This window comes from Drosophila miranda (genome assembly GCF_003369915.1).
Source record: "Drosophila miranda strain MSH22 chromosome Y unlocalized genomic scaffold, D.miranda_PacBio2.1 Contig_Y1_pilon, whole genome shotgun sequence".
Classification (NCBI taxonomy): Eukaryota; Metazoa; Arthropoda; class Insecta; order Diptera; family Drosophilidae; genus Drosophila; species Drosophila miranda.
In genome coordinates, this window is record NW_022881603.1 from 25,751,694 (window position 1) to 25,823,782 (window position 72,089).

The following is a 72,089-nucleotide window of genomic DNA, read 5'->3' on the forward strand; positions in this document are numbered from 1 at the left end:
TTGTGGTAAAAGTGGATGTGTGTAACGTCCAGAAGGAATCGTTTCCGACCCCATAAAATATATATATTCTTGATCAGCATCAATAGCCGAGTCGATTGAGCCCTGTCTGTCTGTCCGTCCGTCCGTCTGTCCGTCCCTATTAGCGCCTAGTGCTCAAAGACTATAAGAGCTAGAGCAACGATGTTTTGGATCCAGACTTCTGTGATATGTCACTGCTACAAAAATATTTCAAAACTTCGCCCCGCCCACTTCCGCCCCCACAAAGGACGAAAATCTGTGGCATCCACAATATTGCACATTCGAGAAAACTAAAAACGCAGAATCATATATAATGACCATATCTATCAGATTGCTGAATCTGGATCAGATCAGATCATTTTTGTAGCCAATAGGAACAAATCAATTTGCAGTGGCTACGCAGCGCCCGACGTCACGCTCAGACTGATTTTCTGTCTCTCTCGCACGCACTCTTTGTCGTGTCGTTTAATATTAGCGGCGTCTGCCGGAGGAGAGCCATACTGACTAAGTATCGGGTATAACTGTAGAGTTGCGGTGTCCGCAGCAACTCACAACGTTCCCCCTCGTTATTATAGCCAGCATCAAGAAAAAAATTTCATTTTTTCTCGCCCTGTCTCTCTCTAACACACACGTAGCATAGGCGGCTTTGCTTAGAGTAAAACATTAGCGCCTAGATCTCAGAGACTACAAAAGCTAGAGCAACCAAATTTGGTATCCACACTCCTAATATATCGGACCGAGACGAGTTTGTTTCAAAATTTCGCCACACCCCCGTCCGCCCCCGCAAAGGACGAAAATCTGGGGATATTCAAAAATCTCAGAGACTTTTAAGGCTAGTGTAACCAAATTTAGTATCCGCAATCCTGTTAGATCTTACTATAAAACGTGTATCTTAAAATTTCGCCCCACCCCCTTTCGACCATACAAAGGACGAAAATCTGTTGCATCCACAATATTGCACATTCGAGAAAACTAAAAACGCAGAATCATAGATAATGACCATATCTATCAGATTGCTGAATCTGGATCAGATCAGATCATTTTTATAGCCAATAGGAACAAATCAATTTGCAGTGGCTACGCAGCGCCCGACGTCACGCTCAGACTGATTTTCTGTCTCTCTCGCACGCACTCTTTGTCGTGTCGTTTAATATTAGCGGCGTCTGCCGGAGGAGAGCCATACTGACTTAGTATCGGGTATAACCGTAGAGTTGCGGTGTCCGCAGCAACTCACAACGTTCCCCCTCGTTTTTGGATACTGTTGTGTTCTCGCCGCGTTTCTCTGTTGGCTCATGGATAACACTTTTCCATCTTTCATGGACCCACCCCCTTCCCGTTCATGATTATTTTGCTTTTTATTCCCCCATTTTATTTTTGCTTATTCACAATTTTTATTTAGCCCTTTATTATACCCGATACTCAAAATGAGTATTGGGGTATATTATATTTGTGGTAAATGCGGATGTGTGTAACGTCCAGAAGGAATCGTTTCCGACCCCATAAAGTATAAATATTCTTGATCAGCATCAATAGCCGAGTCGATTGAGCCCTGTCTGTCTGTCCGTCCGTCCGTCTGTCCGTCTGTCCGTCCCTATTAGCGCCTAGTGCTCAAAGACTATAAAAGCTAGAGCAACGATGTTTTGGATCCAGACTTCTGTGGTATGTCACTGCTACAAAAATATTTCAAAACTTCGCCCCGCCCACCTCCGCCCCCACAAAGGACGAAAATCTGTGGCATCCACAATATTGCAGATTCGAGAAAACTAAAAACGCACAATCATAGATAATGACCATATCTATCTGATTGCTGAATCTGGATCAGATCAGATCATTTTTATAGCCAATAGGAACAAATCAATTTGCGGTGGCTACGCAGCGCCCGACGTCACGCTCAGACTGATTTTCTGTCTCTCTCGCACGCACTCTTTGTCGTGTCGTTTAATATTAGCGGCGTCTGCCGGAGGAGAGCCACACTGACTTAGTATCGGGTATAACCGTAGAGTTGCGGTGTCCGCAGCAACTCACAACGTTCCCCTCGTTTTTGGATACTGTTGTGTTCTCGCCGCGTTTCTCTGTTGGCTCATGGATAACACTTTTCCATCTTTCATGGACCCACCCCCTTCCCGTTCATGATTATTTTGCTTTTTATTCCCCCATTTTATTTTTGCTTATTCACAATTTTTATTTAGCCCTTTATTATACCCGATACTCAAAATGAGTATTGGGGTATATTAGATTTGTGGTAAAAGCGGATGTGTGTAACGTCCAGAAGGAATCGTTTCCGACCCCATAAAATATATATATTCTTGATCAGCATAAATAGCCGAGTCGATTGAGCCCTGTCTGTCTGTCCGTCCGTCCGTCTGTCCGTCTGTCCGTCCCTATTAGCGCCTAGTGCTCAAAGACTATAAGAGCTAGAGCAACGATGTTTTGGATCCAGACTTCTGTGGTATGTCACTGCTACAAAAATATTTCAAAACTTCGCCCCGCCCACTTCCGCCCCCACAAAGGACGAAAATCTGTGGCATCCACAATATTGCACATTCGAGAAAACTAAAAACGCAGAATCATAGATAATGACCATATCTATCAGATTGCTGAATCTGGATCAGATCAGATCATTTTTGTAGCCAATAGGAACAAATCAATTTGCAGTGGCTACGCAGCGCCCGACGTCACGCTCAGACTGATTTTCTGTCTCTCTCGCACGCACTCTTTGTCGTGTCGTTTAATATTAGCGGCGTCTGCCGGAGGAGAGCCATACTGACTAAGTATCGGGTATAACTGTAGAGTTTCGGTGTCCGCAGCAACTCACAACGTTCCCCCTCGTTATTATAGCCAGCATCAAGAAAACAATTTCATTTTTTCTCGCCCTGTCTCTCTCTAACACACACGTAGCATAGGCGGCTTTGCTTAGAGTAAAACATTAGCGCCTAGATCTCAGAGACTACAAAAGCTAGAGCAACCAAATTTGGTATCCACACTCCTTATATATCGGACCGAGACGAGTTTGTTTCAAAATTTCGCCACACCCCCGTCCGCCCCCGCAAAGGACGAAAATCTGGGGATATTCAAAAATCTCAGAGACTTTTAAGGCTAGAGTAACCAAATTTAGTATCCGCACTCCTGTTAGATCTTACTATAAAACGTGTATCTTAAAATTTCGCCCCACCCCCTTTCGCCCATACAAAGGACGAAAATCTGTTGCATCCACAATATTGCACATTCGAGAAAACTAAAAACGCAGAATCATAGATAATGACCATATCTATCAGATTGCTGAATCTGGATCAGATCAGATCATTTTTATAGCCAATAGGAACAAATCAATTTGCAGTGGCTACGCAGCGCCCGACGTCACGCTCAGACTGATTTTCTGTCTCTCTCGCACGCACTCTTTGTCGTGTCGTTTAATATTAGCGGCGTCTGCCGCAGGAGAGCCATACTGACTAAGTATCGGGTATAACCGTAGAGTTGCGGTGTCCGCAGCAACTCACAACGTTCCCCCTCGTTTTTATACCTCGATTTTTTTTTTTGTTTTTATACCCGATACTCAAAATGAGTATTGGAAAAAAAAAAAAAAAAAAAAAAAATTGGGGTATATTAGATTTGTGGTAAAAGTGGATGTGTGTAACGTCCAGAAGGAATCGTTTCCGACCCCATAAAATATATATATTCTTGATCAGCATCAATAGCCGAGTCGATTGAGCCCTGTCTGTCTGTCCGTCCGTCCGTCTGTCCGTCCCTATTAGCGCCTAGTGCTCAAAGACTATAAGAGCTAGAGCAACGATGTTTTGGATCCAGACTTCTGTGATATGTCACTGCTACAAAAATATTTCAAAACTTCGCCCCGCCCACTTCCGCCCCCACAAAGGACGAAAATCTGTGGCATCCACAATATTGCACATTCGAGAAAACTAAAAACGCAGAATCATATATAATGACCATATCTATCAGATTGCTGAATCTGGATCAGATCAGATCATTTTTGTAGCCAATAGGAACAAATCAATTTGCAGTGGCTACGCAGCGCCCGACGTCACGCTCAGACTGATTTTCTGTCTCTCTCGCACGCACTCTTTGTCGTGTCGTTTAATATTAGCGGCGTCTGCCGGAGGAGAGCCATACTGACTAAGTATCGGGTATAACTGTAGAGTTGCGGTGTCCGCAGCAACTCACAACGTTCCCCCTCGTTATTATAGCCAGCATCAAGAAAAAAATTTCATTTTTTCTCGCCCTGTCTCTCTCTAACACACACGTAGCATAGGCGGCTTTGCTTAGAGTAAAACATTAGCGCCTAGATCTCAGAGACTACAAAAGCTAGAGCAACCAAATTTGGTATCCACACTCCTAATATATCGGACCGAGACGAGTTTGTTTCAAAATTTCGCCACACCCCCGTCCGCCCCCGCAAAGGACGAAAATCTGGGGATATTCAAAAATCTCAGAGACTTTTAAGGCTAGTGTAACCAAATTTAGTATCCGCAATCCTGTTATATCTTACTATAAAACGTGTATCTTAAAATTTCGCCCCACCCCCTTTCGACCATACAAAGGACGAAAATCTGTTGCATCCACAATATTGCACATTCGAGAAAACTAAAAACGCAGAATCATAGATAATGACCATATCTATCAGATTGCTGAATCTGGATCAGATCAGATCATTTTTATAGCCAATAGGAACAAATCAATTTGCAGTGGCTACGCAGCGCCCGACGTCACGCTCAGACTGATTTTCTGTCTCTCTCGCACGCACTCTTTGTCGTGTCGTTTAATATTAGCGGCGTCTGCCGGAGGAGAGCCATACTGACTTAGTATCGGGTATAACCGTAGAGTTGCGGTGTCCGCAGCAACTCACAACGTTCCCCCTCGTTTTTGGATACTGTTGTGTTCTCGCCGCGTTTCTCTGTTGGCTCATGGATAACACTTTTCCATCTTTCATGGACCCACCCCCTTCCCGTTCATGATTATTTTGCTTTTTATTCCCCCATTTTATTTTTGCTTATTCACAATTTTTATTTAGCCCTTTATTATACCCGATACTCAAAATGAGTATTGGGGTATATTATATTTGTGGTAAATGCGGATGTGTGTAACGTCCAGAAGGAATCGTTTCCGACCCCATAAAGTATATATATTCTTGATCAGCATCAATAGCCGAGTCGATTGAGCCCTGTCTGTCTGTCCGTCCGTCCGTCTGTCCGTCTGTCCGTCCCTATTAGCGCCTAGTGCTCAAAGACTATAAAAGCTAGAGCAACGATGTTTTGGATCCAGACTTCTGTGGTATGTCACTGCTACAAAAATATTTCAAAACTTCGCCCCGCCCACCTCCGCCCCCACAAAGGACGAAAATCTGTGGCATCCACAATATTGCAGATTCGAGAAAACTAAAAACGCACAATCATAGATAATGACCATATCTATCTGATTGCTGAATCTGGATCAGATCAGATCATTTTTATAGCCAATAGGAACAAATCAATTTGCGGTGGCTACGCAGCGCCCGACGTCACGCTCAGACTGATTTTCTGTCTCTCTCGCACGCACTCTTTGTCGTGTCGTTTAATATTAGCGGCGTCTGCCGGAGGAGAGCCACACTGACTTAGTATCGGGTATAACCGTAGAGTTGCGGTGTCCGCAGCAACTCACAACGTTCCCCCTCGTTTTTGGATACTGTTGTGTTCTCGCCGCGTTTCTCTGTTGGCTCATGGATAACACTTTTCCATCTTTCATGGACCCACCCCCTTCCCGTTCATGATTATTTTGCTTTTTATTCCCCCATTTTATTTTTGCTTATTCACAATTTTTATTTAGCCCTTTATTATACCCGATACTCAAAATGAGTATTGGGGTATATTAGATTTGTGGTAAAAGCGGATGTGTGTAACGTCCAGAAGGAATCGTTTCCGACCCCATAAAATATATATATTCTTGATCAGCATAAATAGCCGAGTCGATTGAGCCCTGTCTGTCTGTCCGTCCGTCCGTCTGTCCGTCTGTCCGTCCCTATTAGCGCCTAGTGCTCAAAGACTATAAGAGCTAGAGCAACGATGTTTTGGATCCAGACTTCTGTGGTATGTCACTGCTACAAAAATATTTCAAAACTTCGCCCCGCCCACTTCCGCCCCCACAAAGGACGAAAATCTGTGGCATCCACAATATTGCACATTCGAGAAAACTAAAAACGCAGAATCATAGATAATGACCATATCTATCAGATTGCTGAATCTGGATCAGATCAGATCATTTTTGTAGCCAATAGGAACAAATCAATTTGCAGTGGCTACGCAGCGCCCGACGTCACGCTCAGACTGATTTTCTGTCTCTCTCGCACGCACTCTTTGTCGTGTCGTTTAATATTAGCGGCGTCTGCCGGAGGAGAGCCATACTGACTAAGTATCGGGTATAACTGTAGAGTTTCGGTGTCCGCAGCAACTCACAAAGTTCCCCCTCGTTATTATAGCCAGCATCAAGAAAACAATTTCATTTTTTCTCGCCCTGTCTCTCTCTAACACACACGTAGCATAGGCGGCTTTGCTTAGAGTAAAACATTAGCGCCTAGATCTCAGAGACTACAAAAGCTAGAGCAACCAAATTTGGTATCCACACTCCTTATATATCGGACCGAGACGAGTTTGTTTCAAAATTTCGCCACACCCCCGTCCGCCCCGCAAAGGACGAAAATCTGGGGATATTCAAAAATCTCAGAGACTTTTAAGGCTAGAGTAACCAAATTTAGTATCCGCACTCCTGTTAGATCTTACTATAAAACGTGTATCTTAAAATTTCGCCCCACCCCCTTTCGCCCATACAAAGGACGAAAATCTGTTGCATCCACAATATTGCACATTCGAGAAAACTAAAAACGCAGAATCATAGATAATGACCATATCTATCAGATTGCTGAATCTGGATCAGATCAGATCATTTTTATAGCCAATAGGAACAAATCAATTTGCAGTGGCTACGCAGCGCCCGACGTCACGCTCAGACTGATTTTCTGTCTCTCTCGCACGCACTCTTTGTCGTGTCGTTTAATATTAGCGGCGTCTGCCGCAGGAGAGCCATACTGACTAAGTATCGGGTATAGCTGTAGAGTTTCGGTGTCCGCAGCAACTCACAACGTTCCCCCTCGTTATTATAGACAGCATCAAGAAAAGAGTTTCATTTTTTCTTGCCCTGTCTCTCTCTAACACACACGTAGCATAGGCGGCTTTGCTTAGAGTAAAACATTAGCGCCTAGATCTCAGAGACTACAAAAGCTAGAGCAACCAAATTTGGTATCCACACTCCTAATATATCGGACCGAGACGAGTTTGTTTCAAAATTTCGCCACACCCCCTTCCGCCCCCGCAAAGGACGAAAATCTGGGGATATTCAAAAATCTCAGAGACTATTAAGGCTAGAGTAACCAAATCTGGTATCCGCACTCCTTTTAGATCTTACTATAAAACGTGTATCTCAAAACTTCGCCCCACCCCCTAACGCCCACACAAAGGACGAAAATCTTTTGCATCCACAATATTGCACATTCGAGAAAACTAAAAACGCAGAATCATAGATAATGACCATATCTATCAGATTGCTGAATCTGGATCAGATCAGATCATTTTTATAGCCAATAGGAACAAATCAATTTGCAGTGGCTACGCAGCGCCCGACGTCACGCTCAGACTGATTTTCTGTCTCTCTCGCACGCACTCTTTGTCGTGTCGTTTAATATTAGCGGCGTCTGCCGGAGGAGAGCCATACTAACTTAGTATCGGGTATAACCGTAGAGTTGCGGTGTCCGCAGCAACTCACAACGTTCCCCCTCGTTTTTATACCCGATACTCAAAATGAGTATTGGGGTATATTAGATTTGTGGTAAAAGTGGATGTGTGTAACGTCCAGAAGGAATCGTTTCCGACCCCATAAGGTATATATATTCTTGATCAGCATCAATAGCCGAGTCGATTGAGCCCTGTCCGTCTGTCCGTCCGTCCGTCTGTCCGTCCCTATTAGCGCCTAGTGCTCAAAGACTATAAGAGCTAGAGCGACGATGTTTTGGATCCAGACTTCTGTGATATGTCATTGCTACAAAAATATTTCAAAACTTCGCCCCGCCCACTTCCGCCCCCACAAAGGACGAAAATCTGTTGCATCCACAATATTGCACATTCGAGAAAACTAAAAACGCAGAACCATAGATAATGACCATATCTATCAGATTGCTGAATATGGATCAGATCAGATCATTTTTATAGCCAATAGGAACAAATCAATTTGCAGTGGCTACGCAGCGCCCGACGTCACGCTCAGACTGATTTTCTGTCTCTCTCGCACGCACTCTTTGTCGTGTCGTTTAATATTAGCGGCGTCTGCCGGAGGAGAGCCATACTGACTAAGTATCGGGTATAACTGTAGAGTTTCGGTGTCCGCAGCAACTCACAACGTTCCCCCTCGTTATTATAGCCAGCATCAAGAAAACAATTTCATTTTTTCTCGCCCTGTCTCTCTCTAACACACACGTAGCATAGGCGGCTTTGCTTAGAGTAAAACATTAGCGCCTAGATCTCAGAGACTACAAAAGCTAGAGCAACCAAATTTGGTATCCACACTCCTTATATATCGGACCGAGACGAGTTTGTTTCAAAATTTCGCCACACCCCCGTCCGCCCCCGCAAAGGACGAAAATCTGGGGATATTCAAAAATCTCAGAGACTTTTAAGGCTAGAGTAACCAAATTTAGTATCCGCACTCCTGTTAGATCTTACTATAAAACGTGTATCTTAAAATTTCGCCCCACCCCCTTTCGCCCATACAAAGGACGAAAATCTGTTGCATCCACAATATTGCACATTCGAGAAAACTAAAAACGCAGAATCATAGATAATGACCATATCTATCAGATTGCTGAATCTGGATCAGATCAGATCATTTTTATAGCCAATAGGAACAAATCAATTTGCAGTGGCTACGCAGCGCCCGACGTCACGCTCAGACTGATTTTCTGTCTCCCTCGCACGCACTCTTTGTCGTGTCGTTTAATATTAGCGGCGTCTGCCGGAGGAGAGCCATACTGACTAAGTATCGGGTATAACTGTAGAGTTTCGGTGTCCGCAGCAACTCACAACGTTCCCCCTCGTTATTATAGACAGCATCAAGAAAACAATTTCATTTTTTCTTGCCCTGTCTCTCTCTAACACACACGTAGCATAGGCGGCTTTGCTTAGAGTAAAACATTAGCGCCTAGATCTCAGAGACTACAAAAGCTAGAGCAACCAAATTTGGTATCCACACTCCTAATATATCGGACCGAGACGAGTTTGTTTCAAAATTTCGCCACACCCCCTTCCGCCCCCGCAAAGGACGAAAATCTGGGGATATTCAAAAATCTCAGAGACTATTAAGGCTAGAGTAACCAAATCTGGTATCCGCACTCCTTTTAGATTTTACTATAAAACGTGTATCTTAAAATTTCGCCCCACCCCCTTTCGACCATACAAAGGACGAAAATCTGTTGCATCCACAATATTGCACATTCGAGAAAACTAAAAACGCAGAATCATAGATAATGACCATATCTATCAGATTGCTGAATCTGGATCAGATCAGATCATTTTTATAGCCAATAGGAACAAATCAATTTGCAGTGGCTACGCAGCGCCCGACGTCACGCTCAGACTGATTTTCTGTCTCTCTCGCACGCACTCTTTGTCGTGTCGTTTAATATTAGCGGCGTCTGCCGGAGGAGAGCCATACTGACTTAGTATCGGGTATAACCGTAGAGTTGCGGTGTCCGCAGCAACTCACAACGTTCCCCCTCGTTTTTATACCCGATACTCAAAATGAGTATTGGGGTATATTAGATTTGTGGTAAAAGTGGATGTGTGTAACGTCCAGAAGGAATCGTTTCCGACCCCATAAGGTATATATATTCTTGATCAGCATCAATAGCCGAGTCGATTGAGCCCTGTCCGTCTGTCCGTCCCCTTCAGCGCCTAGTGCTCAAAGACTATAAGAGCTAGAGCAACGATGTTTTGGATCCAGACTTCTGTGATATGTCACTGCTAAAAAAATATTTCAAAACTTCGCCCCGCCCACTTCCGCCCCACAAAGAACGAAAATCTGTGGCATCCACAATTTTAAAGATATGAGAAAACCAAAAACGTAGAATTGTAGTGAATGCCCATATCTTTAAGACTGCGGAATCTGAATTGGATCGTATTATTATACCCGATACTCAAAATGAGTATTGGGGTATATTAGATTTGTGGTAAAAGTGGATGTGTGTAACGTCCAGAAGGAATCATTTCCGACCCCATAAAGTATATATATTCTTGATCAGCATCAATAGCCGAGTCGATTGAGCCATGTCTGTCTGTCCGTCTGTCCGTCCATCCGTCTGTCCGTCCCCTTCAGCGCCTAGTGCTCAAAGACTGTAAGAGCTAGAGGAACGATGTTTTGGATCCAGACTTCTGTGATATGTCACTGCTACAAAAATATTTCAAAATTTCGCCCCGCCCACTTCCGCCCCCACAAAGGACGAAAATCTGTGGCATCCACAATTTTAAAGATATGAGAAAACCAAAAACGTAGAATTGTAGAGAATGACCATATCTTTAAGACTGCGGAATCTCAACCAGATCGTATAATTATTATAGCCAGAATCAAGAAAACAATTTCATTCTTTCTCGCTCTGTCTCTCTCTAACACACATGTTTCATGGTCGGCTTTGCCAATTGCAAAATATGAGTTCAAGGATCTCAGAACCTATAAGAGCCAGAGCAACCAAATTTTGTATCCACACTCCTGTGATATCGGACCTTGACCGTTTCGTGTCCAAATTTCGCCACACCCCCTTCCGCCCCCGCAAAGGACGAAAATCTGGGGCATCCACAAATCTCAGAGACTATTAAGGCTAGAGTAACCAAATTTGGTATCCGCACTTCTGTTAGATCTCACTATAAAACGTATATCTCAGAATTTCGCCCCACCCCCTTCCGCCCCCACAAAGGACGAAAATCTGTTGCATCCACAATATTGCAGATTCGAGAAAACTAAAAACGCACAATCATAGATAATGACCATATCTATCAGATTGCTGAATCTGGATCAGATCAGATCATTTTTATAGCCAATAGGAACAAATCAATTTGCGGTGGCTACGCAGCGCCCGACGTCACGCTCAGACTGATTTTCTGACTCTCTCGCACGCACTCTTTGTCGTGTCGTTTAATATTAGCGGCGTCTGCCGGAGGAGAGCCACACTGACTTAGTATCGGGTATAACCGTAGAGTTGCGGTGTCCGCAGCAACTCACAACGTTCCCCCTCGTTTTTGGATACTGTTGTGTTCTCGCCGCGTTTCTCTGTTGGCTCATGGATAACACTTTCCCATCTTTCATGGACCCACCCCCTTCCCGTTCATGATTATTTTGCTTTTTATTCCCCCATTTTATTTTTGCTTATTCACAATTTTTATTTAGCCCTTTATTATACCCGATACTCAAAATGAGTATTGGGGTATATTATATTTGTGGTAAAAGCGGATGTGTGTAACGTCCAGAAGGAATCGTTTCCGACCCCATAAAGTATATATATTCTTGATCAGCATCAATAGCCGAGTCGATTGAGCCCTGTCTGTCTGTCCGTCCGTCCGTCTGTCCGTCTGTCCGTCCCTATTAGCGCCTAGTGCTCAAAGACTATAAAAGCTAGAGCAACGATGTTTTGGATCCAGACTTCTGTGGTATGTCACTGCTACAAAAATATTTCAAAACTTCGCCCCGCCCACTTCCGCCCCCACAAAGGACGAAAATCTGTGGCATCCACAATATTGCAGATTCGAGAAAACCAAAAACGCACAATCATAGATAATGACCATATCTATCTGATTGCTGAATCTGGATCAGATCAGATCATTTTTATAGCCAATAGGAACAAATCAATTTGCGGTGGCTACGCAGCGCCCGACGTCACGCTCAGACTGATTTTCTGTCTCTCTCGCACGCACTCTTTGTCGTGTCGTTTAATATTAGCGGCGTCTGCCGGAGGAGAGCCACACTGACTTAGTATCGGGTATAACCGTAGAGTTGCGGTGTCCGCAGCAACTCACAACGTTCCCCCTCGTTTTTGGATACTGTTGTGTTCTCGCCGCGTTTCTCTGTTGGCTCATGGATAACACTTTTCCATCTTTCATGGACCCACCCTCTTCCCGTTTATGTTTATTTTGCTTTTTATTCCCCCATTTTATTTTTGCTTATTCACAATTTTTATTTAGCCCTTTATTATACCCGATACTCAAAATGAGTATTGGGGTATATTAGATTTGTGGTAAAAGCGGATGTGTGTAACGTCCAGAAGGAATCGTTTCCGACCCCATAAAATATATATATTCTTGATCAGCATAAAAAGCCGAGTCGATTGAGCCCTGTCTGTCTGTCCGTCCGTCCGTCTGTCCGTCTGTCCGTCCCTATTAGCGCCTAGTGCTCAAAGACTATAAAAGCTAGAGCAACGATGTTTTGGATCCAGACTTCTGTGGTATGTCACTGCTACAAAAATATTTCAAAACTTCGCCCCGCCCACTTCCGCCCCCACAAAGGACGAAAATCTGTGGCATCCACAATATTGCACATTCGAGAAAACTAAAAACGCAGAATCATAGATAATGACCATATCTATCAGATTGCTGAATCTGGATCAGATCAGATCATTTTTGTAGCCAATAGGAACAAATCAATTTGCAGTGGCTACGCAGCGCCCGACGTCACGCTCAGACTGATTTTCTGTCTCTCTCGCACGCACTCTTTGTCGTGTCGTTTAATATTAGCGGCGTCTGCCGGAGGAGAGCCATACTGACTAAGTATCGGGTATAACTGTAGAGTTGGGGTGTCCGCAGCAACTCACAACGTTCCCCCTCGTTATTATAGCCAGCATCAAGAAAACAATTTCATTTTTTCTCGCCCTGTCTCTCTCTAACACACACGTAGCATAGGCGGCTTTGCTTAGAGTAAAACATTAGCGCCTAGATCTCAGAGACTACAAAAGCTAGAGCAACCAAATTTGGTATCCACACTCCTAATATATCGGACCGAGACGAGTTTGTTTCAAAATTTCGCCACACCCCCGTCCGCCCCCGCAAAGGACGAAAATCTGGGGATATTCAAAAATCTCAGAGACTTTTAAGGCTAGTGTAACCAAATTAATATCCGCAATCCTGTTAGATCTTACTATAAAACGTGTATCTTAAAATTTCGCCCCACCCCTTTCGACCATACAAAGGACGAAAATCTGTTGCATCCACAATATTGCACATTCGAGAAAACTAAAAACGCAGAATCATAGATAATGACCATATCTATCAGATTGCTGAATCTGGATCAGATCAGATCATTTTTATAGCCAATAGGAACAAATCAATTTGCAGTGGCTACGCAGCGCCCGACGTCACGCTCAGACTGATTTTCTGTCTCTCTCGCACGCACTCTTTGTCGTGTCGTTTAATATTAGCGGCGTCTGCCGGAGGAGAGCCATACTGACTAAGTATCGGATATAACTGTAGAGTTGCGGTGTCCGCAGCAACTCACAACGTTCCCCCTCGTTATTATAGCCAGCATCAAGAAAACAATTTCATGTTTTCTCGCCCTGTCTCTCTCTAACACACACGTAGCATAGGCGGCTTTGCTTAGAGTAAAACATTAGCGCCTAGATCTCAGAGACTACAAAAGCTAGAGCAACCAAATTTTGTATCCACACTCCTGTGATATCGGACCTTGACCGTTTCGTGTCAAAATTTCGCCACACCCCCTTCCGCCCCCGCAAAGGACGAAAATCTGGGGCATCCACAAATCTCAGAGACTATTAAGGCTAGAGTAACCAAATTTGGTATCCGCACTTCTGTTAGATCTCACTATAAAACGTATATCTCAGAATTTCGCCCCACCCCTTTCCGCCCCCACAAAGGACGAAAATCTGTTGCATCCACAATATTGCAGATTCGAGAAAACTAAAAGCGCACAATCATAGATAATGACCATATCTATCAGATTGCTGAATCTGGATCAGATCAGATCATTTTTATAGCCAATAGGAGCAAATCAATTTGCAGTGGCTACGCAGCGCCCGACGTCACGCTCAGACTGATTTTCTGTCTCTCTCGCACGCCCTCTTTGTCGTGTCGTTTAATATTAGCGGCGTCTGCCGGAGGAGAGCCATACTGACTAAGTATCGGGTATAACTGTAGAGTTGGGGTGTCCGCAGCAACTCACAACGTTCCCCCTCGTTATTATAGCCAGCATCAAGAAAACAATTTCATTTTTTCTCGCCCTGTCTCTCTCTAACACACACGTAGCATAGGCGGCTTTGCTTAGAGTAAAACATTAGCGCCTAGATCTCAGAGACTACAAAAGCTAGAGCAACCAAATTTGGTATCCACACTCCTAATATATCGGACCGAGACGAGTTTGTTTCAAAATTTCGCCACACCCCCGTCCGCCCCCGCAAAGGACGAAAATCTGGGGATATTCAAAAATCTCAGAGAGTTTTAAGGCTAGTGTAACCAAATTTAGTATCCGCAATCCTGTTAGATCTTACTATAAAACGTGTATCTTAAAATTTCGCCCCACCCCCTTTCGACCATACAAAGGACGAAAATCTGTTGCATCCACAATATTGCACATTCGAGAAAACTAAAAACGCAGAATCATAGATAATGACCATATCTATCAGATTGCTGAATCTGGATCAGATCAGATCATTTTTATAGCCAATAGGAACAAATCAATTTGCAGTGGCTACGCAGCGCCCGACGTCACGCTCAGACTGATTTTCTGTCTCTTTCGCACGCACTCTTTGTCGTGTCGTTTAATATTAGCGGCGTCTGCCGGAGGAGAGCCATACTGACTAAGTATCGGGTATAACTGTAGAGTTGCGGTGTCCGCAGCAACTCACAACGTTCCCCCTCGTTATTATAGCCAGCATCAAGAAAACAATTTCATTTTTTCTCGCCCTGTCTCTCTCTAACACACACGTAGCATAGGCGGCTTTGCTTAGAGTAAAACATTAGCGCCTAGATCTCAGAGACTACAAAAGCTAGAGCAACCAAATTTGGTATCCACACTCCTAATATATCGGACCGAGACGAGTTTGTTTCAAAATTTCGCCACACCCCCTTCCGCCCCCGCAAAGGACGAAAATCTGGGGATATTCAAAAATCTCAGAGACTATTAAGGCTAGAGTAACCAAATCTGGTATCCGCACTCCTGTTAGATCTTACTATAAAACGTGTATCTCAAAATTTCGCCATACCCCCTTCCGCCCACACAAAGGACGAAAATCTGTTGCATCCACAATATTGCACATTTGAGAAAACTAAAAACGCAGAATCATAGATAATGACCATATCTATCAGATTGCTGAATCTGAATTAGATCAGATCATTTTTGTAGACAATAGGAACAAATCAATTTGCAGTGGCTACGCAGCGCCCGACGTCACGCTCAGACTGATTTTCTGTCTCTCTCGCACGCACTCTTTGTCGTGTCGTTTAATATTAGCGGCGTCTGCCGGAGGAGAGCCATACTGACTTAGTATCGGGTATAACCGTAGAGTTGCGGTGTCCGCAGCAACTCACAACGTTCCCCTCGTTTTTATACCCGATACTCAAAATGAGTATTGGGGTATATTAGATTTGTGGTAAAAGTGGATGTGTGTAACGTCCAGAAGGAATCGTTTCCGACCCCATAAGGTATATATATTCTTGATCAGCATCAATAGCCGAGTCGATTGAGCCCTGTCCGTCTGTCCGTCCCCTTCAGCGCCTAGTGCTCAAAGACTATAAGAGCTAGAGCAACGATGTTTTGGATCCAGACTTCTGTGATATGTCACTGCTAAAAAAATATTTCAAAACTTCGCCCCGCCCACTTCCGCCCCCACAAAGAACGAAAATCTGTGGCATCCACAATTTTAAAGATATGAGAAAACCAAAAACGTAGAATTGTAGAGAATGACCATATCTTTAAGACTGCGGAATCTGAATTGGATCGTATTATTATACCCGATACTCAAAATGAGTATTGGGGTATATGAGATTTGTGGTAAAAGTGGATGTGTGTAACGTCCAGAAGGAATCATTTCCGACCCCATAAAGTATATATATTCTTGATCAGCATCAATAGCCGAGTCGATTGAGCCATGTCTGTCTGTCCGTCCGTCCGTCTGTCCGTCTGTCCGTCCCTATTAGCGCCTAGTGCTCAAAGACTATAAAAGCTAGAGCAACGATGTTTTGGATCCAGACTTCTGTGGTATGTCACTGCTACAAAAATATTTCAAAACTTCGCCCCGCCCACTTCCGCCCCCACAAAGGACGAAAATCTGTGGCATCCACAATATTGCAGATTCGAGAAAACTAAAAACGCAGAATCATAGACAATGACCATATCTATCAGATTGCTGAATCTGGATGAGATCAAATCATTTTTATAGCCAATAGGAACAAATCAATTTGCGGTGGCTACGCAGCGCCCGACGTCACGCTCAGACTGATTTTCTGTCTCTCTCGCACGCACTCTTTGTCGTGTCGTTTAATATTAGCGGCGTCTGCCGGAGGAGAGCCATACTGACTTAGTATCGGGTATAACCGTAGAGTTGCGGTGTCCGCAGCAACTCACAACGTTCCCCCTCGTTTTTATACCCGATACTCAAAATGAGTATTGGGGTATATTAGATTTGTGGTAAAAGTGGATGTGTGTAACGTCCAGAAGGAATCGTTTCCGACCCCATAAGGTATATATATTCTTGATCAGCATCAATAGCCGAGTCGATTGAGCCCTGTCCGTCTGTCCGTCCCCTTCAGCGCCTAGTGCTCAAAGACTATAGGAGCTAGAGCAACGATGTTTTGGATCCAGACTTCTGTGATATGTCACTGCTACAAAAATATTTCAAAACTTCGCCCCGCCCACTTCCGCCCCCACAAAGAGCGAAAATCTGTGGCATCCACAATTTTAAAGATATGAGAAAACCAAAAACGTAGAATTGTAGAGAATGACCATATCTTTAAGACTGCGGAATCTCAACCAGATCGTATAATTATTATAGCCAGAATCAAGAAAACAATTTCATTCTTTCTCGCTCTGTCTCTCTCTAACACACATGTTTCATGGTCGGCTTTGCCAATTGCAAAATATGAGTTCAAGGATCTCAGAACCTATAAGAGCCAGAGCAACCAAATTTTGTATCCACACTCCTGTGATATCGGACCTTGACCGTTTCGTGTCCAAATTTCGCCACACCCCCTTCCGCCCCCTCAAAGGACGAAAATCTGGGGCATCCACAAATCTCAGAGACTATTAAGGCTAGAGTAACCAAATTTGGTATCCGCACTTCTGTTAGATCTCACTATAAAACGTATATCTCAGAATTTCGCCCCACCCCCTTCCGCCCCCACAAAGGACGAAAATCTGTTGCATCCACAATATTGCAGATTCGAGAAAACTAAAAACGCACAATCATAGATAATGACCATATCTATCTGATTGCTGAATCTGGATCAGATCAGATTATTTTTATAGCCAATAGGAACAAATCAATTTGCGGTGGCTACGCAGCGCCCGACGTCACGCTCAGACTGATTTTCTGTCTCTCTCGCACGCACTCTTTGTCGTGTCGTTTAATATTAGCGGCGTCTGCCGGAGGAGAGCCACACTGACTTAGTATCGGGTATAACCGTAGAGTTGCGGTGTCCGCAGCAACTCACAACGTTCCCCCTCGTTTTTGGATACTGTTGTGTTCTCGCCGCGTTTCTCTGTTGGCTCATGGATAACACTTTTCCATCTTTCATGGACCCACCCTCTTCCCGTTTATGTTTGATTTGCTTTTTATTCCCCCATTTTATTTTTGCTTATTCACAATTTTTATTTAGTATTATACCCGATACTCAAAATGAGTATTGGGGTATATTAGATTTGTGGTAAAAGCGGATGTGTGTAACGTCCAGAAGGAATCGTTTCCGACCCCATAAAATATATATATTCTTGATCAGCATAAATAGCCGAGTCGATTGAGCCCTGTCTGTCTGTCCGTCCGTCCGTCTGTCCGTCTGTCCGTCCCTATTAGCGCCTAGTGCTCAAAGACTATAAAAGCTAGAGCAACGATGTTTTGGATCCAGACTTCTGGGGTATGTCACTGCTACAAAAATATTTCAAAACTTCGCCCCGCCCACTTCCGCCCCCACAAAAGACGAAAATCTGTGGCATCCACAATATTGCACATTCGAGAAAACTAAAAACGCAGAATCATAGATAATGACCATATCTATCAGATTGCTGAATCTGAATTAGATCAGATCATTTTTGTAGACAATAGGAACAAATCAATTTGCGGTGGCTACGCAGCGCCCGACGTCACGCTCAGACTGATTTTCTGTCTCTCTCGCACGCACTCTTTGTCGTGTCGTTTAATATTAGCGGCGTCTGCCGCAGGAGAGCCATACTGACTAAGTATCGGGTATAACTGTAGAGTTGCGGTGTCCGCAGCAACTCACAACGTTCCCCCTCGTTATTATAGCCAGCATCAAGAAAACAATTTCATTTTTTCTCGCCCTGTCTCTCTCTAACACACACGTAGCATAGGCGGCTTTGCTTAGAGTAAAACATTAGCGCCTAGATCTCAGAGACTACAAAAGCTAGAGCAACCAAATTTGGTATCCACACTCCTAATATATCGGACCGAGACGAGTTTGTTTCAAAATTTCGCCACACCCCCTTCCGCCCCCGCAAAGGACGAAAATCTGGGGATATTCAAAAATCTCAGAGACTATTAAGGCTAGAGTAACCAAATCTGGTATCCGCACTCCTGTTAGATCTTACTATAAAACGTGTATCTCAAAATTTCGCCATACCCCCTTCCGCCCACACAAAGGACGAAAATCTGTTGCATCCACAATATTGCACATTTGAGAAAACTAAAAACGCAGAATCATAGACAATGACCATATCTATCAGATTGCTGAATCTGGATGAGATCAGATCATTTTTATAGCCAATAGGAACAAATCAATTTGCGGTGGCTACGCAGCGCCCGACGTCACGCTCAGACTGATTTTCTGTCTCTCTCGCACGCACTCTTTGTCGTGTCGTTTAATATTAGCGGCGTCTGCCGCAGGAGAGCCATACTGACTAAGTATCGGGTATAACTGTAGAGTTGCGGTGTCCGCAGCAACTCACAACGTTCCCCCTCGTTTTTGGATACTGTTGTGTTCTCGCCGCGTTTCTCTGTTGGCTCATGGATAACACTTTTCCATCTTTCATGGACCCACCCTCTTCCCGTTTATGTTTATTTTGCTTTTTATTCCCCCATTTTATTTTTGCTTATTCTCAATTTTTATTTAGCCCTTTATTATACCCGATACTCAAAATGAGTATTGGGGTATATTATATTTGTGGTAAAAGCGGATGTGTGTAACGTCCAGAAGGAATCGTTTCCGACCCCATAAAGTATATATATTCTTGATCAGCATCAATAGCCGAGTCGATTGAGCCCTGTCTGTCTGTCCGTCCGTCCGTCTGTCCGTCCGTCCGTCCCTATTAGCGCCTAGTGCTCAAAGACTATAAAAGCTAGAGCAACGATGTTTTGGATCCAGACTTCTGTGGTATGTCACTGCTACAAAAATATTTCAAAACTTCGCCCCGCCCACTTCCGCCCCCACAAAAGACGAAAATCTGTGGCATCCACAATATTGCAGATTCGAGAAAACTAAAAACGCACAATCATAGATAATGACCATATCTATCTGATTGCTGAATCTGGATCAGATCAGATTATTTTTATAGCCAATAGGAACACATCAATTTCCGGGGGCTACGCAGCGCCCGACGTCACGCTCAGACTGATTTTCTGTCTCTCTCGCACGCACTCTTTGTCGTGTCGTTTAATATTAGCGGCGTCTGCCGGAGGAGAGCCACACTGACTTAGTATCGGGTATAACCGTAGAGTTGCGGTGTCCGCAGCAACTCACAACGTTCCCCCTCGTTTTTGGATACTGTTGTGTTCTCGCCGCGTTTCTCTGTTGGCTCATGGATAACACTTTTCCATCTTTCATGGACCCACCCTCTTCCCGTTTATGTTTGATTTGCTTTTTATTCCCCCATTTTATTTTTGCTTATTCACAATTTTTATTTAGCCCTTTATTATACCCGATACTCAAAATGAGTATTGGGGTATATTAGATTTGTGGTAAAAGCGGATGTGTGTAACGTCCAGAAGGAATCGTTTCCGACCCCATAAAATATATATATTCTTGATCAGCATAAATAGCCGAGTCGATTGAGCCCTGTCTGTCTGTCCGTCCGTCCGTCTGTCCGTCTGTCCGTCCCTATTAGCGCCTAGTGCTCAAAGACTATAAAAGCTAGAGCAACGATGTTTTGGATCCAGACTTCTGTGGTATGTCACTGCTACAAAAATATTTCAAAACTTCGCCCCGCCCACTTCCGCCCCCACAAAAGACGAAAATCTGTGGCATCCACAATATTGCAGATTCGAGAAAACTAAAAACGCACAATCATAGATAATGACCATATCTATCTGATTGCTGAATCTGGATCAGATCAGATTATTTTTATAGCCAATAGGAACAAATCAATTTGCGGTGGCTACGCAGCGCCCGACGTCACGCTCAGACTGATTTTCTGTCTCTCTCGCACGCACTCTTTGTCGTGTCGTTTAATATTAGCGGCGTCTGCCGGAGGAGAGCCACACTGGCTTAGTATCGGGTATAACCGTAGAGTTGCGGTGTCCTCAGCAACTCACAACGTTCCCCCTCGTTTTTGGATACTGTTGTGTTCTCGCCGCGTTTCTCTGTTGGCTCATGGATAACACTTTTCCATCTTTCATGGACCCACCCTCTTCCCGTTTATGTTTGATTTGCTTTTTATTCCCCCATTTTATTTTTGCTTATTCACAATTTTTATTTAGCCCTTTATTATACCCGATACTCAAAATGAGTATTGGGGTATATTAGATTTGTGGTAAAAGCGGATGTGTGTAACGTCCAGAAGGAATCGTTTCCGACCCCATAAAGTATATATATTCTTGATCAGCATCAATAGCCGAGTCGATTGAGCCCTGTCTGTCTGTCCGTCCGTCCGTCTGTCCGTCTCTCCGTCCCTATTAGCGCCTAGTGCTCAAAGACTATAAGAGCTAGAGCAACGATGTTTTGGATCCAGACTTCTGTGATATGTCACTGCTACAAAAATATTTCAAAACTTCGCCCCGCCCACTTCCGCCCCCACAAAGGACGAAAATCTGTTGCATCCACAATATTGCACATTCGAGAAAACTAAAAACGCAGAATCATAGATAATGACCATATCTATCAGATTGCTGAATCTGGATCAGATCAGATCATTTTTATAGCCAATAGGAACAAATCAATTTGCAGTGGCTACGCAGCGCCCGACGTCACGCTCAGACTGATTTTCTGTCTCTCTCGCACGCACTCTTTGTCGTGTCGTTTAATATTAGCGGCGTCTGCCGCAGGAGAGCCATACTGACTAAGTATCGGGTATAACTGTAGAGTTGCGGTGTCCGCAGCACCTCACAACGTTCCCCCTCGTTGTTATAGCCAGCATCAAGAAAACAATTTCATTTTTTCTCGCCCTGTCTCTCTCTAACACACACGTAGCATAGGCGGCTTTGCTTAGAGTAAAACATTAGCGCCTAGATCTCAGAGACTACAAAAGCTAGAGCAACCAAATTTGGTATCCACACTCCTAATATATCGGACCGAGACGAGTTTGTTTCAAAATTTCGCCACACCCCCTTCCGCCCCCGCAAAGGACGAAAATCTGGGGATATTCAAAAATCTCAGAGACTATTAAGGCTAGAGTAACCAAATCTGGTATCCGCACTCCTGTTAGATCTTACTATAAAACGTGTATCTCAAAATTTCGCCATACCCCCTTCCGCCCACACAAAGGACGAAAATCTGTTGCATCCACAATATTGCACATTTGAGAAAACTAAAAACGCACAATCATAGACAATGACCATATCTATCAGATTGCTGAATCTGGATGAGATCAGATCATTTTTATAGCCAATAGGAACAAATCAATTTGCGGTGGCTACGCAGCGCCCGACGTCACGCTCAGACTGATTTTCTGTCTCTCTCGAACGCACTCTTTGTCGTGTCGTTTAATATTAGCGGCGTCTGCCGGAGGAGAGCCATACTGACTTAGTATCGGGTATAACCGTAGAGTTGCGGTGTCCGCAGCAACTCACAACGTTCCCCCTCGTTTTTATACCCGATACTCAAAATGAGTATTGGGGTATATTAGATTTGTGGTAAAAGTGGATGTGTGTAACGTCCAGAAGGAATCGTTTCCGACCCCATAAGGTATATATATTCTTGATCAGCATCAATAGCCGAGTCGATTGAGCCCTGTCCGTCTGTCCGTCCCCTTCAGCGCCTAGTGCTCAAAGACTATAAGAGCTAGAGCAACGATGTTTTGGATCCAGACTTCTGTGATATGTCACTGCTACAAAAATATTTCAAAACTTCGCCCCGCCCACTTCCGCCCCCACAAAGAACGAAAATCTGTGGCATCCACAATTTTAAAGATATGAGAAAACCAAAAACGTAGAATTGTAGAGAATGACCATATCTTTAAGACTGCGGAATCTCAACCAGATCGTATAATTATTATAGCCAGAATCAAGAAAACAATTTCATTCTTTCTCGCTCTGTCTCTCTCTAACACACATGTTTCATGGTCGGCTTTGCCAATTGCAAAATATGAGTTCAAGGATCTCAGAACCTATAAGAGCCAGAGCAACCAAATTTTGTATCCACACTCCTGTGATATCGGACCTTGACCGTTTCGTGTCCAAATTTCGCCACACCCCCTTCCGCCCCCTCAAAGGACGAAAATCTGGGGCATCCACAAATCTCAGAGACTATTAAGGCTAGAGTAACCAAATTTGGTATCCGCACTTCTGTTAGAACTCACTACAAAACGTATATCTCAGAATTTCGCCCCACCCCCTTCCGCCCCCACAAAGGCCGAAAATCTGTTGCATCCACAATATTGCAGATTCGAGAAAACTAAAAACGCACAATCATAGATAATGACCATATCTATCAGATTGCTGAATCTGGATCAGATCAGATCATTTTTATAGCCAATAGGAACAAATCAATTTGCGGTGGCTACGCAGCGCCCGACGTCACGCTCAGACTGATTTTCTGTCTCTCTCGCACGCACTCTTTGTCGTGTCGTTTAATATTAGCGGCGTCTGCCGGAGGAGAGCCACACTGACTTAGTATCGGGTATAACCGTAGAGTTGCGGTGTCCGCAGCAACTCACAACGTTCCCCCTCGTTTTTGGATACTGTTGTGTTCTCGCCGCGTTTCTCTGTTGGCTCATGGATAACACTTTTCCATCTTTCATGGACCCACCCTCTTCCCGTTTATGTTTATTTTGCTTTTTATTCCCCCATTTTATTTTTGCTTATTCACAATTTTTATTTAGCCCTTTATTATACCCGATACTCAAAATGAGTATTGGGGTATAGTATATTTGTGGTAAAAGCGGATGTGTGTAACGTCCAGAAGGAATCGTTTCCGACCCCATAAAGTATATATATTCTTGATCAGCATCAATAGCCGAGTCGATTGAGCCCTGTCTGTCTGTCCGTCCGTCCGTCTGTCCGTCTGTCCGTCCCTATTAGCGCCTAGTGCTCAAAGACTATAAAAGCTAGAGCAACGATGTTTTGGATCCAGACTTCTGTGGTATGTCACTGCTACAAAAATATTTCAAAACTTCGCCCCGCCCACTTCCGCCCCCACAAAAGACGAAAATCTGTGGCATCCACAATATTGCAGATTCGAGAAAACTAAAAACGCACAATCATAGATAATGACCATATCTATCTGATTGCTGAATCTGGATCAGATCAGATTATTTTTATAGCCAATAGGAACAAATCAATTTGCGGTGGCTACGCAGCGCCCGACGTCACGCTCAGACTGATTTTCTGTCTCTCTCGCACGCACTCTTTGTCGTGTCGTTTAATATTAGCGGCGTCTGCCGGAGGAGAGCCACACTGACTTAGTATCGGGTATAACCGTAGAGTTGCGGTGTCCGCAGCAACTCACAACGTTCCCCCTCGTTTTTGGATACTGTTGTGTTCTCGCCGCGTTTCTCTGTTGGCTCATGGATAACACTTTTCCATCTTTCATGGACCCACCCTCTTCCCGTTTATGTTTGATTTGCTTTTTATTCCCCCATTTTATTTTTGCTTATTCACAATTTTTATTTAGCCCTTTATTATACCCGATACTCAAAATGAGTATTGGGGTATATTAGATTTGTGGTAAAAGCGGATGTGTGTAACGTCCAGAAGGAATCGTTTCCGACCCCATAAAATATATATATTCTTGATCAGCATAAATAGCCGAGTCGATTGAGCCCTGTCTGTCTGTCCGTCCGTCCGTCTGTCCGTCTGTCCGTCCCTATTAGCGCCTAGTGCTCAAAGACTATAAAAGCTAGAGCAACGATGTTTTGGATCCAGACTTCTGTGGTATGTCACTGCTACAAAAATATTTCAAAACTTCGCCCCGCCCACTTCCGCCCCCACAAAAGACGAAAATCTGTGGCATCCACAATATTGCACATTCGAGAAAACTAAAAACGCAGAATCATAGATAATGACCATATCTATCAGATTGCTGAATCTGAATTAGATCAGATCATTTTTGTAGACAATAGGAACAAATCAATTTGCAGTGGCTACGCAGCGCCCGACGTCACGCTCAGACTGATTTTCTGTCTCTCTCGCACGCACTCTTTGTCGTGTCGTTTAATATTAGCGGCGTCTGCCGGAGGAGAGCCATACTGACTAAGTATCGGGTATAACTGTAGAGTTGCGGTGTCCGCAGCAACTCACAACGTTCCCCCTCGTTATTATAGCCAGCATCAAGAAAACAATTTCATTTTTTCTCGCCCTGTCTCTCTCTAACACACACGTAGCATAGGCGGCTTTGCTTAGAGTAAAACATTAGCGCCTAGATCTCAGAGACTTTAAAAGCTAGAGCAACCAAATTTGGTATCCACACTCCTAATATATCGGACCGAGACGAGTTTGTTTCAAAATTTCGCCACACCCCCGTCCGCCCCCGCAAAGGACGAAAATCTGGGGATATTCAAAAATCTCAGAGACTTTTAAGGCTAGAGTAACCAAATTTAGTATCCGCACTCCTGTTAGATCTTACTATAAAACGTGTATCTCAAAATTTCGCCATACCCCCTTCCGCCCACACAAAGGACGAAAATCTGTTGCATCCACAATATTGCACATTCGAGAAAACTAAAAACGCAGAATCATAGACAATGACCATATCTATCAGATTGCTGAATCTGGATGAGATCAGATAATTTTTATAGCCAATAGGAACAGATCAATTTGCGGTGGCTACGCAGCGCCCGACGTCACGCTCAGACTGATTTTCTGTCTCTCTCGCACGCACTCTTTGTCGTGTCGTTTAATATTAGCGGCGTCTGCCGCAGGAGAGCCATACTGACTAAGTATCGGGTATAACTGTAGAGTTGCGGTGTCCGCAGCAACTCACAACGTTCCCCCTCGTTATTATAGCCAGCATCAAGAAAACAATTTCATTTTTTCTCGCCCTGTCTCCCTCTAACACCCACGTAGCATAGGCGGCTTTGCTTAGAGTAAAACATTAGCGCCTAGATCTCAGAGACTACAAAAGCTAGAGCAACCAAATTTGGTATCCACACTCCTAATATATCGGACCGAGACGAGTTTGTTTCAAAATTTCGCCACACCCCCTTCCGCCCCCGCAAAGGACGAAAATCTGGGGATATTCAAAAATTTCAGAGACTATTAAGGCTAGAGTAACCAAATCTGGTATCCGCACTCCTGTTAGATCTTACTATAAAACGTGTATCTCAAAATTTCGCCATACCCCCTTCCGCCCACACAAAGGACGAAAATCTGTTGCATCCACAATATTGCACATTCGAGAAAACTAAAAACGCAGAATCATAGACAATGACCATATCTATCAGATTGCTGAATCTGGATGAGATCAGATCATTTTTATAGCCAATAGGAACAAATCAATTTGCGGTGGCTACGCAGCGCCCGATGTCACGCTCAGACTGATTTTCTGTCTCTCTCGAACGCACTCTTTGTCGTGTCGTTTAATATTAGCGGCGTCTGCCGGAGGAGAGCCATACTGACTTAGTATCGGGTATAACCGTAGAGTTGCGGTGTCCGCAGCAACTCACAACGTTCCCCCTCGTTTTTATACCCGATACTCAAAATGAGTATTGGGGTATATTAGATTTGTGGTAAAAGTGGATGTGTGTAACGTCCAGAAGGAATCGTTTCCGACCCCATAAGGGATATATATTCTTGATCAGCATCAATAGCCGAGTCGATTGAGCCCTGTCCGTCTGTCCGTCCACTTCAGCGCCTAGTGCTCAAAGACTATAAGAGCTAGAGCAACGATGTTTTGGATCCAGACTTCTGTGATATGTCACTGCTACAAAAATATTTCAAAACTTCGCCCCGCCCACTTCCGCCCCCACAAAGAACGAAAATCTGTGGCATCCACAATATTGCACATTCGAGAAAACTAAAAACGCAGAATCATAGATAATGACCATATCTATCAGATTGCTGAATCTGGATCAGATCAGATCATTTTTGTAGCCAATAGGAACAAATCAATTTGCAGTGGCTACGCAGCGCCCGACGTCACGCTCAGACTGATTTTCTGTCTCTCTCGCACGCACTCTTTGTCGTGTCGTTTAATATTAGCGGCGTCTGCCGGAGGATAGCCATACTGACTAAGTATCGGGTATAACTGTAGAGTTGCGGTGTCCGCAGCAACTCACAACGTTCCCCCTCGTTATTATAGCCAGCATCAAGAAAACAATTTCATTTTTTCTCGCCCTGTCTCTCTCTAACACACACGTAGCATAGGCGGCTTTGCGTAGAGTAAAACATTAGCGCCTAGATCTCAGAGACTACAAAAGCTAGACCAACCAAATTTGGTATCCACACTCCTAATATATCGGACCGAGACGAGTTTGTTTCAAAATTTCGCCACACCCCCTTCCGCCCCCGCAAAGGACGAAAATCTGGGGATATTCAAAAATCTCAGAGACTATTAAGGCTAGAGTAACCAAATCTGGTATCCGCACTCCTGTTAGATCTTACTATAAAACGTGTATCTCAAAATTTCGCCATACCCACTTCCGCCCACACAAAGGACGAAAATCTGTTGCATCCACAATATTGCACATTCGAGAAAACTAAAAACGCAGAATCATAGACAATGACCATATCTATCAGATTGCTGAATCTGGATGAGATCAGATCATTTTTATAGCCAATAGGAACAAATCAATTTGCGGTGGCTACGCAGCGCCCGACGTCACGCTCAGACTGATTTTCTGTCTCTCTCGCACGCACTCTTTGTCGTGTCGTTTAATATTAGCGGCGTCTGCCGCAGGAGAGCCATACTGACTAAGTATCGGGTATAACTGTAGAGTTGCGGTGTCCGCAGCAACTCACAACGTTCCCCCTCGTTTTTATACCCGATACTCAAAATGAGTATTGGGTTATATTAGATTTATTATAGCCAGCATGAAGAAAACAATTTCATTTTTTCTCGCCCTGTCTCTCTCTAACACACACGTAGCATAGGCGGCTTTGCTTAGAGTAAAACATTAGCGCCTAGATCTCAGAGACTATAAAAGCTAGAGCAACCAAATTTGGTATCCACACTCCTAATATATCGGACCGAGTCCAGTTTGTTTCAAAATTTCGCAACACCCCCGTCCGCCCCCGCAAAGGACGAAAATCTGGGGATATTCAAAAATCTCAGAGACTTTTAAGGCTAGAGTAACCAAATTTAGTATCCGCACTCCTGTTAGATCTTACTATAAAACGTGTATCTTAAAATTTCGCCCCACCCCCTTCCGCCCAAACAAAGGACGAAAATCTGTTGCATCCACAATATTGCACATTCGAGAAAACTAAAAACGCAGAATCATAGATAATGACCATATCTATCAGATTGCTGAATCTGGATCAGATCAGATCATTTTTATAGCCAATAGGAACAAATCAATTTGCGGTGGCTACGCAGCGCCCGACGTCACGCTCAGACTGATTTTCTGTCTCTCTCGCACGCACTCTTTGTCGTGTCGTTTAATATTAGCGGCGTCTGCCGGAGGAGAGCCATACTGACTTAGTATCGGGTATAACCGTAGAGTTGCGGTGTCCGCAGCAACTCACAACGTTCCCCCTCGTTTTTATACCCGATACTCAAAATGAGTATTGGGGTATATTAGATTTGTGGTAAAAGTGGATGTGTGTAACGTCCAGAAGGAATCGTTTCCGACCCCATAAGGTATATATATTCTTGATCAGCATCAAGCCGAGTCGATTGAGCCCTGTCCGTCTGTCCGTCCTCTTCAGCGCCTAGTGCTCAAAGACTATAAGAGCTAGAGCAACGATGTTTTGGATCCAGACTTCTGTGATATGTCACTGCTACAAAAATATTTCAAAACTTCGCCCCGCCCACTTCCGCCCCCACAAAGAACGAAAATCTGTGGCATCCACAATTTTAAAGATATGAGAAAACCAAAAACGTAGAATTGTAGAGAATGACCATATCTTTAAGACTGCGGAATCTGAATTGGATCGTATTTTTATACCCGATACTCAAATTGAGTATTGGGGTATATTAGATTTGGGGTAAAAGCGGATGTGTGTAACGTCCAGAAGGAATCGTTTCCGACCCCATAAAGTATATATATTCTTGATCAGCATCAATAGCCGAGTCGATTGAGCCCTGTCTGTCTGTCCGTCCGTCCGTCTGTCCGTCTCTCCGTCCCTATTAGCGCCTAGTGCTCAAAGACTATAAGAGCTAGAGCAACGATGTTTTGGATCCAGACTTCTGTGATATGTCACTGCTACAAAAATATTTCAAAACTTCGCCCCGCCCACTTCCGCCCCCACAAAGGACGAAAATCTGTTGCATCCACAATATTGCACATTCGAGAAAACTAAAAACGCAGAATCATAGATAATGACCATATCTATCAGATTGCTGAATCTGGATCAGATCAGATCATTTTTATAGCCAATAGGAACAAATCAATTTGCAGTGGCTACGCAGCGCCCGACGTCACGCTCAGACTGATTTTCTGTCTCTCTCGCACGCACTCTTTGTCGTGTCGTTTAATATTAGCGGCGTCTGCCGCAGGAGAGCCATACTGACTAAGTATCGGGTATAACTGTAGAGTTGCGGTGTCCGCAGCAACTCACAACGTTCCCCCTCGTTGTTATAGCCAGCATCAAGAAAACAATTTCATTTTTTCTCGCCCTGTCTCTCTCTAACACACACGTAGCATAGGCGGCTTTGCTTAGAGTAAAACATTAGCGCCTAGATCTCAGAGACTACAAAAGCTAGAGCAACCAAATTTGGTATCCACACTCCTAATATATCGGACCGAGACGAGTTTGTTTCAAAATTTTGCCACACCCCCTTCCGCCCCCGCAAAGGACGAAAATCTGGGGATATTCAAAAATCTCAGAGACTATTAAGGCTAGAGTAACCAAATCTGGTATCCGCACTCCTGTTAGATCTTACTATAAAACGTGTATCTCAAAATTTCGCCATACCCCCTTCCGCCCACACAAAAGACGAAAATCTGTTGCATCCACAATATTGCACATTCGAGAAAACTACAAACGCAGAATCATAGACAATGACCATATCTATCAGATTGCTGAATCTGGATGAGATCAGATCATTTTTATAGCCAATAGGAACAAATCAATTTGCGGTGGCTACGCAGCGCCCGACGTCACGCTCAGACTGATTTTCTGTCTCTCTCGCACGCACTCTTTGTCGTGTCGTTTAATATTAGCGGCGTCTGCCGGAGGAGAGCCATACTGACTTAGTATCGGGTATAACCGTAGAGTTGCGGTGTCCGCAGCAACTCACAACGTTCCCCCTCGTTTTTATACCCGATACTCAAAATGAGTATTGGGGTATATTAGATTTGTGGTAAAAGTGGATGTGTGTAACGTCCAGAAGGAATCGTTTCCGACCCCATAAGGTATATATATTCTTGATCAGCATCAATAGCCGAGTCGATTGAGCCCTGTCCGTCTGTCCGTCCACTTCAGCGCCTAGTGCTCAAAGACTATAAGAGCTAGAGCAACGATGTTTTGGATCCAGACTTCTGTGATATGTCACTGCTACAAAAATATTTTAAAACTTCGCCCCGCCCACTTCCGCCCCCACAAAGAACGAAAATCTGTGGCATCCACAATATTGCACATTCGAGAAAACTAAAAACGCAGAATCATAGATAATGACCATATCTATCCGATTGCTGAATCTGGATCAGATCAGATCATTTTTGTAGCCAATAGGAACAAATCAATTTGCAGTGGCTACGCAGCGCCCGGCGTCACGCTCAGACTGATTTTCTGTCTCTCTCGCACGCACTCTTTGTCGTGTCGTTTAATATTAGCGGCGTCTGCCGCAGGAGAGCCATACTGACTTAGTATCGGGTATAACCGTAGAGTTGCGGTGTCCGCAGCAACTCACAACGTTCCCCCTCGTTTTTATACCCGATACTCAAAATGAGTATTGGGGTATATTAGATTTGTGGTAAAAGTGGATGTGTGTAACGTCCAGAAGGAATCGTTTCCGACCCCATAAGGTATATATATTCTTGATCAGCATCAATAGCCGAGTCGATTGAGCCCTGTCCGTCTGTCCGTCCCCTTCAGCGCCTAGTGCTCAAAGACTATAAGAGCTAGAGCAACGATGTTTTGGATCCAGACTTCTGTGATATGTCACTGCTACAAAAATATTTCAAAACTTCGCCCCGCCCACTTCCGCCCCCACAAAGAACGAAAATCTGTGGCATCCACAATTTTAAAGATATGAGAAAACCAAAAACGTAGAATTGTAGAGAACGACCATATCTTTAAGACTGCGGAATCTGAATTGGATCGTATTTTTATACCCGATACTCAAATTGAGTATTGGGGTATATTAGATTTGGGGTAAAAGCGGATGTGTGTAACGTCCAGAAGGAATCGTTTCCGACCCCATAAAGTATATATATTCTTGATCAGCATCAATAGCCGAGTCGATTGAGCCCTGTCTGTCTGTACGTCCGTCCGTCTGTCCGTCTCTCCGTCCCTATTAGCGCCTAGTGCTCAAAGACTATAAGAGCTAGAGCAACGATGTTTTGGATCCAGACTTCTGTCATATGTCACTGCTATAAAAATATTTCAAAACTTCGCCCCGCCCACTTCCGCCCCCACAAAGGACGAAAATCTGTTGCATCCACAATATTGCATATTCGAGAAAACTAAAAACGCAGAATCATAGATAATGATCATATCTATCAGATTGCTAAATCTGGATCAGATCAGATCATTTTTATAGCCAATAGGAACAAATCAATTTGAAGTGGCTACGCAGCGCCCGACGTCACGCTCAGACTGATTTTCTGTCTCTCTCGCACGCACTCGTTGTCGTGTCGTTTAATATTAGCAGCGTCTGCCGGAGGAGAGCCACACTGACTTAGTATCGGGTATAACCGTAGAGTTGCGGTGTCCGCAGCAACTCACAACGTTCCCCCTCGTTTTTGGATACAGTTGTGTTCTCGCCGCGTTTCTCTGTTGGCTCATGGATAACACTTTTCCTTCTTTCATGGACCCACCCCCTTCCCGGTCATGATTATTTTGCTTTTTATTCCCCCATTTTATTTTTGCTGATTCACAATTTTTATTAAGCCCTTTATTATACCCGATACTCAAAATGAGTATTGGGGTATATTAGATTTGTGGTAAAAGCGGATGTGTGTAACGTCCAGAAGGAATCGTTTCCGACCCCATAAAATATATATATTCTTGATCAGCATCAATAGCCGAGTCGATTGAGCCCTGTCTGTCTTTCCGTCCGTCCGTCTGTCCGTCTGTCCGTCCCTATTAGCGCCTAGTGCTCAAAGACTATAAGAGCTAGAGCAACGATGTGTTGGATCCAGACTTCTGTGGTATGTCACTGCTACAAAAATATTTCAAAACTTCGCCCCGCCCACTTCCGCCCCCACAAAGGACGAAAATCTGTTGCATCCACAATATTGCATATTCGAGAAAACTAAAAACGCAGAATCATAGATAATGATCATATCTATCAGATTGCTAAATCTGGATCAGATCAGATCATTTTTATAGCCAATAGGAACAAATCAATTTGCGGTGGCTACGCAGCGCCCGACGTCACGCTCAGACTGATTTTCTGTCTCTCTCGAACGCACTCTTTGTCGTGTCGTTTAATATTAGCGGCGTCTGCCGGAGGAGAGCCATACTGGCTTAGTATCGGGTATAACCGTAGAGTTGCGGTGTCCGCAGCAACTCACAACGTTCCCCCTCGTTTTTATACCCGATACTCAAAATGAGTATTGGGGTATATTAGATTTGTGGTAAAAGTGGATGTGTGTAACGTCCAGAAGGAATCGTTTCCGACCCCATAAGGTATATATATTCTTGATCAGCATCAATAGCCGAGTCGATTGAGCCCTGTCCGTCTGTCCGTCCACTTCAGCGCCTAGTGCTCAAAGACTATAAGAGCTAGAGCAACGATGTGTTGGATCCAGACTTCTGTGGTATGTCACTGCTACAAAAATATTTCAAAACTTCGCCCCGCCCACTTCCGCCCCCACAAAGGACGAAAATCTGTTGCATCCACAATATTGCATATTCGAGAAAACTAAAAACGCAGAATCATAGATAATGACCATATCTATCAGATTGCTGAATCTGGATCAGATCAGATCATTTTTGTAGCCAATAGGAACAAATCAATTTGCAGTGGCTACGCAGCGCCCGACGTCACGCTCAGACTGATTTTCTGTCTCTCTCGCACGCACTCTTTGTCGTGTCGTTTAATATTAGCGGCGTCTGCCGCAGGAGAGCCATACTGACTAAGTATCGGGTATAACTGTAGAGTTGCGGTGTCCGCAGCAACTCACAACGTTCCCCCTCGTTATTATAGCCAGCATCAAGAAAACAATTTCATTTTTTCTCGCCCTGTCTCTCTCTAACACACACGTAGCATAGGCGGCTTTGCTTAGAGTAAAACATTAGCGCCTAGATCTCAGAGACTACAAAAGCTAGAGCAACCAAATTTGGTATCCACACTCCTAATATATCGGACCGAGACGAGTTTGTTTCAAAATTTCGCCACACCCCCTTCCGCCCCCGCAAAGGACGAAAATCTGGGGATATTCAAAAATCTCAGAGACTATTAAGGCTAGAGTAACCAAATCTGGTATCCGCACTCCTGTTAGATCTTACTATAAAACGTGTATCTCAAAATTTCGCCATACCCCCTTCCGCCCACACAAAGGACGAAAATCTGTTGCATCCACAATATTGCACATTCGAGAAAACTAAAAACGCAGAATCATAGACAATGACCATATCTATCAGATTGCTGAATCTGGATGAGATCAGATCATTTTTATAGCCAATAGGAACAAATCAATTTGCGGTGGCTACGCAGCGCCCGACGTCACGCTCAGACTGATTTTCTGTCTCTCTCGAACGCACTCTTTGTCGTGTCGTTTAATATTAGCGGCGTCTGCCGGAGGAGAGCCATACTGACTTAGTATCGGGTATAACCGTAGAGTTGCGGTGTCCGCAGCAACTCACAACGTTCCCCCTCGTTTTTATACCCGATACTCAAAATGAGTATTGGGTTATATTAGATTTATTATAGCCAGCATCAAGAAAACAATTTCATTTTTTCTCGCCCTGTCTCTCTCTAACACACACGTAGCATAGGCGGCTTTGCTTAGAGTAAAACATTAGCGCCTAGATCTCAGAGACTATAAAAGCTAGAGCAACCAAATTTGGTATCCACACTCCTAATATATCGGACCGAGACGAGTTTGTTTCAAAATTTCGCAACACCCCCGTCCGCCCCCGCAAAGGACGAAAATCTGGGGATATTCAAAAATCTCAGAGACTTTTAAGGCTAGAGTAACCAAATTTAGTATCCGCACTCCTGTTAGATCTTACTATAAAACGTGTATCTTAAAATTTCGCCCCACCCCCTTCCGCCCATACAAAGGACGAAAATCTGTTGCATCCACAATATTGCACATTCGAGAAAACTAAAAACGCAGAATCATAGATAATGACCATATCTATCAGATTGCTGAATCTGGATCAGATCAGATCATTTTTATAGCCAATAGGAACAAATCAATTTGCGGTGGCTACGCAGCGCCCGACGTCACGCTCAGACTGATTTTCTGTCTCTCTCGCACGCACTCTTTGTCGTGTCGTTTAATATTAGCGGCGTCTGCCGGAGGAGAGCCATACTGACTTAGTATCGGGTATAACCGTAGAGTTGCGGTGTCCGCAGCAACTCACAACGTTCCCCCTCGTTTTTATACCCGATACTCAAAATGAGTATTGGGGTATATTAGATTTTTGGTAAAAGTGGATGTGTGTAACGTCCAGAAGGAATCGTTTCCGACCCCATAAAGTATATATATTCTTGATCAGCATCAATAGCCGAGTCGATTGAGCCCTGTCTGTCTGTCCGTCCGTCCGTCTGTCCGTCTGTCCGTCCCTATTAGCGCCTAGTGCTCAAAGACTATAAGAGCTAGAGCAACGATGTTTTGGATCCAGACTTCTGTGATATGTCACTGCTACAAAAATATTTCAAAACTTCGCCCCGCCCACTTCCGCCCCCACAAAGGACGAAAATCTGTGGCATCCACAATATTGCACATTCGAGAAAACTAAAAACGCAGAATCATAGATAATGACCATATCTATCAGATTGCTGAATCTGGATCAGATCAGATCATTTATATAGCCAATAGGAACAAATCAATTTGCGGTGGCTACGCAGCGCCCGACGTCACGCTCAGACTGATTTTCTGTCTCTCTCGCACGCACTCTTTGTCGTGTCGTTTAATATTAGCGGCGTCTGCCGCAGGAGAGCCATACTGACTAAGTATCGGGTATAACTGTAGAGTTGCGGTGTCCGCAGCAACTCACAACGTTCCCCCTCGTTATTATAGTCAGCATCAAGAAAACAATTTCATTTTTTCTCGCCCTGTCTCTCTCTAACACACACGTAGCATAGGCGGCTTTGCTTAGAGTAAAACATTAGCGCCTAGATCTCAGAGACTACAAAAGCTAGAGCAACCAAATTTGGTATCCACACTCCTAATATATCGGACCGAGACGAGTTTGTTTCAAAATTTCGCCACACCCCCTTCCGCCACCGCAAAGGACGAAAATCTGGGATATTCAAAAATCTCAGAGACTACAAAAGCTAGAGCAACCAAATTTGGTATCCACACTCCTAATATATCGGACCGAGACGAGTTTGTTTCAAATTTTCGCCCCACCCCCTTCCGCCCACACAAAGAACGAAAATCTGTTGCATCCACAATATTGCACATTCGAGAAAACTAAAAACGCAGAATCATAGATAATGACCATATCTATCAGATTGCTGAATCTGGATCAGATCAGATCATTTATATAGCCAATAGGAACAAATCAATTTGCGCTGGCTACGCAGCGCCCGACGTCACGCTCAGACTGATTTTCTGTCTCTCTCGCACGCACTCTTTGTCGTGTCGTTTAATATTAGCGGCGTCTGCCGGAGGAGAGCCACACTGACTTAGTATCGGGTATAACCGTAGAGTTGCGGTGTCCGCAGCAACTCACAACGTTCTCCCTCGTTTTTGGATACTGTTGTGTTCTCGCCGCGTTTCTCTGTTGGCTCATGGATAACACTTTTCCATCTTTCATGACCCACCCCCTTCCCGTTCATGATTATTTTGCTTTTTATTCCCCCATTTTATTTTTGCTTATTCACAATTTTTATTTAGCCCTTTATTATACCCGATACTCAAAATGAGTATTGGGGTATATTAGATTTGTGGTAAAAGCGTATGTGTGTAACGTCCAGAAGGAATCGTTTCCGACCCCATAAAGTATATATATTCTTGATCAGCATCAATAGCCGAGTCGATTGAGCCCTGTCTGTCTGTCCGTCCCTATTAGCGCCTAGTGCTCAAAGACTATAAGAGCTAGAGCAACGATGTTTTGGGTCCAGACTTCTGTGATATGTCACTGCTACAAAAATATTTCAAAACTTCGCCCCGCCCACTTCCGCCCCCACAAAGGACGAAAATCTGTGGCATCCACAATATTGCACATTCGAGATAACTAAAAACGCAGAATCATAGATAATGACCATATCTATCAGATTGCTGAATCTGAATCAGATCAGATCATTTTTATAGCCAATAGGAACAAATCAATTTGCGGTGGCAACGCAGCGCCCGACGTCACGCTCAGACTGATTTTCTGTCTCTCTCGCACGCACTCTTTGTCGTGTCGTTTAATATTAGCGGCGTCTGCCGCAGGAGAGCCATACTGACTAAGTATCGGGTATAACTGTAGAGTTGCGGTGTCCGCAGCAACTCACAACTTTCCCCCTCGTTATAATAGCCAGCATCAAGAAAACAATTACATTTTTTCTCGCCCTGTCTCTCTCTAACACACACGTAGCATAGGCGGCTTTGCTTAGAGTAAAACATTAGCGCCTAGATCTCAGAGACTACAAAAGCTAGAGCAACCAAATTTGGTATCCACACTCCCAATATATCGGACCGAGACGAGTTTGTTTCAAAATTTCGCCACCCCCCCTTCCGCCCACGCAAAGGACGAAAATCTGGGGATATTCAAAAATCTCAGAGACTATTAAGGCTAGAGTAACCAAATCTGGTATCCGCACTCCTTTTAGATCTTACTATAAAACGTGTATCTCAAATCTTCGCCCCACCCCCTTCCGCCTACACAAAGGACGAAAATCTTTTGCAGCCACAATATTGCACATTCGAGAAAACTAAAAACGCAGAATCATAGATAATGACCATATCTATCAGATTGCTGAATCTGAATCAGATCAGATCATTTTTATAGCCAATAGGAACAAATCAATTTGCAGTGGCTACGCAGCGCCCGACGTCACGCTCAGACTGATTTTCTGTCTCTCTCGCACGCACTCTTTGTCGTGTCGTTTAATATTAGCGGCGTCTGCCGGAGGAGAGCCACACTGACTTAGTATCGGGTATAACCGTAGAGTTGCGGTGTCCGCAGCAACTCACAACGTTCCCCCTCGTTTTTGGATACTGTTGTGTTCTCGCCGCGTTTCTCTGTTGGCTCATGGATAACACTTTTCCATCTTTCATGGACCCACCCCCTTCCCGTTCATGATTATTTTGCTTTTTATTCCCCCATTTTATTTTTGCTTATTCACAATTTTTATTTAGCCCTTTATTATACCCGATACTCAAAATGAGTATTGGGGTATATTAGATTTGTGGTAAAAGCGGATGTGTGTAACGTCCAGAAGGAATCGTTTCCGACCCCATAAAGTATATATATTCTTGATCAGCATCAATAGCCGAGTCGATTGAGCCCTGTCTGTCTGTCCGTCCGTCCGTCTGTCCGTCTCTCCGTCCCTATTAGTGCCTAGTGCTCAAAGACTATAAGAGCTAGAGCAACGATGTTTTGGATCCAGACTTCTGTGATATGTCACTGCTACAAAAATATTTCAAAACTTCGCCCCGCCCACTTCCGCCCCACAAAGGACGAAAACCTGTTGCATCCACAATATTGCACATTCGAGAAAACTAAAAACGCAGAATCATAGATAATGACCATATCTATCAGATTGCTGAATCTGGATCAGATCAGATCATTTTTATAGCCAATAGGAACAAATCAATTTGCGGTGGCTACGCAGCGCCCGACGTCACGCTCAGACTGATTTTCTGTCTCTCTCGCACGCACTCTTTGTCGTGTCGTTTAATATTAGCGGCGTCTGCCGGAGGAGAGCCACACTGACTTAGTATCGGGTATAACCGTAGAGTTGCGGTGTCCGCAGCAACTCACAACGTTCCCCCTCGTTTTTGGATACTGTTGTGTTCTCGCCGCGTTTCTCTGTTGGCTCATGGATAACACTTTTCCATCTTTCATGGACCCACCCCCTTCCCGTTCATGATTATTTTGCTTTTTATTCCCCCATTTTATTTTTGCTTATTCACAATTTTTATTTAGCCCTTTATTATACCCGATACTCAAAATGAGTATTGGGGTATATTAGATTTGTGGTAAAAGCGGATGTGTGTAACGTCCAGAAGGAATCGTTTCCGACCCCATAAAGTATATATATTCTTGATCAGCATCAATAGCCGAGTCGATTGAGCCCTGTCTGTCTGTCCGTCCGTCCGTCTGTCCGTCTCTCCGTCCCTATTAGTGCCTAGTGCTCAAAGACTATAAGAGCTAGAGCAACGATGTTTTGGATCCAGACTTCTGTGATATGTCACTGCTACAAAAATATTTCAAAACTTCGCCCCGCCCACTTCCGCCCCCACAAAGGACGAAAACCTGTTGCATCCACAATATTGCACATTCGAGAAAACTAAAAACGCAGAATCATAGATAATGACCATATCTATCAGATTGCTGAATCTGGATCAGATCAGATCATTTTTATAGCCAATAGGAACAAATCAATTTGCAGTGGCTACGCAGCGCCCGACGTCACGCTCAGACTGATTTTCTGTCTCTCTCGTACGCACTCTTTGTCGTGTCGTTTAATATTAGCGGCGTCTGCCGGAGGAGAGCCACACTGACTTAGTATCGGGTATAACCGTAGAGTTGCGGTGTCCGCAGCAACTCACAACGTTCCCCCTCGTTTTTATACCCGATACTCAAAATGAGTATTGGGGTATATTAGATTTGTGGTAAAAGTGGATGTGTGTAACGTCCAGAAGGAATCGTTTCCGACCCATAAAGTATATATATTCTTGATCAGCATCAATAGCCGAGTCGATTGAGCCCTGTCTGTCTGTCCGTCCGTCCGTCTGTCCGTCTGTCCGTCCCTATTAGCGCCTAGTGCTCAAAGACTATAAGAGCTAGAGCAACGATGTTTTGGATCCAGACTTCTGTGATATGTCACTGCTACAAAAATATTTCAAAACTTCGCCCCGCCCACTTCCGCCCCCACAAAGGACGAAAACCTGTTGCATCCACAATATTGCACATTCGAGAAAACTAAAAACGCAGAATCATAGATAATGACCATATCTATCAGATTGCTGAATCTGGATCAGATCAGATCATTTTTATAGCCAATAGGAACAAATCAATTTGCGGTGGCTACGCAGCGCCCGACGTCACGCTCAGACTGATTTTCTGTCTCTCTCGCACGCACTCTTTGTCGTGTCGTTTAATATAAGCGGCGTCTGCCGGAGGAGAGCCACACTGACTTAGTATCGGGTATAACCGTAGAGTTGCGGTGTCCGCAGCAACTCACAACGTTCCCCCTCGTTTTTGGATACTGTTGTGTTCTCGCCGCGTTTCTCTGTTGGCTCCTGGATAACACTTTTCCATCTTTCATGGACCCACCCCCTTCCCGTTCATGATTATTTTGCTTTTTATTCCCCCATTTTATTTTTGCTTATTCACAATTTTTATTTAGCCCTTTATTATACCCGATACTCAAAATGAGTATTGGGGTATATTAGATTTGTGGTAAAAGCGGATGTGTGTAACGTCCAGAAGGAATCGTTTCCGACCCCATAAAGTATATATATTCTTGATCAGCATCAATAGCCGAGTCGATTGAGCCCTGTCTGTCTGTCCGTCCGTCCGTCTGTCCGTCTGTCCGTCTCTCCGTCCCTATTAGCGCCTAGTGCTCAAAGACTATAAGAGCTAGAGCAACGATGTTTTGGATCCAGACTTCTGTGATATGTCACTGCTACAAAAATATTTCAAAACTTCGCCCCGCCCACTTCCGCCCCCACAAAGGACGAAAACCTGTTGCATCCACAATATTGCACATTCGAGAAAACTAAAAACGCAGAATCATAGATAATGACCATATCTATCAGATTGCTGAATCTGGATCAGATCAGATCATTTTTATAGCCAATAGGAACAAATCAATTTGCGGTGGCTACGCAGCGCCCGACGTCACGCTCAGACTGATTTTCTGTCTCTCTCGCACGCACTCTTTGTCGTGTCGTTTAATATAAGCGGCGTCTGCCGGAGGAGAGCCACACTGACTTAGTATCGGGTATAACCGTAGAGTTGCGGTGTCCGCAGCAACTCACAACGTTCCCCCTCGTTTTTGGATACTGTTGTGTTCTCGCCGCGTTTCTCTGTTGGCTCATGGATAACACTTTTCCATCTTTCATGGACCCACCCCCTTCCCGTTCATGATTATTTTGCTTTTTATTTCCCCATTTTATTTTTGCTTATTCACAATTTTTATTTAGCCCTTTATTATACCCGATACTCAAAATGAGTATTGGGGTATATTAGATTTGTGGTAAAAGCGGATGTGTGTAACGTCCAGAAGGAATCGTTTCCGACCCCATAAAGTATATATATTCTTGATCAGCATCAATAGCCGAGTCGATTGAGCCCTGTCTGTCTGTCCGTCCGTACGTCTGTCCGTCCCTATTAGCGCCTAGTGCTCAAAGACTATAAGAGCTAGAGCAACGATGTTTTGGATCCAGACTTCTGTGATATGTCACTGCTACAAAAATATTTCAAAACTTCGCCCCGCCCACTTCCGCCCCCACAAAGAACGAAAATCTGTGGCATCCACAATATTGCACATTCGAGAAAACTAAAAACGCAGAATCATAGATAATGACCGTATCTATCAGATTGCTGAATCTGGATCAGATCAGATCATTTTTATAGCCAATAGGAACAAATCAATTTGCAGTGGCTACGCAGCGCCCGACGTCACGCTCAGACTGATTTTCTGTCTCTCTCGCACGCACTCTTTGTCGTGTCGTTTAATATTAGCGGCGTCTGCCGCAGGAGAGCCATACTGACTAAGTATCGGGTATAACTGTAGAGTTGCGGTGCCCGCAGCAACTCACAACGTTCCCCCTCGTTTTGTTTTGATCCAAGTGCACAAGTTCATCACCCTGCGTGCTGACGAGTCTCGTGCGTGTCCTGCGCGGCACCCTTCCCCAGTGTCCTGCGTGGCACTCTACCGTTCCTGGTCCTGCGTGACCCTTTAGGGCGACCTGTTACAGCCATTCTCCTTCACCCCTGTGTCTCTCGCTCCTCGGGTTGGGGTTTCAGATCTCGTATGTGTGCCGTTCTCTTCTTCCTGTCGCCCTCCTTTCTTAGGTTGCAGATAACGGGGGATATAAAGGCCTCTATCTGGTATGGCACATCGTACCTTGGTGCCAGCTTCGCGGCGAATCCCTCCGCTGCATTGGAAAGGTGGTGCTGTTTGGGCCACACGACCTCTCCCACTTTGGGTCTCCACGGTCTTCTTCTCAGGTTGTAATGCCTGGCCTGATCCTGGGCTGCCCTTTCCAAGTTGCGTCGAACCAACTGAAACAGCTCCTTTAATTTCTTTGCATTTTCATCCGGCGTCTCTGTGCCCTGTCCCGTGCCTACCGTCTCCTCGTCATATAGGGCCTTTGGCAGCCGGGGTTCCCTTCCTTGCACCACGAACGCCGGTGAATATCCCGTTGTATCCGACACTCCCGAATTCATGGCCAACATTAGCTCCGGCCATTTTTCGTCCCAACACCTTTGATCACCCTCGGTGAACTGAGCTATCATGGTCTTTACCGTTCTGTTCGTTCGCTCTGACGGATTCTCTTGCGGCGTGTATGGCGCCGTAAACTGGTGGCGAACTCCTAGCTGCTCCAGGAATCTTGTAAATGAGCTGCTTGCAAACTGCACCCCATTGTCCGTAATGAAGACTTTGGGCGCCCCAAAACGGGCTATTATGCGCTCTCGACAGGCCTTTATTAGTGCCTCTGCTGTGGCCTTCCTCAGCGGCACCAACTCGGTCCACTTGGAAAATCGATCCACTAGCACCAACAGCATCGAGTTCCCATGCTTCGACCTCGGCAGAGGACCCACAAAGTCCGCGCATACCGTTGCCCATGGTTCTTCCGGCACCTGTGTCAACATTTCTACTGCCGCTTGTAGCTGACTTGGCTTAAAACGAAGACATAGTTCGCACTTCCGCACGTAGGCCCTCACGTCCCTGTACATCCCTGGCCAGTAATATCTTGCCGCCACCCGTGCCGCGGTTCTCCTTCCGCCGGCGTGGCCTGCTTCAGGGCTATCGTGGCTTTCCTTTAAAACCCTTTCTCGGGCATATTTCGGCACACATAACTTCCACGAGGCGACTTCTTCGCTCCCTGCCCGGTGAGGAATGTGCCGGTACAAGTTTCCCCCCTTCTCCACATAGTCGGGGTACTTCGGGGATTCTTTTCTGATCTTTTCTACCATGCCCTCTAACCACTTACAGGGCGGCTCGCCTACTGGTTGTGTTCCCTCCTCATTTCTTATCCGACGGCCTCGCTCCTCCACCGGTTGTCGGGAGAGTGCGTCGGCTACCACGTTGAGCTGTCCTTTCCTGTACGCGACTTCAAAGTCGTACTGCTGTAGCTCTAATGCCCATCTCGCCACTCTCCCCAACGGACTTTCTATGCTATTTTGCCATTTCAGAGCCATGTGGTCCGTGACCACATTGAAGCGATATCCTTCCAAGTATGGCCTCAACCGGCGGATGGCCCATACAATGGCCAGACATTCTTTCTCGGTCGCCGAATAGTTCCTATCGGGTCCATTTAGCGTCCTGCTAGCATATGATATTACCCGTTCGCCCCTTTCCGTCTCCTGCGTGAGAATCGCACGCAGCCCGTAATCACTGGCGTCTGTCTGCAGGATGAACTTCTTCGAGAAGTCGGGGCCCGCCAGCACGGGGTCCGCCACTAGTCCTCTTTTCACCTCCTCGAAAACTTCTTGCTGTTCTTGTGTCCAGACCCATTCCGTCTTCTTCTTGAGGAGCCCGGTCAGGGGCTGCACGAGGGTGGCGAAGTCGGGCACGAATCTTCGGTACAATGAGGCCACTCCCAAGTACTGTCTCAGCTCCTTGCCATTTGTCGGCGGTTTCAGTTCGGCTATGGCTGCGACTTTCTCGGGGTCTGTACATATCCCTTCGCCGGTCACCTTGTGGCCCAGATACCGCAGCTCTTTCCTAAAGAACTCGCACTTGTCTGCGTTCAGTCGCAGGTTAGCCAAGCGCAGCCGTCGAAACACCTCTTTCAGGTTTCTTCGGTGTTCTTCCTCTGTTCGCCCGATGACCACTATGTCATCCTGGTACGCGAACGCGTGCGGCATCATCTCTGGCCCAATCACTTGGTCTTACGCCCGTTGAAAGGTGGCCGACGCGGAGTGTAACCCAAACGGCATCACCTTCCATTGGTATAACCCCTTTCCGGGCACCGTGAACGCCGTGATCGGCCGGCTGCTCTCGGCCAGGGGGATCTGCCAATATCCATCCTTCAGATCTAGGCTATTTATGAATTTCACTTCCCGCAGTTGATCGAGTATGTAATCGATCCTGGGCATTGGGTACGCGTCCTTTACTGATCTCGCGTTAACTTGACGAAAGTCCACGCACAGTCTCCATTTGCCATTTTTCTTCTTTACCATCACTATAGGCGAACTGTAGGGGCTCTTTGACGGCTCTATGCATCCCATTTTTAATAGATCGTCAACTTTCTGGTTAATCTCGGCCTGCATTTTGGGGTTCTTCGGGTAATATCTTTGCTTAATCGGTTGCGGGTCACTCATGGTGATTGTGTGCACCGCCATATTAGACACCCCCTCGATCTTGGAAAATGCCTCCAACTCTCGGGCTAAGAAATCCTCCACTGGCTCTTCCCTCGCCCCTCATTCTGCCTCATGCCCGCTGACACCTCTCTGGCGGCCACTCTTAGGGTCGTGTCCGTTTTGTTGTCGGACTCCGGAGCCGTGTCTCCAGCTTCGGCCTTCGCCACGGACAGTCTTTCCTCCTGGTCTCCTCGTTCCCGATCTTGGGCAGGGATCACCACCCTGTGCCCTGCACAGGTCACCACTGCCCCAACCGCGCGGAGAAAATCCCATCCCAACACTAACTCATCAATCACACCCGGCAATACGAGTAGCACCATTGGGATCTCCTTGTTCCCAAAGCATACCTTCGTTTCAATCTGGCACGTGACCTCCTGGCTATGGCCATCCGCCAACATCACCCTTTTCCTTGCCGTCGCCTCCCGGCCTTCACCTTTTAGTCGGTCCGCCAGCTCGCGGCTCACGAAATTGCTGGTAGCTCCTGTATCCACCGTGGCTTGCAGCTCCATGCCCGCGGCCTCCACTACTGCGGATAACTGTTCCTCCTCGCTGGTCAGCCTGCCGACTAGGCTTGAGGGACCGTTTCTTGCGACCCTGGCACGGCCCTCCGCGGCGTGGGTCGCGGGGCGTTTCCCGTCTTCCTGCAGCACTGCCATGCCGAGATGCCCACTTTTCCGCATCTCCAGCAGTAGGTGCGAGGTCGGCCGTTGCACTCCCGGCTCCAATGATCCGCGCTCCTACACCTTCGGCACGCCTGGGCCGGATTCTTGACATATCCGTTCTCGATATTGCCGTTGGTCGGTGTCGGCATAAGGACACGCGCTCCCCTTTCCTCCCGTGCTGCTCCGTCCAGCGGGCCGTCTTTGCATCGCCGACATGCCGTCGTCTCGGCTGGCTTGTGGAACGGATTCGCTGCCCGGGCTTTCACGGTTGGATCCTCCCGTTGGAACTCTAGGCGGTCCCTCTCCAACGCCTCGAACTCGTCTGCCAGTTCCATCATGGTGTCGAGGTCCTTGCACCGGTGCGGCCTCATATACGCTCTCAGATCGGGCATGCTATTTTCTCGAATCAACTCCGTTTGCTCCTCTTGGGGACATTTCAGGGGTCGCATAAGTGTCTGCATCTCTACCATATACTCTTTGAATGGCTGGCCCCATTTCTGTTTCCGCATCCTCACTTCCTGCAGCAACTTCTCAAAATATCCCCGCGGCAGAAAGTAAGCCTGGAAGCTGGACGAGAAATCTTTCCACGTTCTCCACTGTCGATTGTTCGCCACGAACCACATCAGCGCCCGCCCTTTTAGCAGCTCCGGCATCGCCCTTGGGATCAGATCCGGATCCAGACCGTACGTCTCGGCGGACCACTCGACCTGCTCCAAGAACTCGAGAGGCTTCGTCGTCCCGTCGAACCGGAACGACCACTCTCTCACCTGTTTCGCCACTCTAGCGTAGTCCAGGTGTTCTGGCCGTATGGTGGCTGGTTCGGTTCTCCCTCTTTCGGTCTCTCGGCTTCGATCCCTTCCTTGGTGGCGGGGCCTGCTAGGCGTCCCTGTGTGCGAGCGTTCCGGTATTGGCACTGAGAGACTCGCGATCAATTCTCTCTGTATGTCGACTGGGGACCTCCACAGCGCCGCCGCGGCTGCGCCGGGTGGGGGTGCCAGGTGCTCGTACGCGGCTTGTTTGTCGTCCGCCCGGGGTGTCGGCGAGGACCTGTCCGCCCGACACTCCCATACCTCAATCAGATCGGCCCACTCCGACTCATCCTCGTGTTCCCTCATCCACTCCTTAAATGTTCTTCTCATTTCGTCCACTGTGCCCTCCAGCCGCACGCCGAAGGCGTGGCGGCATTGGACAAGCTCCTCCTTTCTCAACCGGTGGATCCATTGTCCCTTCCCCATTCTCTCGTCTATATTTCTCCTCCCTTTGTCCTACTATTTGTCGTTGTAGGCCCCACGTTGGGCGCCAGTTGTAACGAACCTGCTTTTTGGTTCGCTTGAGTTTGCTGGGCTCGCTCAGCGGTCGGCCGATTCGTCGCAACGTCGCAGTTTGACCTCCGCTATTGCTTTGGCCCGCCACGCAAATCCGCACTATTCGTATCGCACTCCCCTCTTAGCTTCCGCCGGCAACTGTGGATCACCTCTTAACTTAGACTCACTCTGGGGGCAGGCGGGGCCTGTCTTCCTGTTGCTATTCACTTCACTGCACTTCTTCGAGCCGTACCGGGTATCACTCTTACGTTTCGGCGGGGTTTCAACGTGCGCGCGCGATCACTTCTCCACGGAAAAAGAGACCCGCTTCGTCGCCGCAGCCTCCTTTCATAGCCCCTTGACGGGCCCCGGCTCGGCGTTGGTAGTTTTCCATCGCCGTCTCCTGGTTTCCACGGCCTTCGTAACGGGGCCTGGCCGTTGGCGTGATCCCATGCCCTTATTTGGTCATGCGGCGGATCGCTGCCAGCCCGATCCCGCCGTCTTCTCTGCCTCTCGCGCTTCTCTCTCGTTTCGAGAGCGGGACACTTCTCCTCTCGGGGCCCTTGGCCTCTTCGCCGCATCCGGATATCCGTGGGTATCTGGGCTGACCTTCGCCTTATCCAGCCAGCCATCAGCCTTTATCCGACCGTCCCACCGCCTGTATCCGGCTATGCTTTGGTCGAATTCGGCCTGTGGGAACCGCGGTTCCTCACAGTATATATATTCTTGATCAGCATCAATAGCCGAGTCGATTGAGCCATGTCTGTCTGTCCGTCTGTCCGTCTGTCCGTCCGTCCGTCTGTCCGTCCCCTTCAGCGCCTAGTGCTCAAAGACTATAAGAGCGAGAGCAACGATGTTTTGGATCCCGACTTCTGTGATATGTCACTGCTACAAAAATATTTCCAAACTTTGCCCCGCCCACTTCCGCCCCCGAAAATCTGTGGCATCCATAATTTCGACGATACGAGAAAACTAAAAACGCAGAATCATAGATAATGACCATATCTATCAGATTGCTGAATCTGGATCAGATCAGATCATTTTTATAGCCAATAGGAACAAATCAATTTGCAGTGGCTACGCAGCGCCCGACGTCACGCTCAGACTGATTTTCTGTCTCTCTCGCACGCACTCTTTGTCGTGTCGTTTAATATTAGCGGCGTCTGCCGGAGGAGAGCCATACTGACTTAGTATCGGGTATAACCGTAGAGTTGCGGTGTCCGCAGCAACTCACAACGTTCCCCCTCGTTTTTTTTTAATATTTGACCAAAATGGAGGGAGGAAAAAAAAATGTTAAGGGACATGTGATCGATTTACAGGTTTTTCATTATATAATTCAACATCGATCACATGGTTTTAGTAATAGCCTAACAGAGGTTAGTATTTTCAAGTTGCACTTTAAGGGTGCTTCAACTTGAGTTAGTAAATTATAGTTATTGGCAATATGAGGCATGGCATTTCTGCAGCTCATTTGCGTTACTTCGCTCTTTTATTGGCGAAGTTGTTTTTAGTAATTTCCTTGATGCGCTCTTGGCAGCGTTGTCGGTCCTCTTCATTTGTGAAGGTTTTTTCCATATCCCGCTCCAGATGTCGTTGTTGAAGCAGCCGTTTGATCCGGCCGCCCCTCTTTGTCGTGTCGTTTAATATTAGCGGCGTCTGCCGGAGGAGAGCCATACTGACTTAGTATCGGGTATAACCGTAGAGTTGCGGTGTCCGCAGCAACTCACAACGTTCCCCCTCGTTTTTTTTTTAATATTTGACCAAAATGGAGGGAGGAAAGAAAAATGTTAAGGGACATGTGATCGATTTACAGGTTTTTCATTATATAATTCAACATCGATCACATGGTTTTAGTAATAGCCTAACAGAGGTTAGTATTTTCAAGTTGCACTTTAAGGGTGCTTCAACTTGAGTTAGTAAATTATAATTATTGGCAATATGAGGCATGGCATTTCTGCAGCTCATTTGCGTTACTTCGCTCTTTTATTGGCGAAGTTGTTTTTAGTAATTTCCTTGATGCGCACTTGGCAGCGTTGTCGGTCCTCTTCATTTGTGAAGGTTTTTTCCATATCCCGCTCCAGATGTCGTTGTTGAAGCAGCCGTTTGATCCGGCCGCCCCTCTTTGTTTTCTTCCTTGGCCTTTTTTCGTGTCTTGCCCTGTACTCAGCTATTGTGAGTGGGCGTGGTCCAGCTAGACACACCTCAAGCGCCTCTTTCAGCGTCGGTGCGTCCCTTTGTTCAATAGGAACAGCATTTTTCATTGGTTCCTTTTCCATGGGCCTATGTGCTCAGGCGGTGCCGGTGCTGGTCATCGCACAGGTGCTTCCAGTGACACACGCTCTTTGTAGCGTTGTCGGTGCCTTTTGAGGTCTTTATCTTCTTCCGTTTTCTTTTGTCGCACTTTTAATTCACTTTTAATTTTAATTGTTTATTGGTTAATTGTTCCATTGTAGTTAAAGAATGGTTATTGGCGTGTGCTCCTTCCGGTTGCGTATTTATAATTTTTCACTAATTTATTTTTCACAAAGGGTCCTGTCACGGTCGCCATGTGGAAAGAAGTATAATTCTTTGTAAAAATATATGTGTATTTCTTTATTTTGATCTTTCGGGAGTTATCCCTCCGATCTGATTTGTTGGTTCTTGTTGATTAAATGTAACAATTGTGTTTGGGCTTTCATAAGCCAAAAGCCGCGGAGCTTCGCTGCCAGTGACGCCGGCAGCGGAGCGGCAGAACTATGTGTTCTTATCTCTTACATGTTAGTATGTATATGTGTGAATATGCTCAGCGCTGTTGGCAGCGAGAGCGCGAGGGAAGATATATGTGTGTATGCATGTATATTAGTGCCGTCTCGTCATGGGAACATGCTGACGCTGCACTTGGGTCGCTTGAGCCATTCTTGAGTGAATCGTAATACGATCACACAGAATGTCTGGGACTTTATTGTTACGTAAACACTGCAACAAAGTGTTACAGTGTGTATTCTTTAAGTACCGTCGGTACAGTGGGTATTCGAAATAATGAATACTTTATGTGAATGTGTATATTATATTTAATTTAATATGAGAATACTACAAAATTGCGCTTTGTGCCGGCCAATTTGCATATTTTGGTTAAGGCCGAAATGGAAACAATAAGCCATAATTTATATATAATTAACTCTATTCCCTGTTTGGCGCCTCACCCACACACACAAAAACACAACAAAGTCTTTGAAAACTCATTTGAATATGAATTTTATATTTAAAATATATATAATATTAGCGGCGTCTGCTGGAGGAGAGCCATACTGACTTAGTATCGGGTATAACTGTAGAGTTGCGGTGTCCGCAGCAACTCACAACGTTCCCCCTCGTTTTTTATACCTGATACTCAAAATGAGTATTGGGGTATATTAGATTTGTGGTAAAAGTGGATGTGTGTAACGTCCAGAAGGAATCGTTTCCGACCCCATAAAGTATATATATTCTTGATCAGCATCAATAGCCGAGTCGATTGAGCCATGTCTGTCTGTCCGTCTGTCCGTCCGTCCGTCTGTCCGCCTGTCCGTCCGTCCGTCTGTCCGTCCCCTTCACCGCCTATTGCTCAAAGACTATAAGAGCTAGAGCAACGATGTTTTGGATCCAGACTTCTGTGATATGTCACTGCTACAAAAATATTTCAAAACTCCTCGCCCCGCCCACTTCCGCCCCCACAAAGGACGCAAATCTGTGGCATCCACATTTTTAAAGATACGATAAAACCAAAAACGCAGAATCGTACAGGATGACTATATGTTTTAGAGTGTAAAATCTCAACCAGATCGTATAATTATTATAGCCAGAATCAAGAAAACAATTTCATTCTTTCTCGCTCTGTCTCTCTCTAACACACAGGTTTCATGGTCGGCTTTGCCAATTGCAAAATATGAGTTCAAGGATCTCAGAACCTATAAGAGCCAGAGCAACCAAATTTGGTATCCACACTCCTGTGATATCGGACCTTGACCGTTTCGTGTCCAAATTTCGCCACACCCCCTTCCGCCCCCGCAAAGGACGAAAATCCGGGGCATCCACAAATCTCAGAGACTATTAAGGCTAGAGTAACCAAATTTGGTATCCGCACTTCTGTTCGATCTCACTATAAAACGTATATCTCAGAATTTTGCCCCACCCACTACAGCCCCCACAAAGGACGAAAATCTGTTGCATCCACAATATTGCACATTCGAGAAAACTAAAAACGCAGAATCATAGATAATGACCATATCTATCAGATTGCTGAATATAGATCAGATCAGATCATTTTTATAGCCAATAGGAACAAATCAATTTGCAGTGGCTACGCAGCGCCCGACGTCACGCTCAGACTGATTTTCTGTCTCTCTCGCACGCGCTCTTTGTCGTGTCGTTTAATATTAGCGGCGTCTGCCGGAGGGGAGCCATACTGACTTAGTATCGGGTATAACTGTAGAGTTGCGGTGTCCGCAGCAACTCACAACGTTCCCCCTCGTTTACTTTACTTTTTATTCCCAGTTCTGTTCTTCATTTATTTGTTGGTTCATTTTAAATATCTGCGAGCTGCCATTGTTCCTTGGCCACAATTACGCAATGAAGCCGAACTGCGGGCAGGAGGAGTGGCTGATGCATGCCCGCCATCACACTTAATCGCCATGAAATTTGTGGGCCTTAAAATGGACACTGGCCGAGCGAGAGAGCGAGAGTAATAGCCAAATTTTATTAGCTTCAATTTAACAATTTGCGGCAGCGGCTAAGGCAACTGTCCCGCTCGCGCTTTATTAATATTTAAACAAGGCAGACATTAGACTTATGACCAGGGTCCAGACACCAAGGACCTGGCCTCTATTTCACCTGCTGTCGCGGATGTTGCCGCGGAGGATGCCATTCAACTAATGATGCAGCCAACAACGCGCCGAACAAAAGAGCCAAGCCATTTTAATTTTTCACTTGGATGAGTGCAAAATTAAGACATTAAGCGAATGCGTTCAACCCCACACCCAGCATCCAACGCCCACCATCCATAATGAAGCTGGAGACGCGCCACAGACACAGCTGTGCCGCGGCAGGGCATCCTCGCTCTGTCTGCGCCTGGACCCGCGATGGGGCAGAAACTGATTTTAATAACAGTCCTCCGGTGCCGCTGTGCAAAACGATGCGTGTCGTTCGGGATGGGGGCGTCTCAGAGACTATAAAAGCTAGAGCAACCAAATTTGGTATCCACACTCCTAATATATCGGACCGAGACGAGTTTGTTTCAAACTTTCGCCACACCCCCTTCCGCCCCCGCAAAGGACGAAAATCTGGGGATATTCAAAAATCTCAGAGACTATTAAGGCTAGAGTAACCAAATTTGGTATCCGCACTCCTGTTAGATCTTACTATAAAACGTGTATCTCAAAATTTCGCCCCACCCCCTTCCGCCCACACAAAGGACGAAAATCTGTTGCATCCACAATATTGCACATTCGAGAAAACTAAAAACGCAGAATCATAGATAATGACCATATCTATCAGATTGCTGAATCTGGATCAGATCAGATCATTTTTATAGCCAATAGGAACAAATCAATTTGCAGTGGATACGCAGCGCCCGACGTCACGCTCAGACTGATTTTCTGTCTCTCTCGCACGCACTCTTTGTCGTGTCGTTTAATATTAGCGGCGTCTGCCGGAGGAGAGCCATACTGACTTAGTATCGGGTATAACCGTAGAGTTGCGGTGTCCGCAGCAACTCACAACGTTCCCCCTCGCTACCATTCAGGCGGAAGTAATGCAACGTAACTGTGCACGTGTGTGTGTGTGAGAGTGTGCGTGCGAGAGCGCTCAAGTGAATTCTAGCAACGGCTGTTGGAATTTCACAAACAACAACATTTTCGTTATTGTGTGCAGAAATAAAAGAAAAACCGAGCACAACAAAGGGAGCACATCCAAAGTGGGTGAAGGGGGGAGGTGACACACCCTTGTTGTGTGATTGTGCAAAAGGGGTGCCCATCCGCCGACGCAGTGCTTTGTCACAACATCCAGTCCAGGACTCCCCAGTCTGAGGAGTGTGTGTGGCTTTTAATGAAAATCCAAACGTGTATTGTAATTTTGCATCTGTTTTTCCTCTTGTGCATTATTTGAGTCTGGTGTGTGTGGCACGTGCACAAATGCTGCTAATCGAGTGTGAAAATTGCTCTGGGCTGCCCCAGGAATCGGTTCGTTCTCTCTCGCTTTAAACGGCTGCGCCAGGGCCAATGTTAAAGCTTAGTTTTTGGGCAGAGGCACATGCAAATATCTGTGGGCCACAGAAAATTGTGACAAAAGTGCATCATCAGAAAAGGTTGCCACAGCACCACAGCACCACCGCACCACCGCATCGCCACACCACACATTCTACAAGGATGAGCTTCTGATGCCAGCGAGAGAGCCTGCCAATTCATTTCTATTCATGTTATGCAATTCAATTGTGCAACTTTGGCCCGGGTCCCAGCCCCAAACCCAAACCGTGTCCCCGTCCGGCTGTTAAGCTTTCCTTTGCCTTCGTCTGCGGCGGCAGCTTCAGTTCCTGAAGCTGCTCTCACCGCAGTGTCCTTTCCCGCTTATGCATATGCACACCGGACCCGGTCCGGTTTCCTGATGGCTCCTGCTGCTTTTTTTGCACCTGCTGGCTGCTGGATACCGGCTACTGGCTACAGATGGAACTTCCATGGCTCTGTGGTTTAGCTACTGATTCTCTCAGTCCTGCAGCTGCCCTGTGGCCAAATTTCTGGGGTGTTCTCTTGCCACAGCCACCTCCTTTTGGTAGCCATTCGTAGCAGTGCCCCGCCCGGCACCACCCCCCGTGTGGGGGGGCACTCCAGAATCCAGCACTTGCGGTTGAGTTGATCTAACCGCCTGTCCGGGAAAGCCATAATTATGCAATTTCTTGTCAACATGCTCTGGACGGGAAATGCACAAAGTGCCGCTGCCTCCTTCATATCGTTTACTCGCATATGGATGGATGTCCTTGCGGATGTGTGTGTGTGTGGGCGTGTGTGTGTGGCTAAAACACAGACTCGAATGTTTCAGCTTCTTGAAATTGGCAGACATTTATAGGCAATTATGCCTCTCTTTCTCTCTCTGTGCCCACTTTTTGTGGGTGGCTAAGTGGTCAAAGGCCTAGGCCATGACATAAATTATTCATGGCTGCATTTTGGGCCCAATCAGATGGCTAATTTGCCATGCGTTAGACCAAAACAAGATGATGCCTCAACGAGTCTTCTGTGTTTCGGGCCAAACATTGTAAGACTTTCCCACTCTTTGTGCCCAGACACTCTGCCATCTAGGACATTGAGGAGGAGCCATGTTAAGTCTGTGCGGGAGAGTGTCTTATCTACTTCCTGCTGGAGATGTTTATGATGCCAATACCACTGATTATCAACTCCGCAGCCAGATTAAGATTCAGACTCATCCGAGCCGAAGAGGGAGCCAGAACTGACATCCAAGAAAACGAAAAGTTATTGCAATGCGTTCTCGTTGCCTCCGACGAGAAGTTCTCCTGACAACGACAACGCAAGCGACAAAGGACAACGCACAGCTTTGCTCCCTGGCAAGGGTAATGCCATTGGCCGCAGATTATGATTGAGTTTGTTGCACACACACACACACACACAGCAAGGAGGAGAGAGAGTTGAGCGTTTTCAAGTGCGGTTGTTTTGAATCACGGGCTCCTGATTTTCCGTTTTTAGCATCCGCGCTGCGCGTGTTACCTGGAAGAAAAGCTTTTGAGAGCAGGTTGCTGTCGCACCGGTACGTACTGCGTATAAAAGCCGGCCCCACCGGCATCCCGCTCTGTTGCAGGGGCACAATCAGTGCGCTCCAGGCAGCAGGGGAAGGGGGGGTGAACCCTTGTTTTTGGCGCCTTCCACTTCCACTTTCCAACATTGTTGGTGGAGGGAAAGAAGGAATTTTCACTCAACTTTTCTTCTTTCTTCTTCTTCTCGTCCGGAGCTTAACACACAGCAGCTGATCGTGCCGCCAGACAGCTGATCGCGTAGAGTTTCCACACGGACGGTGCTGCCAGACAGCCCCGATCGACCCAGGGCTGCCAGAGTGTTGGATAGAGCTGGAGTTGCGCGCCAACGGAGGGAGATTTTAATTTCGAATTCAAATTCTAAAGTAAACAATAGGAATGGAGGAGGATGAAAAGCTCGCCTTCAGGACGGGTAGCATGCTCGCCCGATCGCCGGCACCCGAGCCATCTCCATCTCCAGCAGCAGCGGCGCAGAGTCGGGACCTTGACTCTAGGGAGACCCCCAAGAGGGTTCGGGACCCAGCCAGCCCGGGAAGTTCCCAGAGGCAAACGCCGCCCAAGAAGAGCAAGGCCCACCAGGAGGCTACCTGCCTTGAGAACCTCTCGGAGCTGGGAAAAATCCTTGATGAGGTTCAGACCAGGATGATGGACAAAAATACGCGCCACATCAACATGGCCACCAGAGCACTGTTCGTGCGCATGAAGAAGCTGCACTCGAACATCATCGAATCGAGCCAAGAGGCTGCAGCGGGTAGAAGCGCGCTGCAGGAAGGCTCCGACGCCCAAGGCCTGGGCCCGAAATGCTCACAGAGCACGCGGAGCGCAGACAAGGAGCAGCAGACAACGACCGTCTGGAGGAAAGATGCCGCAGCGCAAACCGAACCTTGGCGTAAACTTAGCCAGCCATCCGTGGCCGAAGGTCCAATGGGGGAGCCGGGAACCCCACCTACGCGCCCAAGGCAGCGAAAAGGAGCTATCGCAACCAAGAGGACCCTTAAAAAGGCCCCGTTGCGGCCACACGGAGACGTGGCGACGACCAGCGCCATGAGGCAGCCCAAGAGCCCCGGAATCCCGGACAGCGAATGGAGCGTGGTGGCCAAGAGGCCGAGAGCAGCACGCCGCGCTCGCCCAGACGCGGTCATAGTTCAGGCCCCCGGGAAGTCGTACAGCGAGGTTCTGGCAATGGTCACCAGACGACACGACAACCAGCTTTCCTACCTGGGAAGCTGCGTCTCCAAGGTACGCCGCACCATAAACGGCAACCTTCGGCTGGAGGTGGCAAAAGACAGCGTGGAGAGTGCTGAGGGCATGAAAGCCAGCATCGCACGTGTCCTCGGCGATGGAGCGTCTGTGCGCTCAATGACGGAAGACTCGAAGGTGGTCATATTGGAGATACGGAACATCGACTCCCTCGCGACGGAGCAGGAGATCTGTGCCGCTCTAACTCGCCAATTCAACATTGACGAGGCTCGAGTAAGAGTCCGCAGTCTGCGCCGCGGATACGCGGAGTCCCAGCTGGCGGTGGTCAGCTTGCCCTTCTCCCTGGGCCAAGCGGTCCTGAAAGGCGGCAAGGTGAGGTTCGGCTGGACGATATGTAGGATCCGGGAAAGAGATGGACTCCCAAGGTGCTACCGATGCCTGGAACCCGGGCATATCGCACGGAACTGCAAAAGTACAGTGGACAGGAGTGGCTGCTGCATTAAATGCGGGAAGAAAGGGCACAAAGTTGCCGAATGCAAAAAAGAGCCTGCGTGCTTCATCTGCTCAGCAGCTGGAAAGAAGGAGGTCACGCACCAGGCAGGCACTAAAAACTGCACAGCCACGCGAAGCGGGGTCGGCAAAACCAGGACGACATGCAGTTGATTCAACTCAACCTGAATCACTGCAGGGCCGCACAGGATCTCCTGACGCAGACGGTGCGCGAGCTTGGCTCTGAGGTGGCACTCCTCAGCGAACCACATAAGGTGGGCAGCAGCAGCGATTGGGCCACGGACCTTACTGGCAAAGCGGCCCTGTGGCTCTGTGGCGTCGACGCGCCACAATTGCGCGACACCAAGTCGGCAGACGGGTTCGTCCGAGGGTATGTAGGCGGCATATGGTTCTACAGCTGCTACCTGGCACCCATCCTCTCACTGGAGACCTTCAGCCGCATTATGGACGAGCTGAGCTGCGATCTGCGAGGACGGAACAACGTCGTAGTCGGAGGCGACTTCAACGCCTGGGCCCTGGAATGGGGGTCCTCCCGTACAAACGCCAGAGGCCGCACGGTGTTGGAGGCTTTTGCCTCTCTGGACGTCGTCCTTCTGAACGAAGGGTCCCAACAAACTTTCAGCAGGGCAGGCGTAGGGTCGATCATCGATCTCACCTATGCCAGCAGCACGCTGGCCCGGCACGCCCGATGGAGGATCAGCGACGTATATACTGCCAGCGACCACGAGGCCATACTATGCACCCTGGGCACCCTTGCCCGATCGAGAGGTACCCCGTTCCGGCATAGGAAGGCGTACCGCCAGGACACGCTGAGGGCCCAAGCCTTCGCAAGCGCCCTTGAGAGCTACTCTGCAAACGATGCAGACGGAGCCAACGATATGGCGACCAAATTGGCGGACGCACTTGAAGGCGCCTGCGACCAGAGCATGCTACCGAGAGGGACGTTCCGAAAGAACAAGGATCCAGTTTTCTGGTGGAGCGAAGCGATTGCGGTTCTCCGTAGAACCTGCCACCGGGCCAGAAGGCTGCTCCAGCGAGCCAGAGGCACACCGCGCTTGGCCCGATGCAGCGAGACCTACAAAGCGGCGAGGAAGGATCTGAAGACCGCCATAAGGAACAGCAAGAGGGAATGCTTCCTTAAGCTGTGTGATGCCGCCGAAGAGGACCCCTGGGGAGGCGCGTACAGGATGGTGGTGAAGAGGCTGAACGCGGGCAGTAAAGCTCCAACAGATCCAGAGGCACTGGAGGGTATAGTCAGGGCACTGTTTCCTCGAGGACGGCAGATCCCTAGCTCCCTGCGGTTCGAGCATAGCCCGAGCGACATCTGCGAGGTTACGGAAGCCGAGGTGTTGCAGGCAGGCAGAAACCTGATACCTAGGAAGGCTCCGGGTCCGGATGCGATCCCCAACAGCGCATTGAAGCTGGCACTTCTTCTACTCCCGAGGGAAGTTGCGGGCCTTTTCAACAAATGCCTCCAGGAGGGGACGTTCCCCGAGAGGTGGAAAAGGCAACGGCTGCTACTATTAACCAAGCCGGGCAAGCCGCCAGGGGTGGCCTCTTCCTACCGCCAGAGTGCAGGTTGGTGGGACCGCGATCGAATCGCAGAGGTCCATCAAGTACCTTGGAGTCCTCATCGACACGCGCCTGTCCTTCAAAGAGCATCTGGAATACCTCCACACAAAGGCCGGTGGGACCGCGGTAGCGCTATCCAGGATGCTGCTAAACACCAGAGGGCCAAAGCAGGCAAAGAGGAAACTGCTGACGAGCGTCGTGACGTCGCAGATGCTCTACGCCGCACCGGTGTGGGCAGAAGCCGCGAAAGTTTTTTTTTTTTTTTTTTTTTGTTGTGTGACTACAGGAAAGCTTCATGCCGACTCAGCCGAAGCCGAAGTGAGGGACTCTAACCGCTCTAAAACCAACCACACCTATCCCGGATCCCGGCGGTACTGCCGCGAGATATTACTGCGCCGGGGGGAGATGCCCGTAGGGCTCTTCTCTTAATAATCTCCTTTATCCTTTATCTCCTTGCATTGCGTGCTCTTTCTTCGCGACGCAGTTTGGTAGCCATAGTTACGGCCATGAATCTAATCGAGGCCCAGTTTCCTTCCGACTCCAGCAGGCATTCTGCCAGGTTTGACACCGCTGGCATTCTTCCAAGCTTGTTGCTTAGATCCTCTCTCGTTCTTGCCGAAATCTTGGACATTCGAAGAAGAAGTGCTCTGCGTCTTCGATGACCCCTGCGCAGACCACGCAGAAGGGGTCGTCCTCATGCTTAAACCTATGCAGGTAGGCTTTAAAGCAACCGTGTCCTGTCAGCAGTTGTGTCAGGTGATACTCCACTTGTCCATGGCTACGGTTCAGCCAACTCTTCAGGTCTGGGATTAGCCTATGGGTCCATCGCCCTTTGCTGCTGTTATCCCACGAATCTTGCCATTGCAGGATTGTGCGCTGCCTTAAGGCACCTCTGGTGTCCTAGTCCGTAGTCCCCAGGGTTCGCTGTGCCCTGATTCCTGCGGCTTCTCTTGCCAGCAGATGGATGGGAATCATTCCTGCGACCACAAGTGCGGCGTCTTGGGATACCGTTCTGAATGCGCAACACACCCTCAGGGCACACAGCCTCTGGACTGCGTTGCATTCTCGGGCATATGTTTTATGCTTCATTGCATCAACCCATATTGGTGCAGCGTACATTAGCGTTGAGCCAACTACGCTCGCTAGTAGCTTTCGCCTTGGCTGTTTCGGGCCTCCGGTGTTGGCCATGATGCGGGATAGGGCCACTGCCGTCTTTCCTGCTTTGCTGCTTGCATACGCCATGTGATGCTTGAAGCTGAGTCTGTGGTCAATCATGACCCCCAGGTACTTCAGGCTTGGACTGGAGCTAATAGTGCAGTCTCCTACTCGGATCGTGGCCGTCTCCACTACTTTCCTGCTGCTTATGAGCACCGCCTCCGTTTTGTGGGTGGCTAATGAGAGATCCCTCCTTGGTAGCCATGTTCTGGCTCTCTCTACCGCGTCGTTGCAGATTTCTTCCGCCGCTTCTTTCTGTTTTGCCACTACGACTATTGCTATGTCGTCGGCAAAGCCTATCACCGTGGCGCCCATTGGCATATCCATCTTGAGGATTCCATCATACATGATGTTCCACAGCAGCGGGCCGAGGACCGATCCTTGGGGAACTCCTCCAGTGATTTGGTGCTCACGTGTCCCTTTATCCGTCTCATATATGAGCACTCGGTCTCTTAGGTAGTCCGCGATGATATTCTGCAGATACGGCGGTATTTGAAAGTTTCTCAATTCTTCTAGTATGTGATCCCAATTGGCAGAGTTGAATGCATTTTGGACATCGAGTGTTGCCACTATGCAATACTCTTTGGTCCCGTACATCCATCGGGTGCCATCGATAGCTCGCTTTGCTATCTCACATACCTCGCCGATTGCGTCCACCGTGGACCTGCCTTTGCGAAACCCGTGCTGTCTCGGTGAGAGCTGACGCGTTACTGCCTTCTCCAGCCTGGTGTGGATTATGCGCTCGAGGATCTTACCCACTGTGTCGAGCATGCAGAGTGGTCTATAGGATGATGGCTCCTCGGTCGGCTTGTTCCCCTTGGGTAAGAGGACTAGCCGCTGTCGCTTCCATGGTCTGGGGAAGGTCCCTTCGGACATGCACGCATTGAATAAATCCACGTACATTTGTGGATTGGTCTCAATAGCCGTGCGGAGAACGGCATTTGGGACCCCATCAGGTCCTGGTGCTTTGCCGTTCTTGATCCGTTGTAGAGCTTCGAGGACTTCTGCTCCCGTGGTGGCTTCTATTTCAGGTGGCGGTATTCTATCCATCACCCTCTGGGCTGCCACTTTCTCTGGAAATAGGGTTTCTACTATGTTAACCAGCAGATCTGCACACATTGGCGGCGGGGGACTGAACACTTTCAGTCTCTTCATTACCAGCCTGTATGCGTAGCCCCAAGGGTTCGCATCTGCGTCATCGCAGAGCTTTTCGAAGCATTTGCGCTTGGCATCCTTGATCTGCCTCTTCAAGCAGCGTCTGCTTTCCTTATACTCTCCTTGGAGCCTCTCGAATTCCGGGGAACCTCTCGAACGCTGGTATAGTCGTCTTTTCTGCTGGCACTCCTGCCTGGCGCTACCTATTGCAGCGTTCCACCAATACGTTGGCCTGCGGTTGTTCAGGCTTCTTCTTTTCCTTAGCATGGAGGCATCACATGCTTCCAGCGTATGTATAGCCAGTTGGCTTGCTCTCTCGTCAGCCGTACCGTTGGTCTCGTAGTCCTCAAACATGGCCCGGACCATATCCGGCTCTAGCGTTTCGGTCTTATAACCGATCTGCTTACCAATGAACGGGTTAGGTGCGCCCGTTTCCTGGATTTCACATATGAGGGCTTGGTGGTCACTCCCGGTGTATAAGCCACTAACTTCCCACGTTGTCCTGCGGCTGAGGCTGCTGCTCACGAACGTAAGGTCTATTATAGACCCCGTTCCAGCTCTGCCGAACGTCTGCTGTGTGCCTGTGTTCAGCAGTACGGCATCCAACGTCGCAAAGCATTCTAAGAGCGCCTGTCCCCTTGGGTTCGTTCTCGGGCATCCCCACTCCGTCGCCCAAGCGTTGAAATCGCCGGCTATGAGCGTAGGGTGTTTCTCCCGCGCATCTTCAGCAATCCTTTCCAGTGCCTGCGTCGCCTGCTGTAGGCTGAGGCTCGGGGGCAGGTAGCAGCTATATATGTGCACTCCATTTATCCGGGCTCTGGCGAATCCGTCTCCGACGTATGTTTGCAGTAGTTGCTGTGTGGGACTCGCACAGCTCCATATCGCTGCCTTCTTGCTCGAGTCAGCAATCCACTCTCCCGAGTTGCGATTCCGGTATTGCTCGCTTATGACTGCTACATCAATACGGTGCTCCCTTATGGTCTGGTCCAGCAGCTGCTGTGCCATCTCGCAGTGGTTGAGGTTTAGTTGGATGATTTTCATCTATCCTTCATTTGCTGCATCGCCTTTTGGTACTGCGGGCACCTCGAACTCGTCGTTTGGTGCTTCGGGTCCTTCACCCGGTGGCGCTTGCAAAGAATGCAACTTGGTTCGTCTTTGCAATCTTTGGCCTGGTGGTCGGCTCCTGCGCAATTGTAGCAGCACTTCGTGAAGTCTTGGCTGCTCTTACAATTAGGCGCGATGTGGCCAAATTCCATGCACTTGTAGCATCTTCGGGGAGTTGACTTGGGTCGTATTCTGCAATACCCCCACCCCAGGCGAATTCTTCCTTTCTCCAGGAGGGGCTTTGCTATAGCCGGTGGAACTTTCAGAGTCAGGGTCTGCGTGCTCCTATAGGCTGGTCTGATGGAGATGGCTGCGGCCTCGCAGATTTCCCCCCCTGCCTGCGCTTTGAGTTCCGCTAGGACTTCCTCTTGGGTGGACACTTCGTCTATGTCCCTTACCTCCAAGATGACAGTTTCGGTAAGACTCCTTACTTCAACCGTGCTTCCTAGCGCTTCCTTGACTGCTGCCTGCATCTCGTGGGTTCTCGGGTCCGCCGATTTTTCCAGCATCAGCAACAGCTCTCCTTTTGCCGTGCGTCGCACCCCTTGCACCGATTGCCCTAGCTTTTTAAGACTTGGCTCTGTCTTGACCTTCCTTAGAATGTCTGCATATGAGACAGTGCTGGTGGCGGCGATGACTATTGCACCGCTGCGTGGCGGTCTTGGTCGTTGCTGCTGCTTTGGCTTTGGCCTTTGCCTAGCTACGACCTTCACCCACCCCACATCTCGATCCTTTGGGCGTCCTCCGGTCCCTTGCGAGCTACGGCGTCCCTCATTTGGCCTTCCTGCGGCTTCTTCTCCGTTTTTTTTTACTTTTTGGGTCCATGTTTTGGCTTCTTCGGCCTTGGGGACGGGGACGAGGACGGGTGGGTGGTGTTCCTGGGCTCTGGCCGTGCCCTCTTTCCCGCCCTCTCCGTCACTGCCGGCTGTGTAACCTTGGCTACAGCCTGCTCCGCAGAGATCGCCTGCCAGCACGATTCCAACTCTCGCTGCAGATATTCGATCTCATCCACCAGATCCCTCATTGGGTTCGTGATGGACCTCTTTGGGAGCACCATCAGCTTCCTCAACTCTCTGGCCTTTTGGACCAAGCTCGCCAAATGCGCCATGGCCCTCTCCTTCTGGTCTGCTTGCTCCTCTTGGGGGCGCTGCAGCGTTGGAGGAGAGGATCTTGCGCGCTCCTCCACTGCTTCCGCCAGCTGGTTTGGCGATCGCGCCAGAGCATTTTTCCGGCGAAAGGGATTCTTCTCATCCCAGGCGAATGAGCTTGTCAGTGGAGTGCTGCAAGCCGCAGCTTGTTCCCGCTGATCGCTCATCTCCGATCTGGCCGTTGATCTGGCAACTCCGGTTGCTGTCGCCGCGCCCTGTATTGGCCAGACGCTGTCGTTTTCCAGCACTTAGCTCCGTGCCTTTAGTCAGCTGTTCTTCCGTCGTTATCCAACACCACTTGCGGTGTGCTTGGCCAATTTTGCCCAAAAACAAAAAGAAGGCAGCAACCAACAAGTGGCGCCAAGAATCACAGCGAAGAAGAATAGGAAAACAGGCACTTACCTGCTGTTCCTTCCCCCTCCCTTCGGCCTAGGGCTCGACGGCGTCCCACTGGGATTTCGGCCAGTACTATTGGCCAGGTGGCCGCTTCTCTGCTTGCGGACTTGCGTTCCGCGCAGGTAAGTAACGCAGCACTACTATGGCTCGCGCTAACTACTCTTTGCCTCTTTTCCAGGCTAACTTCCGACGTTTCCACTGAATTACACGGAACGATTTAAAAACACGACCGCACTCACTAGAATACACACTGTGTGTCGCTCTTTGTCGTGTCGTTTAATATTAGCGGCGTCTGCCGGAGGGGAGCCATACTGACTTATTATCGGGTATAACTGTAGAGTTGCGGTGTCCGCAGCAACTCACAACGTTCCCCCTCGTTTACTTTACTTTTTATTCCCAGAAATGTTCTTCATTTATTTGTTGGTTGATTTTAAATATCTGCGAGCTGCCATTGTTCCTTGGCCACAATTACGCAATGAAGCCGAACTGCGGGCAGGAGGAGTGGCTGATGCATGCCCGCCATCACACTTAATCGCCATGAAATTTGTGGGCCTTAAAATGGACACTGGCCGAGCGAGAGAGCGAGAGTAATAGCCAAATTTTATTAGCTTCAATTTAACAATTTGCGGCAGCGGCTAAGGCCACTGTCCCGCTCGCGCTTTATTAATATTTAAACAAGGCAGACATTAGACTTATGACCAGGGTCCAGGCACCAAGGACCTGGCCTCTATTTCACCTGCTGTCGCGGATGTTGCCGCGGAGGATGCCATCCAACTAATGCTGCAGCCAACAACGCGCCGAACAAAAGAGCCAAGCCATTTTAATTTTTCACTTGGATGAGTGCAAAATTAAGACATTAAGCGAATGCGTTCAACCCCCCACCCAGCATCCAACGCCCACCATCCATAATGAAGCTGGAGACGCGCCACAGACACAGCTGTGCCGCGGCAGGGCATCCTCGCTCTGTCTGCGCCTGGACCCGCGATGGGGCAGAAACTGATTTTAATAACAGTCCTCCGGTGCCGCTGTGCAAAACGATGCGTGTCGTTCGGGATGGGGGCGTCTCAGAGACTATAAAAGCTAGAGCAACCAAATTTGGTATCCACACTCCTAATATATCGGACCGAGACGAGTTTGTTTCAAAATTTCGCCACACCCCCTTCCGCCCCCGCAAAGGACGAAAATCTGGAGATGATTTTCTGTCTCTCTCGCACGCACTCTTTGTCGTGTCGTTTAATATTAGCGGCGTCTGCCGGAGGAGAGCCATACTGACTTAGTATCGGGTATAACCGTAGAGTTGCGGTGTCCGCAGCAACTCACAACGTTCCCCCTCGTTACCATTCATGCGGAAGTAATGCAATGTATCTGTGCACGTGTGTGTGTGTGAGAGTGTGCGTGCGAGAGCGCTCAAGTGAATTCTAGCAACGGCTGTTGGAATTTCACAAACAACAACATTTTCATTATTGTGTGCAGAAATAAAAGAAAAACCGAGCACAACAAAGGGAGCACATCCAAAGTGGGTGAAGGGGGGGAGGTGACACACCCTTGTTGTGTGATTGTGCAAAAGGGGTGCCCATCCGCCGACGCAGTGCTTTGTCACAACATCCAGTCCAGGACTCCCCAGTCTGAGGAGTGTGTGTGGCTTTTAATGAAAATCCAAACGTTTATTGTAATTTTGCATCTGTTTTTCCTCTTCCTTATTTGAATCTGGTGTGTGTGGCACGTGCACAAATGCTGCTAATCGAGTGTGAATATTGCTCTGGGCTGCCCCAGGAATCGGTTCGTTCTCTCTCGCTTTAAACGGCTGCGCCAGGGCCAATGTTAAAGCTTAGTTTTTGGGCAGAGGCACATGCAAATATCTGTGGGCCACAGAAAATTGTGACAAAAGTGCATCATCAGAAAAGGTTGCCACAGCACCACCGCACCACCGCATCGCCACACCACACATTCTACAAGGATGAGCTTCTGATGCCAGCGAGAGAGCCTGCCAATTCATTTCTATTCATGTTATGCAATTCAATTGTGCAACTTTGGCCCGGGTCCCAGCCCCAAACCCAAACCGTGTCCCCGTCCGGCTGTTAAGCTTTCCTTTGCCTTCGTCTGCGGCGGCAGCTTCAGTTCCTGAAGCTGCTCTCACCGCAGTGTCCTTTCCCGCTTATGCATATGCACACCGGACCCGGTCCGGTTTCCTGATGGCTCCTGCTGCTTTTTTTGCACCTGCTGGCTGCTGGATACCGGCTACTGGCTACAGATGGAACTTCCATGGCTCTGTGGTTTAGCTACTGATTCTCTCAGTCCTGCAGCTGCCCTGTGGCCAAATTTCTGGGGTGTTCTCTTGCCACAGCCACCTCCTTTTGGTAGCCATTCGTAGCAGTGCCCCGCCCGGCACCACCCCCCGTGTGGGGGGGCACTCCAGAATCCAGCACTTGCGGTTGAGTTGATCTAACCGCCTGTCCGGGAAAGCCATAATTATGCAATTTCTTGTCAACATGCTCTGGACGGGAAATGCACAAAGTGCCACTGCCTCCTTCATATCGTTTACTCGCATATGGATGGATGTCCTTGCGGATGTGTGTGTGTGTGGGCGTGTGTGTGTGGCTAAAACAAAGACTCGAATGTTTCAGCTTCTTGAAATTGGCAGACATTTATAGGCAATTATGCCTCTCTTTCTCTCTCTGTGCCCACTTTTTGTGGGTGGCTAAGTTGTCAAAGGCCTAGGCCATGACATAAATTATTCATGGCTGCATTTTGGGCCCAATCAGATGGCTAATTTGCCATGCGTTAGACCAAAACAAGATGATGCCTCAACGAGTCTTCTGTGTTTCGGGCCAAACATTGTAAGACTTTCCCACTCTTTGTGCCCAGACACTCTGCCATCTAGGACATTGAGGAGGAGCCATGTTAAGTCTGTGCGGGAGAGTGTCTTATCTACTTCCTGCTGGAGATGTTTATGATGCCAATACCACTGATTATCAACTCCGCAGCCAGATTAAGATTCAGACTCATCCGAGCCGAAGAGGGAGCCAGAACTGACATCCAAGAAAACGAAAAGTTATTGCAATGCGTTCTCGTTGCCTCCGACGAGAAGTTCTCCTGACAACGACAACGCAAGCGACAAAGGACAACGCACAGCTTTGCTCCCTGGCAAGGGTAATGCCATTGGCCGCAGATTATGATTGAGTTTGTTGCACACACACACACACACACAGCAAGGAGGAGAGAGAGTTGAGCGTTTTCAAGTGCGGTTGTTTTGAATCACGGGCTCCTGATTTTCCGTTTTTAGCATCCGCGCTGCGCGTGTTACCTGGAAGAAAAGCTTTTGAGAGCAGGTTGCTGTCGCACCGGTACGTACTGCGTATAAAAGCCGGCCCCACCGGCATCCCGCTCTGTTGCAGGGGCACAATCAGTGCGCTCCAGGCAGTGGGGGAAGGGGGGGTGAACCCTTGTTTTTGGCGCCTTCCACTTCCACTTTCCAACATTGTTGGTGGAGGGAAAAAAGGAATTTTCACTCAACTTTTCTTCTTTCTTCTTCTCGTCCGGAGCTTCACACACAGCAGCTGATCGTGCCGCCAGACAGGTGATCGCGTAGAGTTGCCACACGGACGGTGCTGCCAGACAGCCCCAGAGTGTTGGATAGAGCTGGAGTTGCGCGCCAACGGAGGGAGATTTTAATTTCGAATTCAAATTCTAAAGTAAACAATAGGAATGGAGGAGGATGAAAAGCTCGCCTTCAGGTAGGGTAGCATGCTCGCCCGATCGCCGGCACCCGAGGCATCTCCATCTCCAGCAGCAGCGGCGCAGAGTCGTGACCTTGACTCTAGGGAGACCCCCAAGAGGGTTCGGGACCCAGCCAGCCCGGGAAGTTCCCAGAGGCAAACGCCGCCCAAGAAGAGCAAGGCCCACCAGGAGGCTACCTGCCTTGAGAACCTCTCGGAGCTGGGAAAAATCCTTGATGAGGTTCAGACCAGGATGATGGACAAAAATACGCGCCACATCAACATGGCCACCAGAGCACTGTTCGTGCGCATGAAGGAGCTGCACTCGAACATCATCGAATCGAGCCAAGAGGCTGCAGCGGGTAGAAGCGCGCTGCAGGAAGGCTCCGACGCCCAAGGCCTGTGCCCGAAATGCTCACAGAGCACGCGGAGCGCAGACAAGGAGCAGCAGACAACGACCGTCTGGAGGAAAGATGCCGCAGCGCAAACCGAACCGTGGCGTAAACTTAGCCAGCCATCCGTGGCCGAAGGTCCAAGGGGGGAGCCGGGACCCCCACCTACGCGCCCAAGGCAGCGAAAAGGAGCTATCGCAACCAAGAGGACCCTTAAAAAGGCCCCGTTGCGGCCACACGGAGACGTGGCGACGACCAGCGCCATGAGGCAGCCCAAGAGCCCCGGAATCCCGGACAGCGAATGGAGCGTGGTGGCCAAGAGGCCGAGAGCAGCACGCCGCGCTCGCCCAGACGCGGTCATAGTTCAGGCCCCCGGGAAGTCGTACAGCGAGGTTCTGGCAATGGTCACCAGACGACACGACAACCAGCTTTCCGACCTGGGAAGCTGCGTCTCCAAGGTACGCCGCACCATAAACGGCAACCTTCGGCTGGAGGTGGCAAAAGACAGCGTGGAGAGTGCTGAGGCATGAAAGCCAGCATCGCATGTGTCCTCGGCGATGGAGCGTCTGTGCGCTCAATGACGGAAGACTCGAAGGTGGTCATATTGGAGATACGGGACATCGACTCCCTCGCGACGGAGCAGGAGATCTGTGCCGCTCTAACTCGCCAATTCAACATTGACGAGGCTCGAGTAAGAGTCCGCAGTCTGCGCCGCGGATACGCGGAGTCCCAGCTGGCGGTGGTCAGCTTGCCCTTCTCCCTGGGCCAAGCGGTCCTGAAAGGCGGCAAGGTGAGGATCGGCTGGACCATATGTAGGATCCGGGAAAGAGATGGACTCCCAAGGTGCTACCGATGCCTGGAACCCGGGCATATCGCACGGAACTGCAAAAGTACAGTGGACAGGAGTGGCTGCTGCATTAAATGCGGGGAGAAAGGGCACAAAGTTGCCGAATGCAAAAAAGAGCCTGCGTGCTTCATCTGCTCAGCAGCTGGAAAGAAGGAGGTCACGCACCAGGCAGGCACTAAAAACTGCACAGCCACGCGAAGCGGGGTCGGCAAAACCAGGACGACATGCAGTTGATTCAACTCAACCTGAATCACTGCAGGGCCGCACAGGATCTCCTGACGCAGACGGTGCGCGAGCTTGGCTCTGAGGTGGCACTCCTCAGCGAACCACATAAGGTGGGCAGCAGCAGCGATTGGGCCACGGACCTTACTGGCAAAGCGGCCCTGTGGCTCTGTGGCGTCGACGCGCCACAATTTCGCGACACCAAGTCGGCAGACGGGTTCGTCCGAGGGTATGTAGGCGGCATATGGTTCTACAGCTGCTACCTGGCACCCATCCTCTCACTGGAGACCTTCAGCCGCATTATGGACGAGCTGAGCTGCGATCTGCGAGGACGGAACAACGTCGTAGTCGGAGGCGACTTCAACGCCTGGGCCCTGGAATGGGGGTCCTCCCGTACAAACGCCAGAGGCCGCACGGTGTTGGAGGCTTTTGCCTCTCTGGACGTCGTCCTTCTGAACGAAGGGTCCCAACAAACTTTCAGCAGGGCAGGCGTAGGGTCGATCATCGATCTCACCTATGCCAGCAGCACGCTGGCCCGGCACGCCCGATGGAGGATCAGCGACGTATATACTGCCAGCGACCACGAGGCCATACTATGCACCCTGGGCACCCTTGCCCGATCGAGAGGTACCCCGTTCCGGCATAGGAAGGCGTACCGCCAGGACACGCTGAGGGCCCAAGCCTTCGCAAGCGCCCTTGAGAGCTACTCTGCAAACGATGCAGACGGAGCCAACGATATGGCGACCAAATTGGCGGACGCACTTGAAGGCGCCTGCGAACAGAGCATGCTACCGAGAGGGACGTTCCGAAAGAACAAGGATCCAGTTTTCTGGTGGAGCGAAGCGATTGCGGTTCTCCGTAGAACCTGCCACCGGGCCAGAAGGCTGCTCCAGCGAGCCAGAGGCACACCGCGCTTGGCCCGATGCAGCGAGACCTACAAAGCGGCGAGGAAGGATCTGAAGACCGCCATAAGGAACAGCAAGAGGGAATGCTTCCTTAAGCTGTGTGATGCCGCCGAAGAGGACCCCTGGGGAGGCGCGTACAGGATGGTGGTGAAGAGGCTGAACGCGGGCAGTAAAGCTCCAACAGATCCAGAGGCACTGGAGGGTATAGTCAGGGCACTGTTTCCTCGAGGACGGCAGATCCCTAGCTCCCTGCGGTTCGAGCATAGCCCGAGCGACATCTGCGAGGTTACGGAAGCCGAGGTGTTGCAGGCAGGCAGAAACCTGATACCTAGGAAGGCTCCGGGTCCGGATGCGATCCCCAACAGCGCATTGAAGCTGGCACTTCTTCTACTCCCGAGGGAAGTTGCGGGCCTTTTCAACAAATGCCTCCAGGAGGGGACGTTCCCCGGAGAGGTGGAAAAGGCAACGGCTGCTACTATTAACCAAGCCGGGCAAGCCGCCAGGGGTGGCCTCTTCCTACCGCCAGAGTGCAGGTTGGAGGGACCGCGATCGAATCGCAGAGGTCCATCAAGTACCTTGGAGTCCTCATCGACACGCGCCTGTCCTTCAAAGAGCATCTGGAATACGTCCACACGAAGGCCGGTGGGACCGCGGGAGCGCTATCCAGGATGCTGCTAAACACCAGAGGGCCAAAGCAGGCAAAGAGGAAACTGCTGACGAGCGTCGTGACGTCGCAGATGCTCTACGCCACACCGGTGTGGGCAGAAGCCGCGAAGGTGAGGAGCTACATGCGAGGAGTGGAGGCAACGTACAGACTGTGCGCCATTAGGATCGCGTGCTCGTTCCGGACCATCTCAGACGAAGCCGCGTTAGTCATTGCCGGGCAAGGACGCCGCCAGAAGGACCAGCATAGACAGATGGCAGACTCGATGGGACCACTCACCCAAAGGCCGATGGACCCACACCCTCATCCCAAGCATAGCATGCTGGGTTGAAAGGAAGCACGGCCAGGTGGATTTCTACCTTACCCAGGCACTGAGCGGACATGGCTGCTTCCGCGGCTACCTCAAGCGCTTCGGCCACGAGACAGAGCACGGGGGCCCCGAGTGTGGCACAGGCATAGAGGAGCACGCTCGCCACGTCCTCTTCGACTGCCACAGGTTTGACCTCGAGCGTCAGACATTGGAGACAGCAGCAGGGTCTAGGGTCAGCACCGAGACTCTGGTGCCGCTGATGCTGGCAGACCCGAAGGTGTGGGAAGCGGCCGCGGAGTTCGCCTCTAGCGTGATGCGAACGCTTAGGTCCTTGGAGAGAAGGCGGAAGGAGCAGACGGAGTAGGTGTCCACGCCACTGCGAAGCAATGCTTTGCGGCAGTACCGCAGTCCGCGGGGCCCCTAGTCCCAACATACTCTTGTCCGTTAAATTTAGTTAAATATAAATTGTATAGTATATATTATAGAGCAAATAAATAAGTATATGAATATAAAAAAAACAAAAAACATTGGAAGCAATTACAGCAGCGACCGACCTGGACTTGACACAAGCAACAAAGCCGAGGATGCGGAAAGCGTATGGTGCCACGCAGGTGGCTACACTAAACCTCCAGCCCGCCCTTGCACAGAAGCTCCTGGAGCTTGGCAAGGGGCGAATCGGCTGGGTGGTGTGCCGCATGCGACGACGGATCGCGCCAACACGCTGCTTCAAGTGTATGGCCTACGGCCACACGGCAGCGAGATGCAGAAGCCAACGTACAGTGGCGAAGGATACCTGCTTCAGGTGTGGCGGAGAGGGGCATCTACAAAACAAATGCACCAACCCCCCAAAGTGCCTACTGTGCGTGGGCAACAACGGAGACGCTCGCTCAACAGCCCACTCGGTCCTCAGCCGCAGCTGTCCCGAGTATAAGAAAGCCCTTTCCCAGCTGCTAGATGGTTAAGCTACTTCAGCTGAACCTCAACCACTGCCAAGCTGCCCAGGACTTGCCAACGCAAACGGTGCTGGAGCAGCAGATCGATGTGGCGCTCCTCAGTGAGCCCTATAAGGAAAGAAGCGAAGCGATCTGGCACCAAAGCACAGACGGCGGTGCGGCAATCTGGAGCTTTGTGCCCAGACACTCTGCCATCTAGGACATTGAGGAGGAGCCATGTTAAGTCTGTGCGGGAGAGTGTCTTATCTACTTCCTGCTGGAGATGTTTATGATGCCAATACCACTGATTATCAACTCCGCAGCCAGATTAAGATTCAGACTCATCCGAGCCGAAGAGGGAGCCAGAACTGACATCCAAGAAAACGAAAAGTTATTGCAATGCGTTCTCGTTGCCTCCGACGAGAAGTTCTCCTGACAACGACAACGCAAGCGACAAAGGACAACGCACAGCTTTGCTCCCTGGCAAGGGTAATGCCATTGGCCGCAGATTATGATTGAGTTTGTTGCACACACACACACACACACAGCAAGGAGGAGAGAGAGTTGAGCGTTTTCAAGTGCGGTTGTTTTGAATCACGGGCTCCTGATTTTCCGTTTTTACCATCCGCGCTGCGCGTGTTACCTGGAAGAAAAGCTTTTGAGAGCAGGTTGCTGTCGCACCGGTACGTACTGCGTATAAAAGCCGGCCCCACCGGCATCCCGCTCTGTTGCAGGGGCACAATCAGTGCGCTCCAGGCAGTGGGGGAAGGGGGGGTGAACCCTTGTTTTTGGCGCCTTCCACTTCCACTTTCCAACATTGTTGGTGGAGGGAAAAAAGGAATTTTCACTCAACTTTTCTTCTTTCTTCTTCTTCTCGTCCGGAGCTTCACACACAGCAGCTGATCGCGCCGCCAGACAGGTGATCGCGTAGAGTTGCCACACGGACGGTGCTGCCAGACAGCCCCGATCGACCCAGGGCTGCCAGAGTGTTGGATAGAGCTGGAGTTGCGCGCCAACGGAGGGAGATTTTAATTTCGAATTCAAATTCTAAAGTAAACAATAGGAATGGAGGAGGATGAAAAGCTCGCCTTCAGGAAGGGTAGCATGCTCGCCCGATCGCCGGCACCCGAGGCATCTCCATCTCCAGCAGCAGCGGCGCAGAGTCGTGACCTTGACTCTAGGGAGACCCCCAAGAGGGTTCGGGACCCAGCCAGCCCGGGAAGTTCCCAGAGGCAAACGCCGCCCAAGAAGAGCAAGGCCCACCAGGAGGCTACCTGCCTTGAGAACCTCTCGGAGCTGGGAAAAATCCTTGATGAGGTTCAGACCAGGATGATGGACAAAAATACGCGCCACATCAACATGGCCACCAGAGCACTGTTCGTGCGCATGAAGGAGCTGCACTCGAACATCATCGAATCGAGCCAAGAGGCTGCAGCGGGTAGAAGCGCGCTGCAGGAAGGCTCCGACGCCCAAGGCCTGTGCCCGAAATGCTCACAGAGCACGCGGAGCGCAGACAAGGGGGAGCAGACAACGACCGTCTGGAGGAAAGATGCCGCAGCGCAAACCGAACCGTGGCGTAAACTTAGCCAGCCATCCGTGGCCGAAGGTCCAATGGGGGAGCCGGCACCCCACCTACGCGCCCAAGGCAGCGAAAAGGAGCTATCGCAACCAAGAGGACCCTTAAAATGGCCCCGTTGCGGCCACACGGAGACGTGGCGACGACCAGCGCCGTGAGGCAGCCCAAGAGCCCCGGAATCCCGGACAGCGAATGGAGCGTGGTGGCCAAGAGGCCGAGAGCAGCACGCCGCGCTCGCCCAGACGCGGTCATAGTTCAGGCCCCCGGGAAGTCGTACAGCGAGGTTCTGGCAATGGTCACCAGACGACACGACAACCAGCTTTCCGACCTGGGAAGCTGCGTCTCCAAGGTACGCCGCACCATAAACGGCAACCTTCGGCTGGAGGTGGCAAAAGACAGCGTGGAGAGTGCTGAGGGCATGAAAGCCAGCATCGCATGTGTCCTCGGCGATGGAGCGTCTGTGCGCTCAATGACGGAAGACTCGAAGGTGGTCATATTAGAGATACGGGACATCGACTCCCTCGCGACGGAGCAGGAGATCTGTGCCGCTCTAACTCGCCAATTCAACATTGACGAGGCTCGAGTAAGCGTCCGCAGTCTGCGCCGCGGATACGCGGAGTCCCAGCTGGGACTTGCCCTTCAGCTTGCCCT